At 40.0% G+C, this 72,089-nt stretch overlaps 2 protein-coding genes across 4 annotated transcripts in view; both read right to left on the bottom strand.

Moving 5' to 3' along the window:
* Positions 1-21,890: 21,890 nt before the first annotated feature.
* EFNB2 (ephrin B2) lies at positions 21,891-66,117 on the bottom strand. 2 transcript variants are annotated; one of them, XM_081045826.1, is made up of 5 exons: positions 64,606-66,117; positions 42,584-42,867; positions 26,305-26,397; positions 25,431-25,544; positions 21,891-23,958 (listed from the first exon to the last, which is right to left on the bottom strand). In XM_081045826.1, the coding sequence occupies exons 1-5, from the start codon at positions 64,725-64,727 to the stop codon at positions 23,570-23,572; spliced, it is 1,002 nt and encodes a 333-aa protein (XP_080901952.1). In that variant the 5' UTR covers positions 64,728-66,117; the 3' UTR covers positions 21,891-23,569. The 2 variants fall into 2 exon arrangements, with proteins under 2 accessions (XP_080901952.1, XP_080901953.1); XM_081045827.1 differs by lacking the exon at positions 26,305-26,397 and having other exon boundaries at positions 21,946-23,958; positions 64,606-65,373.
* A 5,734-nt stretch (positions 66,118-71,851) lies between these two features.
* The window catches only part of ARGLU1 (arginine and glutamate rich 1), a 21,621-nt gene continuing 21,383 nt past the window's right edge, over positions 71,852-72,089 (bottom strand). For both annotated transcript variants that reach the window (XR_013993264.1, XM_081047107.1), the window contains exon 4: positions 71,852-72,089. This exon is cut by the window's right edge and continues 592 nt beyond it. The gene's annotated coding sequence lies outside the window, so the exon portion shown is untranslated.

Below are 72,089 nucleotides of genomic sequence, written 5' to 3'. Positions count from 1 at the left end.
GAGTGTAGGAGTTCTCCAGGAGGGTCTGATGTACATTCAACAAATTCCAAGAGACTATGAGAAGATAATCATCCTTTTCCTCCCTCTGCTAAAGCGGACTGTGAAACGGCTTCCCATTGTACCTGAGTCACACTGGTGTCCACTGTCCCCACCCTGTGACGCTCTTATCCAGCATCACTGTGGTGGTTGCACAAGATGGGCCCAGTGGTGCTGTCAGCATGGAAAGTTCTGCTGTTTGTGCCCAGTGGCCAAACCAGCAGTGCAAAAGCTGAGTCTAACATGGTGCCTGGATGGTGGTGGGTGTGCTTAGGTGTTTTCTGAATTGAAGTGAGACCTTGTGTTCTTACCAGGCAACAGAGATTTTGGTGAAATTGGTCTTCTAATCCCTACATAGCTTTGATCTCAGTCCCTTGCCCAGGACTCTGATAGGAACATGTGAGGGCTAGACCAGGGGTTGATGGAGGGGGCAGGGTGTTACATTCTGAATCAGGCCTCCCCTCAGACCTTGGTACATGTCCTTGAATAAAACGGATGAGCCCCATCTCTCCCTGGTTTTCCAGTGATCTTACCCAGGAAACTCTTCAGCTCCTCACAGATGTAAACCTCAGACAGACCAATGCCCCCAGCCCTCCAGCACCTTAGATGGAAATGCATCTTGGGTGACAGAGTTCAGGTACAGGCCTAGGTCCCAAATCACAGGTGAGTTACAAAGCCCTATTCTGGAATTGAACCTCTAGCTGTCCTAAAGTTCAGCTAAACAAGAGACAGAGTTAGTTAAGCCTTTGTGGGAGGTATTCATAACGGCGATGGAACTTGCAGCTCTTCTAAACTCAAGGCTTGCCAATAGTCTTTTCATTGTCTTACTGTGCAAATAATAGATTATGTGGAAACAGTGTCAGTAGTAACTTGGTAAAGATTAATAAGACAAACCCCGTGGGAGCTGCTAATTTGCTCTTATGCATGGTAATTGCAAATTCTAATGGCTGCCCTAAAAATGGGAAGTGAAAGGAAGCAAAAGCTTTCATCCTCAGAATGGTTTTTAAAAATTTAAATAATCATTTAAAAACCTGTTTGTATCTTTACCCATTCACTAAATCTGGTGTGTGTAAGTAACTACAAAAACAGTAATAATAGCAATAAAAGCTAACCATCTTACTATAAACAGTATCGTTTTAAGCACTCTACTTTTATTAACCTATCTAACCATCACAGCTATGCCATGAGATTGGTACTGTCAGTTTTCCCATTTTACAGATAAGGAAACTGAGGCACAGACTCAGTTAGAAACCTGTATTCACGAGGAGGCAAGATTTTAAGAAGTAAAACCATGCAGGTATAAGAATATTTGTTAACTGCTTGAATGACCTTAACTTGATGCCCATATTACCTTGAATTCCTTTTGAGAATTATGAAACTCCTCTACCAGTGATTTTCAAAGTGTGGACTTTGACCCATAGGATGTTGGAAAAAGTTGTGAAATAAATATAATGAGTTGGATTGTTTCTTTAAAACAAAATGAAATAGAACAAAAGTATACAAAATATTAGGTTGGTGCAAAAGTAATTGCAGTTTATGCAATTTTTTTTTTAACCTTTAAACCACAATTACTGTTGCACCAATCTAACATCAGATTACAGCACACATGATAATGATAAATGTTTCATGAAACTTTGTTTCAGTTGTATATTGCATGTGTGCATGTGTGTTTGTGTGGTGAGTGTGTGTGTGTGTGTGTGTGTGTGTGTGTGTGCTAGGTGACTGTATAACATATAACTAACTGGAATACAGTCAAAAGAACTTCAGAAACAGTGTCTCCAGCCTGTGCTTGTACAGAGGCAGGACTGTGAAGGTTTGAGCTCATGCTGCCTGAAACGCCTTAACTAAACCTGCCTGAATATGCTTAGCTGGTGCCTTGTCATGAACCTGTTCTGAGCTAAGGTATCATGTCCCCTTGCCTTTGGAACACAATGACAGCTATCGGTCTGTTTCTTTCATGGTGAGAGCAAAAGTAGCATGTGATCTTCAGGGCACGAGTTAAGCACAGAACCCCATGAAATGAAGCTGCACACCACATGACGGGACAGCAAGGCTTCCGTGTCCTTCTCCCTCTGATCACCAGTCCTGAACAGACCTGCACAGGCATTCCGTCGAGGGTAATTTTCACTAACCTGGCAACTAGAGAGCCACTGTGTGGGAGCCTCTGTAAGAGTAATTTACTGGTGTTGTCCCAGGAGCAGCCACCCATGAAGGCCCTACCTCACCCTCCTTTGGGTTGCAATAAGGAACATTCTTGCCTACCTTCTCCGAGCTTTGCAAGCATCTTGGTGATTGGCTAGGCCGTCTCCATCCTGTAAACCTTGTGCAGAGTTGCAGATCACTGCATCTGTGTTGAAGTTGAGGGGATTTGCTTTCTGTATGTGCAGACATTTTGAAACAGAATTTGAAAAGAAGCATTTTAAAAAATAGTAATTACTTCAAATAAATACATAAAAAAGTAAGTAACTGACACGTAACAGGTTTTGAGAGATGATGCATTATAGAGAGCACAGATCCAAGCTAGGAAATGTAAAGAAATCCTGAAGAAGACAAACCTTCTGGCCTCTTAGGCCTTATTGTTTTAGCCTAATGTTGCAATCTGAACCCCATACTTTTTCGGGACTCAGAAGCTTCGCTGGCTTTGCTGGATCCAGCAGCCGCACAGTCCGTCCTTACCCTCCAACCCTTTGTGGGAATACCTTTGGGACTGTGTGTTTTTGTTACCTACTTATCACAAAATTTGCAAGTATGAATCATTGGCAGAAAATTTCCAAGGAAATTCCTGACTATTGTCAGTTTGGGAGATATGAAAAAGTTACACTCTTGGCCATGGCACCCCTTTCTGCTCACAGTCCTCTCTAAAAATATAAATGTTGCAACCCAGATAAAATTAAGGATAGGGCAAAAATTGTTTCCTTGCTAAGTCGCTTATGTCCTCAGACTCTCGATGTGTCCTCATTCTTGCCTTTGTGATAATAACTGCCTGCATTTAATTAGCTTACATGTTATTTATCATGCTCTTAGAATGTGCTGCACATTATGACAAATCTTTCATATTCATTGTCTCGCTTGATTCCTAGAACAGCTCATGAAGTAGGTACAACGACTATGCCCATTTTACGGTGAGAAAACTTTGGACTACAAAGCTTATGGGAGATGCCCAAGGTCACAAACAATGCAGCTGTTATCTGGAATGCAGGCCAAGATCTGCTGAATTCTAGGCCTCGGCGCCAAGTCCTGCGTCACTCTGTTTGGCTTCTCAGGTTCCAGGTTGGCACCCATCAATCCAGTACGAAAGGACCGCCTGCCGCTTTAACACTTTATTATCCACTGCCTCACGCATGTGGGCTTCTCCGTGGTTTTGTAGGACTACATAGCCAACATTTTAACCTGCCCAAATAACATAATCCTTCTATCCAGTGTTAAAGTATAATTTTCTAAAAATATGTAGAAGAGAATACAATCGTGGCTTTCATACTGATATGAAAATGAACACACATTCAAGATTTTACTGCACACATTAACGAGAGAACTGGTAAGATGTAACAACCAGTTGAAAAGAGAATACAAAGAATAGATACCGTTTTAGATCAGAATGATTAAAATGAACATGACGATGAAGGTAAAACCAGCTTCTTCCATAGTGGGAGAGGCTAGTCCATTGAACTCTTACCTCTACTGAATAGAATTTATCTCCATGTCCTTAGACAACATTGCTTTGCTACCAACTATCTACAACTTACAGAGTTATATACGAGTTCAAAGGCACAGAAAGGCATGAATCCGATAGCTTGGTGGAGAGCTCTGCTCCAGGGATCTGCAAATCCAGCCCACCACCTGTTCCTGTAAAATTTCATTGGAACACAGCCTCCCTATTTGTTTACATAGGGTCTACAGCTGCCTTCCCATAACAACAGAAGCATCAAGCAGTTACAATAGAGATCTTGTGGCCCGCAAAGCTTGAAATGTTTACTGTCTGGTCCCTCACAAAAAACATTTGCCAACTCCTGCTCTAGATAATGCCTAGTTTCCCACGGAAGCATCTTTTTGCCTCATACCAGGTAAAGCGCATGGCTTCCTATGTTATGGAAGGCAGGTGACAAGGAGTCTGCATTTCTTTCTGACCAATAATTAAGTGAGGGAGATAGTTGGTGCATTCATAGAGCTGATGTAATCAAGTACCCGAGTCTGAGTGGCTTAAACAATAACTACGTGTTTTCTCACAATTCTGAGAACAAGGTGTTGGCGTGATTGGTTCCTCCTGCAGCCTGTGAAGGAGAGTCTTTTCTAGGCCTCTCTTTTTGACTTGTAAAGATAGCTGTCTTCTCCCTGTGTCTCCACAACCTCTTCCCTTGGACTGTGTCCTAATTTCCCCCTTTTTATAAGGATACCAATTATATTGGATTTGGGCCCATCCTAATGGCCTCAGTTGAACTTGATTACTCTGTAAAGACCCTGTCTCCAAATATGGTCACACTCTGGGGAACTGCAGAATGAGACTTCAACATGAATTTGGGAGGGGACACAATTCAGCCCACAACATCAGGTTAGAGGGGAGTTTGTGTCCCCATGAGACATACTGTGAAGATGGTCAGATTCTCTACCCATCTGTGGAAACCACACTGCTGTGGCTGTGTCAGAGACAGAGCCACTGCCATCCTACTAATCCTGGAACTTGGTGGCTATGTGTGAACATCTCCACTCTTGTCCTTACCTGTGTTTAAAGAAGTTTTGCTGTCTGGCTGCAGTTGGCAAATGTGGAACACGGCCATAGGAGCAAGAAGCTTGCAGCAATATGTTTGATGTAAACCTTTATATTATTATAGCTACCATGTATTTTGGTTTATTATATAAAACAGGAAAAACATGACCTTAGTTTGGGGCTGAATCAGTAGCACCTTAATACAAAGAATATATTGGCATTGGCTTAAATCATAAAGGCAGAACAGTGAGGGGCCAAGATAGTTTGTTCTTTTCTTACTGTGGGAAAAAAATTGCTAATGGTTTTCGCCTTCATTTAGACACATCTAAGGATGCTCTGCATGTAATGTAATGTTGTTAAAAATATTAATGCTTTGCATGTCCATTAAAAGAGGTACAGCAACATGGGATTCCTTGTGGTCAAGAGTAAAATCCATCACAAAGCCAAGTCTCGAAATCAGCTATTTTGAAACACAGAAACTGTTCAAAGATCATTATTGAGTGCCTATTATCTTCTAGGCCCATTTACACAGGTCATTTCTACTAATCTGCACAACAGCTCTTCAAGGGGAGTGTTAATAGACCTCTTTTCATTGATGGGGAAACTGAGGTTCCGGGAGGTTAAGTAGTTTTCTCAAGAACTCATGGTGAATAGGGAGCAGGACGCCTACCGCCATCTGTCTCCAACAGATGTGCACTTTAAGGAAAACTGTGACTGCATTTTTGAAAGAGCCCCTCTATGTCCCAAACACTGCATAATTTGGACTAAACAGGAAAGCCACCACCTGCAGATTTTGCACAGTACAGAAAGTAGGGAAGATGTGGTGACGAGCAGCATTGCACTAAGTTGTGTACCATTGGATTTTGAACGCAGAGGGAGGTATCACTGGCTGGTCCAGCCTGCTCTTCCTTGCAATGCGATCTTTTTCTAATATGTTTTTATAACACTCTGTTTAAACCCCCTGCAGCTCAGATCCACAGAGTGCAAGCCCTATGAGCTATTTCCCTGCATGTGGAAATTGGCAAAAAGGAAGGGAAAGAGCCTAGAAGAAAATAAATGGATTCCATTTCCTCTCTTCTTGGTTATCACCATTAGCTATTGATTGTGTTTGCTGAAATAATTAAAAGCCTTGCCCAGTTTTTCAATGCCTGTAAGAAAAAATTGAGAGTGTTCATGGTCCTTACTATTCTAGGGAACTACAGCCAAAACCAATTCTACATCTGGACAGTGAAGGCATAGTTTGAATGTCACAGAGAAGCTTTCATTGGCAAAAAATATATATATTTCTATATTGACTTGCTATAAGATGACATTTTATTAGGAAAAGAAAGAAAAACGGACATTGTCTTCAGAAGGACCTCGTTAAATAAACCATGTGTTTCCTGAGCAAAGTGTTCTAACCTTTAGAAACTGTTCATCAGATTAGACAGTTGAAATTTGGGGGTGGAAGAGCTAAGATACTAAACAGGGAGACCCCAGTGGGTGTGCTGCATGCCAAAGCAAACTTTGCAGCATAGTGATGGGATAAACAGGGGAGGGGGCCAGCCAGGGGGAGTGCAAGCCCAGGAGGTCTTATGCAGGTGGCCCCATGACATGTAGCTTGGATGGCTAGGAGGAAGAATGAAGCAGAGGTGCATTAAATGCATTCAAAACCAACTTCACCATTTTTCTAAGGGCTGATCCTTTTGCCAGACTTTCTGTTTAAAGTCTCTGGTGTGTGAGATTAATCTCTATTTCTGAACCATCTGTTATATGTGCAGATAAGCAAGACCCAAATGGACATTTAGAGAGTAGGTGTCTGTCCATAAAGAGTGGCTTTTGAAGATTAGGACAGCTTTACCCAAGACAAAGTAGACAGTCACACATGTAGGTCAATCTGGGGAGATTGAGATCTAAGTCCTAGTCTAGCTTTAAGGAGTTCTAAATTATTGTCAAAAAAACCCAACCATATACATACATACATACATACATATATATATATATATATACACACACACACACCCCACACACACACACATATGTATTGCCTCATCCTTATTCCTCTTTATCATCTGATAGCTGCCATTATGCTAGAGAGTTTACATCTTTTAATTGAAAAGACTGAGCCTTGTTTAAAAAAGAAATGCCCCCATGAAAGAGAAAATGTCAAGCTGTTATCAGCCATCTATACATCAGCAATCTTCAATGCTGGATAAAAAAGGATCGGGGGACTCCAGTCCCTGTTGAATTTGAGCCTCTGGCTTCGGATACAGGAAGCTTGATTTTATTTTACTTTCTGTATTTTTTTTATTTTTGTTTTTAGTTTTATCGAGGTATAATTGACAAAAAGAATGTAACATATTTAAAGTGTACATCATGATGATTTGATATATGTATACATTATGAAAGCATTCTCCTTATTGAGTTAATTAATACATTTATCATTTCACATATTTGTCCTTTTTTTTTGGAAGAACTTTATGTTCTACTCTCTCAGCAAATTTCAGTTATACAATACAGTGTTATCCACTATAGTAACCATATAGTAACCATATAGTAACCATATAGTAACCATATAGTCTGGGGACATATAGTCCCCAGAACATACTCATCTTATACCTGAAAGTTTGTACCCTTTACCAGCCTCTTCCTATTTCTCCAACCCCACTTCCTGGCAACCACTTCTCTACTCTCTATTTCTATGAGGTTGACTTTTTTTTTTTTAAGATTCCACATGTAAGTGATACCATGCAGTATTTGTCTTTCTCTGTCTGGCAAGAAGCTCTGTTTTAAGATGGGACATCAAAATTTACAGAACTAGTTTAGTCAAGAGTCATACTTTTTAGAACAAGTCTTTATTTTCCTAATATTTCATTTTTCTTACTAAATAAAATTTATTTACCTAAATAGAATATGTTCCTCCTGAAAACCAAGATTAAAGTGCTGGGCTGTGATTGCTACTTTAAATACAGCTTTATCGTAGGTGCTTTCTATTTTTCCTTCAAGGCTTCCAGCACAATTTTAGGCAAATGAGGAGTCATGTGGGGAGACATTTAGTAAATATGAGGGAAACCAAATAAAGCCCAAGTCTCGAGATATTTATACAGAACTATTAACACATCCTCTTACTGCTTCCCAGTCCCCGTCCACATACATATAGTAAAATTTTAAAAAGAGAGATAGAAGTAACAAATACAAAATTTCATGATAGAATTGCGGCCTAAATCTCACTAGATGAAATTTCTATTAGATCCTGGATACTCACTATGGTTTGCATTTGCAAGATAACTAACTGTGATTAAGTGTCTTGCACATCTTCTCTACTAGAAAGAAAAATATTTCTCTCTGCATTATGATCTCAGGTCCACAGCTCAAGAGAACAGGTTCTGGACACACTAGCAGATACTGGGTCCTGTATTAGTACTAAATGCACTAATAAATTGATATGTACTTATGTATGTGACTTATTTCTGATTCCCAGAGTTGGCAGCAAAGTGATACCTGTCTTAACAACTACTACTTAAAGAGGTGGTACTTTAAATACAACACTCACGTAAAAAAGCTCTTGTTAGTATTAATCTTTTTCATCCTGTTTGCCTCTTATAGATTTAAAAACATATCACAGGAGTAAAAATGTAAACAAACTAAAAAAGGAAATAAATGGAGTGGAGCAAAAATTATATATTTAAACCAGAAAAAAAAAGGAAATTGCAATTGCAAAAGGAATTGTTTTTCTCATTTATTTTTCTGAAATTTCACTGTTAGTATATAAGAATGCAATGGATTTGTGTACATTAATTTTATATCCTGCGACTTTACTGTATTGTTTATTATTTCTAATAGGTTTTTTTTGGGGGGGTGGAGTCCTTTTTATATAAAGAATCACATCATCTACAAAAAGTGACAATTTAATGTCTTCATTCACAATCTAGATGTCTTTTATTTCTTCCTCTTGCCTGATTGCTCTGGCTAGGAATTCCAGTAATATGTTGTATAACAGTGGTACAAGGGGACATCCCTGTCTTGTTCCTGATTTTAGAAGAAAAGCTTCCAGTTTTTCATCATTAAGGATAACATTAGCTGAGGGTTTGGCATATATGGCCTTTATTATATTGAGGTACTTTCCCTCTGTACCCATTTTATTAAGCGTTTAATCATAAATGGATGTTGTATTTTGTCAAACGCTTTTGCTGCATCTATTAATACAATCATATGATTTGTATCCTTTATTTTGCTTATGCGGTGTATCATATTGATCAATTTGCATATGTTGGACCATCTTTATGTCCCTGGAATGAACCCCAGTTGATCGTGCCACATAAACTTTTTAACATATTTATTCAATTTGCTAATATTTTGTTTAGGATTTTTGTGTCTGTATTCATCAAAAATATTGGTCTGTAATTTTCTTTTTTTTGTGTTTTCTTTACCAGGTTTTGGTACCAGGGTAATGTTGACTCATAAAATGAGTTAGGAAGTATTACCTTTTCGTCAATTTTGTGGAAGAGTTTGAGGACAGGTATTAAATCATTTTTGAATAAAGCTAGGCTGCTATCTGTCACCATATGCCAAAATTAACTCAAAATGGGTCAAAGACCTGAAACAATAAATTGCATAGAAGAAAGTACAGTTACTAAACTTATGAACCTTAGGTTCAGAGAGGATTTTATAAATTTGACCTCAAAGGCAAGGGAAGTAAAAGCAAAATAAATAAATGAGAATATATCAAGCTAAAAAGCTTCCACACAGCAAAAGAAACCAACAACAAAACAGAAGCAACCAACCGAATGGGAGAAAATATTTGCAAACAATACCTCTGATAAGGTGATAATATCCAAAATATATAAAAACTCACACAACTCAACAACAACAACAAAAATCCAATTAAAAAATAGACAGAGGTCCTGAACACACACTTCTCCCAAGAAGACAGACAAATGGCCAACAGATATATGAAAACATGCTCAAATTCACTTGCTATTAGGGAAATGCAAATCAAAACCACAATGAGATATCACCTCACACCTTTTAGAATGACTATAATCAATAAGACAAGTAGTAACAAGTGTTGGAGAGGCTGTGGAGAAAACGGAACCCTCATTCACTGTTGGTAGGAAGGCAGACTGGTGCAGCCGTTATGGAAGGCAGTGTGGAGGTTCCTCAAAAAATTAAGAATATAATTACCATATGACCCAGCAATCCTTTTTCTGGGTATCTATCAAAAAAAATCTGAAAACATTTATCCATAAAGATATATATACCCCTATGTTCATTGCAGCATTATTCACAGTGGCCAAGACATGAAAACAACCAAAATGTCCTTCAAAAGATAATTGGGTAAAGACGATGTGGTATATATACACAATGGAATACTACACTGTCATAAGAAATGATGAAATATTTCCATTTGCAACAACATGGATATATCTTGAGATTATCATGCTAAGCGAAATAAGTCAAACAGAAAAAGTCAAGAACCATATGACCTCACTCATGTGGTATATAAAACTGAAAGCAACAAATGAACAAGACAAACAAACAACAAAACAAAAACTCATAGACACAGAGAACAGTTTAGTGGTTACCAGAGGGTAAGGGGGAGGGAGCTGGTAGAAGAAGGTAAAGGGGATCAAATATATTGTGATGGAAAGAGAACTGACACTGGATGGTGAACACACTCTACAAATATAGGTGATGTATTACAGAAACGTACACTTGAGGAGATCCAAGATGGTGAAGTAGATAAGTGCCATGCCTGCTTCCTTCCGTTAACACATTAAAGTGCAACTAAATTATAAAACAATCAACCTGGACAATCACCTAAAGTCTGGCTGAACTCAAGTTTTATTACTAAGGATATAAAGAAGCCACTGGTAGGAGGGGTGGAGATGCAAAATGGGCTGGTCCCAAATCTCCATGTAGCAGATGAAAATTGGGAGGGATATCTTGGCTGCAGAGGTTCCCCCCAGAGGAGCGAAGGACCCCAGCCCTATTCCAGGCTCCTCAGCCCAGAGCACTGGTAACTGGGAAGAGGAACTCCCACATCTAGCTGTGAAGAACAGTGGGGATTCCAACCATACAGGTGGGACAGAAGCCTGCGGGAAACCCAGAGGTCCTCTTAAAGCGCCCATGCACAGACTCACTTGCTCGCAGGCACTCACCTTGGGCTCCAGCAGAAGGAGAGTGACTCAGGAGACATCAGAAGCATACAGAGAGCAGACTGAGGTGGTGTGGCTTTGAGGCCAGGGCTGGAAGACAGTCCCACCTTCCCTGTGAGGGGTCCTTTTCCCAAGCAGCTGGCAGTCAGAGGCCATCTTTAATATGTTAAGCCCGCCCCCACAGGCCAAATCTGAATCTGGTTGGTCTGGTGAGCTCCCAGTCTCCACCCTGCTGATTCACTGGGGCTCCGCCCCACACGTCTCCCTGAACACCTAAGGCATTTTCTCCGAGGGCAGCCAGCTTGGCCTGCATTGCACTCTTTCTTGGAAAACTATCCGAGTCCATGAGCCCTAGGCAGGCAACAACTGGCCTCGGTGTGCTCTGAGACTTTTGCTGAGTATCTCCAGGCTCAGCACTGTCACCAAACCAGAGTCAACATTAACCTGGTGACCACAATGCTTTCCACAGTAGTGAGTCTCTGAGACCCTGCACCATCCAACTTGCATACCGCTCGAGGCTTTATCAGGGCCTGAAATTTAAGGGAGCCTGCAGATGGCAACAGGACTCAGTGTGTCCTGGCTTTTTGCAGAGCTCCCCCAGGTCTGGTACTGATGGCGAAATATCCTCAATTCACAGTGTGGACTCTTCCACATGACTCCAGGTTTAGCACAGGCAGCAAAAAACCCTGGATTGCTTTGTAGCTCCTACCAGATAGTCCCCAGCTGGTCACAGCAGTGGATGACCTGGGTTTAAGGTAGAAAAAAGAAAATATTAAAATTATGAATAATAAAATGGCAATAGCTACATGTCTATCAACAATTACTTTCAATGTAAATGGATTAAATGCTCCAATCAAAAGGCAAAAGAGGGGTGAATGGATAAGACAACAAAACCCTTACATATGCTGCCTATGAGAGAATCATGTCAGATTGAAAGATACATGCACAGATGGAAAATAAAGAGATGGAAAAGGTATTTCATGAAAATGGAAACAAACAAAATAAAGAAACAAACAAAAAACTGGAGTAGCCATACTTATACCAGACAAAATAGACTGAGACAAAATAGACTAAAACAAAGACTATAACAAGAGACAAAGAAGGACCCAGTAATTCCATTTCTGGGTATTTATCTGAAAAAACTGCTTTGAGTTTTAAAATGCTACTTTGCGGAGGGACGTGTGCATCCATATGTTCTTTGCAACATTGTTTACAATGGCCAAGATGTGGAGCCAGCCTGGGTGTCTGTGAATGGAATAATGGATGAAAATGAAGCGGTACATATACACAATGGAATGTTGCTTGGCCATGGAAGGGGATGGGTTCTTGCCATCTACAGTGGCATGGATGGACCAGGGGGGTAATGTGCTGAGTGGAGTATGTTAGACAGAGAAAGACAGGTGCAATGTGACAAATTGATTGTTACAAATTAGTTATGGGAATGTAGGGTATAACATAAGGAATATAGTCAATAATATTGTAATAACTAGGTATGGTGTCAGGTGGGTACTAGATTTGTTGAGGTGATAGATGGGAGGGATAGATAGATGGGGAGAAGGGTGAAAAGGTAAAGGGATTAAGATGTACAAATTCGTAGTTACAAAATAGTCCTGGGGATGTAAAGTACAGGGAATACAGGGAATATAGTCAATGCTATGGCAATAACTATGTATAGTGTCAAGTGGGTACTAGATTAGTCAGGGGGGGTCAGTTCTTAAATTATGTAAATGTCTAACCACTATGCTGTACCCCTGAAATTAACATAAAATAATATTGAATGTCAACTGTAATTGAAAAATTTGAAAGGGAGGGGGGAAGGTGAAGGGCAATAAGTGGTCCAAATTTCCAGGTATAAGACAAATATGTCATGGGGATGTAATGTACAGCATGAGGAATACAGTCGATAATATTGTGACCACGTGGAACAGTGTCAGATGGTTGCTGGACTTATCATGGTGATCACTTCTTTAGGTAAATAAATGTGGAACAGTGATGATGTACCCCTGAAACTTATTTAATATTGTGTGTTAGCTATATTTTTAACAAAAATCTTTTTAAAAAAAGAAATGTACACTTGGAACCTATATAATGTTACTAACCAATGTCACGCCAATACATTTAATAATTTCTTTTTTTAAAGAATGAAATTGGAAGGCAATCTGGCAGTATATACTGAAACATCAAATGTGCATTCCCTGTAGTATAGCAACCCACAACTAGGAATTTACCTTAAGGATATAGTTGGAAAAGTACCTCAAGATGTTAAACATGTATGAGTTAGGAGAGGCAGGTGTATGCTGTTGTAACCAACAATCCTCCAAATCTTGTGGCTTAACATGTACATTGGATTTCTCCTGGTAACACAGGTTGCTTAGCAGCAGGCTCTGCCATACGCAGTCACATGAGGACCCAGGCCGACGGAGCCTCCACCATCTTTGAGCTGCTCCCTCTGGCATTTGTGACATCCCGAGTCACAACAGCAGGGGAGGAAGGGAGCTTGGGGAGCCCGTACCTGCCTTTTATCCTTCATGCATCATTCCCATTCTGGCCCGCTGCCACCACTGAATTCCAAGTGAGGCTGGAAGAATTAGGGGAGTCCATAGATTATCCGAGGAGCCCCTCTGTCTCTGCCACTAACCATGAGATGCTGTGCTTAGGAGCTTAACAAACAAATTTTGCTGGTGGGTGATGATTTGAATAAACTCTGGTATATTATGTGGTTGTTTAAAAAACCAGATCTGAATGTACCAATGAGGAAAATTTTCAAGATGTATTATTTACCAAAAAAGGATGATGGCACAGAATAATGTATATAGGGTGATCCCTATTAGAGACCATTTGCTAACAAAACATATATGTATATATGCACGTCTATGCATACAATATTTTTCTGAACCAATAGATAAGATTCTGCGTATGATGATTATATCGAGGGATGGAGAAGGGGATGGGAAAGGAAACTTAGCATTCTTTTAGCAGTACAACTATAATACTATTTTTATCCAAAATTTTAAAAGATAAAAAGATACGTTGAACAGAATAGTTGATTATAGTATGAAATTCTCATTAATTTTCTCAAGATCGATCGATAATGGCATTATGGTTGTTTGAGGGGGATTCCTTCTTAGATGCTGAGATGTGGGAAGGAATTTTCATGATGTCTGCAACTACTTTCAAGTGTTTCAGCCAAAGGATGTGTGTGTGCACGTGTGTGTGTATACAAGCACAGAACATGCACATATGTGCAAAAACGTTAATTGTTGAATCTACATGGTAGATACTGTGTTTCCCCGAAAATAAGACCAAGCCGGACCATCAGCTCTAATGTGTCTTTTGGAGCAAAAATTAATATAAGACCTGATATGATATGATATGATGTGATATATGATATGATATTAATTAATTATATAAGACCCGGTCTTATATTAAAATAACTGGGTCTTATATTAATTTTTGCTCCAAAAGACGCATTAAAGCTGATGGTCCAGCTAGGTCTTATTTTCGGGGAAACATGGTATATGGGAGTGCATTGTTCTAGTCTTTCAACTTTTCTGTATATCTGAAAATTTTCAGTCAGAAGCTAAGGAATATAAAATGAAACAAAATGATACAAAGCATCCCATTTAAAAACAGAGAGCTTCATAAATCTCCCATCTTTCTACTTCAGGATTGATGCAGATAGAGTTCAGAGGTCGCCATATTAAAATGTCAGAAATAGACATTAAAATCTGAAATCCAGACACATCACAGAAAGCAGTGGCGATCCTAGTCTATAGAACAAGTTCTCTGAAAGGATTTCTGTTCAGGCCTATAAAAGGCTGGGGCAAACTTATTAAGAGTAACCAGACTCTTCAAACTGCTTAATCACTGTCGTAATCACGGTACCTGCTTGGCTGGGGATGCTGTTTAAAAAAATCTGTAGCCACATTTCAAACACTTTCCTGGAATCTGTTCTTCAAGTTAGCATAAATGAGACTCTTAAAATAAAATGCACAGAGGGATGAAAAGCCAGAGAGATGATTTGAATCCATTCTCTCGCACACCTGTAAGGTGGTAGTGACTCAAGAAGAAAGTGTATCTTCCCAGGTCATTCTTTAGGAGGTGAGGTATGCTGCCATTCCAGACGACACCTGCCTCTCCCTGTGTCTCTGACAATCAGTGCACAGTTCATGCGTCCTGCTCATTGTGTTATAAACTCTGATGTTTCCCACGTTCGGCAATTCTCTGCAGCCAAAACCCTGTCCCCGTAGTGTGTGGTGAGGCAGTCTGAGAAAAGGAACCATCAAGGTGTATTTTTCATTGTTTGACAAAGTAAACCATAGCTTCCTCTTTGGAAATGGTGAATGGTGCTTCTACCACGTCCAGGAGACATTTTTTATAAATCTGTATGTGACTGCTACATACAGTATGAACTTCTGACACTTGAGCTTCTGGAAAACAGTGCGCTCCAATCTTTTCCTGACACTCAGCCAACAGTATGGAGGAATAAATTCACGTAAGTTAAAAGTGAGATTAACACAGTCATTACTTTTATCTGAAATATTTAAGGGAGTTAGTAGGAGCCCCTTATCTTTTCTCTCTCTTTTTACAAGGAGGGAAGTTAAAAGGGAGAGACCTGGGTTTCTGCAGGAGGAGCCCTGCGTCTGGCCTGCTCGGCTGAAATGCTTATGCTGCCGTAACTTCTAGGTCACTCTGGCAAATATCCCAGATGCTCAATCATTTTTTTCCCTGCTGCTTTTGAGCTCAGTGCTAACTACCGTTAGCAGACATAAAGCTCTGCAATTCTTTCCTCAGAACTAGCTACAAGAAACTACCAATTATAGCCAAGAAACAGTCTTTCAAATACACACACACACATTGTAATGTGGGCTGGAAACCAACTGGAAACATTTTGATTTGCCCTTTAAGGCCAGAGGCAGGCACTTAAGGCAAACTCCTAGGATGTTTTGAAGAACAGTTATACTAAATTTAGCATCTAACCAGCCAGTTGGCATATGTGTAATGAAAAATTTAAAAGGAAAAAAATTCAACCCACAGTAACAGAGGATATAGGTGGATTAAAACAAGGCTGCTAACATACAAATAGATTTTAAAGAAAGATTCACCAGGAATAAAACAGAGTGGTTATAATCATTATTACTTCCTTTCATGCATGCATCTGAGATGCTGAATTGTTATTCATGAAAGTGTTTGAATTGTTGACTGGACTGTGAACTTCCCTAGGAAGAATTCTGTCTTCCATGTCATCTCCAATGTTTAGTATACTGCCTGACATATGTTAAGTACTAAATAGACACATGTTGGATAAGTGAACAAATTAGTGTGTGTGTGTTCACTGTACAGGAGCTTCTAGCCTTGTAGATAAGTGTGAGTCTGCTTGGGTGGGCTGTTGTTAGTGTCGTGGGCCAGTCTAATTGCAAGGCTCTAGTTGAGAATGGCTGAAGCCAGTGTTTCTGCCTCTGTATTTGCTCACTACTAAGTTCTAAGTGTTCACTGCTGGTAAGCTACTGCGATAACATTTTTGGATTGGTCGTGTTTTATGAACTACACTTCAGAACTCGATGTATGTAACCAAGTTAAACCTTAGGATGTCTCCATGAATGTACCACATAACCCACATGGAGCTAGCTGACCTAGGTGGAAAAGCAGCTATACCGTTTTCTTGGGGTCACAGAGGAGCCAGAATTTTAGACAGAGGTGTCCTGGTGTTGTGGTTTGTATGCTTTCTCTCAGTGTCAAATGATACTTATCCAAAGAATGGAAAGGAAACCAAACTACGCTAAATTACATATGTAAAACAAAGAAATTTGGAATTATGTTTATAGAAACCTCTCACATCTTTATCAGCATCTTGATTAATATGCAGATTATCCTGATGATAACGAACTAAGAAACCAAATACTTAAAGACTGAAATGAAAGATGTAGTCAGCCTCCAGCAGTTCCCGTAGCTTTCTTTCCCCCCTTTCTCCACATGAAGGATCTTAGAGCTAGATGTTAACGTCTATCAAGTTTTTGGTCTTTTAATGTTGTATTCATGAAGCCACAGTACAAAAATGATATTCCTGAAGAGGAATCTTGTAGTGTTTGACTTCAATTGATTTTAAGCAATTTTCTTTGATGACATTTATCTCCCCTACTGTTCTTGGACTTTTTAAGATAGTCACCATGGCTTTAAAAACAAAACACACACAGAAAAAACTCTAATCTCTTTATTAAGCATGAATGGCACTTAGGAAATAATAGCACTATTATCAACTAAAAGATGTTTTTTAGTTATACAGTTCTTTGCCACAGAACACAGAATCAGAAGTATAAATAATAAAGGAAGTATAAATAATGAGGGTGTGTTCCAGATACCAGAATGAAAAGAATGAACTACTAAGCAAATTAAAACTCAAGTCTACAAGGAAGGCAAAGTGTAGCTGAGCTAAGTTAGGAGAAGAGACCACTACCAACACCTAACATGCTTCCTAGCCCATGGTGGACCCTTATGAAATATTTAAATAGAAGCTGGAGGCCTGCTTGCAGTGAGCTGAATATGTTTTTAAGTAAAGAAGAAAGATCTACTTAACAATTATGCTAAAAGGCTGAAAACACAAGAGCACGGCTCATTGTTTAATCAGCATGCATAAATTGTTAGTCATTGGATGGTTTTGAGTTCAAAACTAGGAAGGGTATAGAAGCAACAGCAGAGCTCTGAGCTCCGAGCCCTGATGTGGGCTTGAGATGGAGGCAGTAGGTCAATGGTCAAGGGCAGTCGAAAGGAGGGTGTGGTGTTTAACTGAACCACTTCAGTGGTCTTCAGAGCTTTGCCTGGGTGATGACAGGATACATAGAAGCTTGCATCAAGATACTTTTGTACAGCTGAAAATGCTTTAAATCCCTTAAAAAGTTAAAAGCGACCTTCAATGTACCAGTCCCACCTTCTCTCACTTTATGGGTGAGACTGGTGAAGCACAAAATACGAAGGGATTTGCTGAAAGGCCGTGGAGCAATCAGTAGCAGAACTAGAGCTGGAAGCCAGGCCTCACCTTCGATTCATTCAACACATTTATCAGCTATCTGTGCTAGGCCATAAACTGTGTCGGCATTGTTAGTCCAGTTCCCTCATGCTGTGCACTTATAGAGAGATTTTCTTTTTTCTTAATGAGGGAGTTGGTTATATTTTAAAATATAATTAAGTTCACATAAAGAATTCTTTTTAGGAGATTCTATTTATCAATTGATCGCAGTATAAAAATCTTGAGATGAATGAATGTATCTTTAGCTTTTGGCATACAGTTTAATCACTAAAAATCAATTCAACTACCCGGCGTGCTATACTTTATTACAAATAAATACAGTATTTTAATACCCCTCCAATCGTTGATAAATGCCTCTGTACCTAAATGAGGGGGAGAACATACTCTGTCCCATTACAGCAGGGAACATTTGTTGTTAAGCATGTCTGCAATGTAAATATCACAAGCATAATCTCAAATGCACTGAAAACAAAACCAAAAGCCGCAGACCGTCCAGCTTAGTGTCCTTTGTGCGACAATAGCAATTCTGTGTCCTTCTGAGCCACCCGAAGACCTACCGGCTACCCAACCGAACAGGAATGGAATCATCCTTTCCAACATACATAAGGAAATTGAATTTTACTCCTCTGGGTTTTATTTTTTCCTTCTTTGCTGATTCTTCTCTGGGTTGGGTCCAGAGACTGACAGCAAGCTACACAGTCCAGTTGAGTGATAGTTTACTGACTTTTTTTTCTTATTTCCATCGCGAACCTTTATCACAGTGTTTAAATGGCAACTGTTTTACCAAAAAGGGAACTGACAATAGGGAGGGCTGTTCTGAAGTGTCACCCGCTGGCCAGACATCACTTTGTGATGCAGTGCAGTGATGTCGCCACACCTTTCAGGCAAAGCAAAGAGCATCTGGTCATATCTCTGTATGTGAGATTCCTTTTCGCCAGTTGGAAAGAACGGCTGCGCCTATTTTCCTGTTCGTTGTCTTTTCATTGAGTTTGGCTTACCTGATTTTGGAAAACATGGTTTCAAAAACAAAGTGGAAAAAAATGACACAGTGTATTTGATAACTGAAATAGTAATAGAGGCCACAAAGTAAAAGCTGAAAATGCAATACTTGGCAGTTGTTCTTTTCTTTTAGCCAGACTAATCACTAGTGATCTTGGTATACGGGGTAGACCATTCAGCTTAATGATGTGGCTATAAATTGTGTCACTAAACTTGGACTTGCAGTGGAAGAGCAGTTAGTTGGATGCAGTGAAATAAAAAGCTGGAGTAGAGGAAAGTACTATTCTAGCATCAACTAAAACTGTGGACTTCTGGGGGATTTTTTTTTTTTTTGAGAGCATTTATTTGACAAACTTTTCTTTGGTACAAATAGTGTGCTAAGCAAATGCAGCGGAGATCCCTGCTTCCAAAACCAGCCTTTTATGAGAATCTCCTGGGGAGCTTTATAAACGTATAAATTCTTCTTCCTAGAACTAAGATCTTGGGCAAGTCAGTCGGGTCCAGAAATCTTTCTGGATCGCTTCTTCACTTCAGGGGCCTTTCTTATCCTCCCTAAAATACCTCACTCCTTGTGGTGAGGATTAACCTGAGACAATGTAGATAGAGATCTGAGTACTTTCTAGTAACTAGTAGCTGCCTCTGCCATGACTACTTTGCTACCCTCCCATCCTGCAGGTAAGATCTTCCCTGAGGGAGGGAAGTCTTGTGACCTCAGTCTTAAGACCTCAAAGCCCACGAGAGCAAGGGAAATCACTCACAGCCCTCCAAGTGTCCAGTCACCTTTCCCAGGAAAGCCAGCATTGAGAGTGTGGTTAAATTCACGGCTGGCCTCTGGCTTGCCTCAATCCAGTATCACAAAACATGCTTTTATCAATGTTACATTTTCACAAAGAACATTTGACTTTTTCCTTCCTCTTGGGATTATTTCATGAAGAAAAATGAAGCTGTTGATAGCAAAACGCTTTGCTTGAATGTAAACTAGATAGATCTGGATCAAGTGTTGAGATAACAAAGGTGTGTTTCCATCCTTTTCCTCTCACAGCTCACTTTGCAGGTCACTATTCAGACCATGCAATCCTGGTGAAACCAGAGACATTTTCTGTTCAGGATGATTAGGACTTTCTAAAACTTGATGGTAAAGCATTCTTTGTGAAATGTGAGTTCAACAGTTTTATGAGGAAACCAATGGGATCACAATTCTTTGCAAGACTAGCACTCACGTTATGTACATGTTCTGATTTGGAAAATGGGCACAGAAATGCCCACGGGCAGAAGGCGGTGCATAACTGTAATGATAGAGAATTAGGGAAGGAGAAGGCAACTTAAAGTAACAAACAAAAAGAAAAGGAAAACAAAAAGAAAGAAGAAAGGGAAAATACTTTGAAGGCATTTTTTCCATAGGAAAAAAATATTTTATTTTTTTAAGAACAAATTCAGTTGGAAACAGACGTGGAATGTGACTTCACGGATTTCATTTTCTGGGGGATAACTGCAATGTGGAACTAAAGCAGATCGAAAACCTATGACAGGCTATGAAAATAAAACAAAGAAAGAAAAATATTTATAACTCAAGCATAATACTGTGTTACTTACAAACTGGACAACGAAATTTTAAATAAATATTCATGGTACATAATTACGGCACAAATATGCAGCAATTTGGCAACCTTTTATACCATTTTTTTCCTCATTACAGTGCAAAGGGGAATGACACTGCCGTTTAACAAGCTGTAGCTAAATACATTGCAAAATTCAGATTTTATACAAAACATCTTGCTTAGACTTTATAAAAAACCAACATTGCTCTATGTACACAATCTGGGTAAGAAAAGCCATTTCTGTCTTGTTTTCATGTGTATTTTTATTAAAAAGGTGAATAAGGCTACTGTAACACCCCAAATCCATATACAGTAAAATCTGAACCTATTTACAGCATCTTCACTTAAACATTATGGTGCAAATTCCAAAGTCAGGTGACTAGGGATGATAACACAAGCAAGGCATTTACAGTAACTTTCCAAAGCTGAACCAACTTCAAATAAAGGGACAGTTGGTAGATTGTCATATTCTGCACCAGACACAAAACAGACGCACAGAACACTTTTCGATTGGTTGCAGGTAACTCTTCATCAATTCATCTGATTTTTCACAGTTTAGCATATAACCAAAATGTAGCCAACCAATGATACACACATTTGATTTCATTAAAATCAGACTATTTCCCATTTTTCCCCTTCTCACCCCTCTCCCCCATCCTAAAGGTAATTTTTGATGGCTTACAAGAAAATCTTGTCTGAATGCACATAAAGGAGAAGGTTGGGGTGATGGAAAGAATTACATATGTACTGTGGCTGGTCACCATGGCAACCTTCCACAGAAATATGATATAGATATATATAATATATATTGTAGATATATATTATACATATATGTACACATGTATACCACACACCCACTCATACATACACACACGCACTTTGGACCAACATCATTTTCAGGTTCAGGAAATAGAGAAGAATAATTTCTGTTGCAACTCATTTTTGCAGGTATTCATTAGAGGTTCGAGAACCTTAAAATGCTGTTGCTACATTTTTTTCTCCCAATTCAGAAAGCAAAGTGTTACCATAGTAACAGGACTATGTTAAAGATGTCTATTTTGCATAGCACATAAAAAGTAGGTTTCCTGTTTACTCGTTTAGTTTCCCAAAAGGGAGGGGCTGGGGAGAGGGGAGGGAGGAGGGAGCTCAAGCCAAACTTTCAGCTGAAACCCCCTCCATGTGGCCCGGTGGATTCTAGCGAACACTTCAGCCGTAAGGCAAGGGAAAACACAACACAGAAAATAAATGCCGGAACATCTTGTCATTGTTAAATATATGATGCAGTAACATCGATTTCCTGGTATTTGGGGCTTGCATTTCCTAGTCTACAGTTACGTGAGATGCCTTCAGAGGACTTGGTTATTTTTGTATTTGCTCTCCTTATTGTTATTTTTGGAGTGACGTTGTTTTTCCCAGAAGTAGCTGTCCAATTTCTTTTTCTTTTTTTTTAAAGCACTGAGCGTTGGGACCACTTAATTGCCACAAATGAATTTCACATCTTCTGGTGTGTATTGTGTGCAATCTTAAAATATATATTAGTAAAAATCTTACACTTTATATCCCTTGTGTTCTATATACCTATTATAAATACGTCCTATCCTCCTCCTTCCCCCTCGACATCATAATTTATCTCCATTTTAAGGATGTAAGGGGTTTGCCATATGTGCTTCACCTTGACACGGAGCACCCGCGCACGCGCGGCGGCCTCGCTCAGTACCTACCCAGCGGCCCTTGGCCCGGACAGCACCACCATAAACCAAAGTGTCGTAAGGCTCGATTGGGGAGGAGGGCGGGAAAGGGGCATTGGGGGACAGGGGAATCTGACCTACCTTTTATATATGAGAATTCTTTAATAACATCAATGATGATGGAATTACAGCCTGTTTGACCTTTGGCTTTTAAACTTCTAGGTCAGATTTGGCTCTCTGCTATTCTCCTAAATGCTTTCCCTGTGTTTAATAAAATGTGATAAGTATAGCAGCTGAGTCTGCTTTAAACATCATCCAAAGCAGACCGACTTCCCTCCAGCTTGGGAGCTGTACATCTTATTGCCAGTACCACAACAGTCCTGCCACCAGCGGCCTGCTTTCTCCCTTCCCTCTCCAAGCCTGTTCCTTTACCAACAATGCCCCTTTGTTCCACCCAGCGAAGAGGGACTACGTTTTTTCCTGCACGTTGCTATTTAATAAGAGTGAATTCCTTCAAATGCACCCTGATCCACTGTGTGCTGTTGTGTCTCCTACTTGCCTCTTAAAATCTTAGCAAAACCGAAGCGCTGCGCCACCTCATCCGGTTCTCTTCGTCCCTTCCCGTCATTCTGTTTCAGAGGCAGCCGCATGGAACCACATTTGCAGACAGCCCTTTCCCCGGGCCCACCCGCTTCCGCCAACCCCTAGTCTTCCTCAGCTGACAGCCTAGCGTCTGGCTGGAAGGCTCCTTATTAGCAAACGTAATTTCTATAAATGTGTTACCCATTCAACTGTAGCTGTTGTTGCAAATGGATGGAGTAGGAGACCCCGAACATTAATGTTCCATTAGTGATGCAGAGTGTGGCGTGAGAGGAAATCTCATGTGAAGTACTGTAGAGCCCTGGATAACAGGAGGAGTGTGCAACAGTGAGGACTAAAAGTGAGCGCTCCTAACAGCCCCACTTAGCCAGAGGTCTGTGCGACAAGTCGAGGGGCACACACCCGAGACGGGGGCCGGCACCTGCCAGGAGGCTCCGGGCTCCCTGGCATCCAGCAGCCCCTCCGTCTGCCCCTGGCTGCGGTGTAGGCCTGCGTGGCTGCGGCACATGGCTTCGGGGATGAGAGGCGTGAGGCGAGCGCCGCAGCCCCCGCGGGCACCTTCTACACGAGTCTCCCAGCGGCCGGTGACTATCTGTGTTCACCTCGGCCGAAACGCTACAGACTAGTAAGCGGTCCAACTCCACAGGGCTCTTCCGAGAAGGAGTGTTCCCTCTCCCGCGCTGTGCTTCAGTCCACTCGAGACACGGGGGGTCATCAAACCCTCCGCGGGCTGGCGGCAGCGGGACAGTAAGTTTGCTCCGGGAAAGCGAAGGCACCGCCGAGTCTCAGACCTTGTAGTAAATGTTCGCCGGGCTCTGCGGAGGCATCTCCTGGACTATGTACACCGGGTGCCCATAGTCCCCGCTGACCTTCTCGTAGTGCGGGCAGAAGACACTGTCTGCAGTCCTCAGCGGGATGATAATGTCACTGGGCTCCGAGCCGTTGTTGTTGCCGCTGCGCTTAGGCGTGGCCAGCGTGCTAAGGGACAGTGTGGCCGTGTGCTGCGGCGAGTGCTTCCTGTGTCTCCTCCGGTACTTGAGCAAGAGCACCACCAGCGTGATGATGATGACGATGAAGATGATACATCCTGAAGCAATCCCTGCGAATAAGGCCACTTCGGAACCGAGGATATTGTTCCCAGAATGTCCGGCACTGTTGCCGTCTGTGCTGGAACCTGCACCGGTTGAGAAAGAACAGTTATCGCTGCCCTGAGTGCTGACGAGCTGCTTTTAGGGCCCTTCAAAATGTGAAAAATAAAGCAGGGCCCAAGATTTCACTGGCAGCTCGACTTTGACAAACCAATTACCTCATTTAATAGCTAAACGTTAAAGGCAGAAGCCAGCAATCGATATGAAAGGAGATGTGACTCTCGGTCGGATTTTCATGCTGCTCCCAAACCACATCGTTTCCTTTTCATATATCATCATCCATCAACCTCGTGGATGGGCTGTGACAGCCAGCCCTTGATCTTGCCTCACGTTTTAACCCATGGAATCCAGCCTGTGGCCACAGCAGAGAGAAGAAAAGGAGCTAGCCGATTCTCTAGGTCTCAATGTTTGCTGACATGTTGTACTGCTCTCCTGCTTTCCTCTGGAGCTGGTGGCTTCCTGGGAACCCAAACAGCCTGCCTTCTTAAGACAAGCCCTGCCTACTGGCAGAAAGGCACAAGTACGCCAAAGGAGTCGTGGGGCCTGGGGAAGTGTTCGACTTGTAACTCGTCTGTATTATTTGATTTACACTTAAAATGTATTTGGAAGGCAGTAGAAACTCTCATGCTGAACAGACTGCCAACCCAAATGTTAAGCACTAAAAAATTGCCTGGCATCATTATATTATCCATTTATCAGTTTGTCACAAGAATTTGACACGTCTTGTCATTGAAAGTTAGAAATAACAACTTCCCTCCTTGACGCTTGGAAAGAGAGAATCTTGCTACACATACTAACTTCACATGGCTACCAACCAGGCATACAGATCCCTAATACAAAACTGCTGACGTCTGCTCAACAACTACCATGGAAAAAATTCATTAGCATGGTAAGAAACATACAGCTATTTGTGCAAAGGCTGTTAAGAAAATGAAGTTAAATGACAGCCAATTTTATCTAATGTTCTCAACTTTTGCCAGCGATCTATTTAATATTTTCTCATACTGAAAATGTAAAAGAAAAAAACGATTTTTTGACAATAACCACCTGAAACACATGGCATTATGCAGTACTTTAAGATGCTACCATCTAAAATGTACAAGAGGATCAATCAGGCTCTTTGTGGATTAGATATAATTACATGAGGGCTTAGAACATTAATTACATATACATTAACATCGACTTGAAGCAAGTGTTGCAACCAGCACGATAAAGTGTCAGCCAATGAAACTAACTTTGGTCTGAGAGACTTGTGCTAATAATTGGCACTTACAACTGATGAATTCTACCCTTTTGAAGGTAGGACTTTTGTGGAAATGAATTATTTTGTTCTAACTGAGTAAATGATGACAGCTAACTGAGAGCAATGATTCCCGACTTCGGTAACTACAAGCTAATCTTACTGGTGTAGAAGTACTTCAACTCCGTTTTACCTCTTGAAATACGGAGCGTACACACAATGCACACAGACCTACACACACAGGTCATGCTGCTGTACCTGGATTTGGTTTGACAAAAGGACTTGTTGTTGAGCTTCTTCCATTTGTACCAGCTTCTAATTCTGGACGTCTTGTTGGATCATTATGCCTGGTTGACCCAGCAGAACTGGAATCTATATGAAAAACAAATGGTTACTTACAGCACAGACGTCTGATAAGATCTAGCTTTAGAAGCTGGCTATGTATCTTAAGAGGCATGAATAGCAATGAACATAAGATTCTTTATGCAAAGTACTACAAGGTACAAGAATATAATGTTCCTTTTGAAACAAAATGGTTATTCTAGTAATTCCAAAGGTTTAGATTGTGAGGCCATCTGTGGAAACTATAGGGATTCTTGCATTTGGCAGGCAGAGCATTGCAGATGACATTTCAATTTAATTGAGCAAGTTGATTGACTGCTATACCAATTTCTAATTAGAAGAATAATTCTTCCTGCACAATAGGTTATCTATAAGTGTAAAGGTTCAACAAACAAAAGTCTTCTGTAGTCAAGATGCAGAAATGGGCAAAATGGCAAAAATCTTAGTTGTCATTCTATTTTAATTTTGAACCAAAGAGGTGTTTTGCTTTTAAGAAGGAAAGAAAATATATATATATGTATATATACATATATATACATATATATATGCACATATATATATATACATATATGGCAATAGACATTCTACCTGACTGACATTAACTTCTATCTCCAATAAAAGAAGTTTGTTACATTGACTTGACGAAATCTCAGTGGCTCAAGGTGCAGAAAAAGGTTTGCTTTCAACACTAAACTGAATAGTGCCTGAAAGCGAGTGTTAGCAATACTGACACTAGCTGGGGGGTTCAACCAGATTACAGTGGCTTCATGAAGCAGCAGATGGTCTTTACCTTGTCCAACTTTCATGAGGATCTTCATGGCTCTTGTCTGGCACACCCCTCCCTCCTGGTTATCCAGGCCCTCCAAAGACCCATTTGATGTAGCTGATTAAAAATAAAATGGACAAAACAAAAAAATAAAGAAAAATCAGGAAATCAATAAGCCAACTTTACATGAACATGAAATGTCTGAAAACAATTTGAAAAATAAGAATTCACTCTTAGTCACGTTTTCTGAAAGTATGGAATGCTGAAAGTCAAAAAATAAAAAAAAATAAAGAAATAAAGAAAAATGGATACTGTCGACACTGCCGCATGTATGCTATCTGGTTCCAAATTTACTTAAGCACTTTCTCCTTTCTTCATAATCAACTAATTTAGTCTTACTATATAGATAAAAGGGACAGCGTCTTCCAAAAAGCTTACTATTTTGGGGTCAAACTGAAAAGAGCAAAATAGTTAATACAGTAATTTCAAAACGTGGTAATCATCACACAACACCTGCTTCCTCTACTACAGATTTCCTGCTTCAAGAACAATTAGCTTGATGCGCCCTGTTTGTCAAGCATCCAAGTTCTGTAAACACTAAAAGAGAGACTCCCACACCCCTTTTCTTCTTTTCCCAGCCTTACTCGAGCTTAAGAAGTATATTAGAATTTAGGTCTTCAAATTCTGAAGTTTGTTCCTCTCATTTTGTACTCAACCAGAAAGAAGGAGAGTGTTATTGCCACCAACCTCAATCTTAGTCAAACTCTTCAGCCAAACTCCCTGTTTTAGGACAACTCTGGATGGACAGAGGGAGACCCACACAACCCACTGCTCCATGAGGGCCCTGTGGCAAACTGGGATTAAGGTAGGGTTCTTTATGGTCAGCAGCTTCATTCCCTTTCCACTTCAGGAGGAACAGAAGGAGCAAGGACAGAACATTTGACCACTCTCTGTATTTTTTTTTTTAAACAGTCTATGCTCTACTCCACTTAAACACATTATTGTTCTGTCCTTTTAGGAGAGTTCTCTGAATTACTTTGTAACTAAGGCTGTAAAAAGATAGGTGGCCAGGTACTTTGCTGAGGAACAGGATTTAAATTACAGGTCAAGTTCCAGAAGAGAAAAGAAGGTGAAGAGTGCTAGACATTTTCATTCCTCCCAAGTTCAAGGGGCAAGGAACAGAAAGAAGTGTTTCATAATGCATTTCTGCAATGTAAATCATTCCCTACTTTCATTATCAGAGTCTTATCTACTAACATTATACTTTTAAAGGCAGTGAAAAAGGGACAGACTTTCTGGTAAAAATAAAACCGAAAGACATTCTTTCACCGGGCTGTTTGTTTTCCAATGATGGGTCAACAAACAAATTCTCAATGCATATATAGAAATATGCATGCCATGGATAATTACATGAGCTGGAAATAAGGCACTTATTTACTTGACTTTGTGTTCTTGAATTACTGACTTTTACTTTCACTGTTTTCCTTGAAAACAATGGCTGCCTCTTGTGTGTATAAATATCTCTTTGCTTATCTGCGTGTTTCCTTAAAGTTCACAGTCTCACAATCGTATTTCACTCTTCTGTTATTGCTGACACTGAACTTCTCCTGGGAAACTGGGTGAAAGTTGCCATAATAATTTGGCAGGGGTAGGAGGGTGTGGGGGAGGTGTATAAAGTAGACAGTATCCTCTTACAGATTGTTGAGAAAATGTTTGGCAGGTAAGTTAAATACTTAAAAACTAAAAAGTGTGAATCTAAAAAAAATCATCTTTTTTTCCCATTTTTACACCCTTCTCTTTCCCTTTTCCCTCTTCCAAATATGTGCCTAAATTTCAAAGTATCCTTTTCTCTTAAAGGCTTAGAACAGTGTGGATATTTATAAGCAGGCATGATTTCTGGACAATTATAAAGCAGCACTATAATCTGCACTTAATTATTTTGAGTTTGCTCATTTGATCTTTCTCAAAAATTAAAATGTGTTATCATACAGGAAAAACTAGAAAACTGATGTCTTTTTTGGTTGCTGGTTTCAAAGGTTCAGTTTACTTAATTCAAGTGAATTCTTAACATTTTCTAATTCATATACATAGAAATGCACCCACATGCAAAAGTGTACCAAACTCAAAGTTAAATGACTAACTTTTTCTTGCTAAAGGCTTAACACTAAGCTAACAAATAAGATAAAAATAAGATCTGAATGGTGGTACACAAACAAAAAAAATAGGGAAAAATATAGATTTATTTTAATCTTGATGGAAAAAGATCAAAGATTTAAGTCTGAAAGAAAAAAATAAAGGAGTAACAGAAAGAGTAAGACAAGGCAGGGTAGAGAAGAGTCACTGGCAAATATAATTAAAAATAGCACCTGCAGAGGGACTGACTACTTCTACTTTGTCAATTTGGAAGCACAAGAAATGCACATAAGTTGAGCGACTTTTTCTTTTGATTTCAATTTGTAGGTCAATGCTTGTTCTGAATACCAACACTTTTGTGCAGAATTCCCTTTGGTTTAACCAAAATGATGTCTGGATAACCCCCAAATGTGAGGAACTCTAAAAGTATTCCATTAAATTGCAATCTATAATTTAACATCTATAGACTATTATATGGTAGGAGAAAAATTGTGAGAATGACACTGCATTGCATCTTTAAGAACTGAAATTTTGTTTCTTCCTTGGGGAGACAAAAAGCCTTCAAACCCTGGTATTACATAGAGGGAAAACCATAGATGCCGCTTGTAGAGGTCTTAGACAGTAGACGCTGCCATTTGGGGCAGGGTCGGGGTGCCGGGGAGAGCAGGCCAAAGGACAGAACTCTGTGAGTGAGGACAGTTTCCCCGTACATTCCTGGACTCTGCTTCTTTTTTCCCTTTAAGTCAGCTTGGAAGTTGCAAAGGTTACTGGAAGATATTGAAAGATTCATTGCTGACGTTAAAACAGCTACCCAAATACTTGACTATTTAAAAAGGGGCATTTTATTTGTGACAACATGGATGGATCTTGAGATTACTGTGCTAAGCAAAATAAGTCAGACAGAAAAAGTCGAGAACCATGACTTCACTTATGTGACATATGAAACTGAAAGCAACAAGACAAACAAAAACTCATAGATACAGACAATAGTTTTGTGGTTACCAGAGGGTAAGGGGGTGGGAGTGGGAGGAGGGAAAGGGGGTCAAATATATGGTGATGGAAGGAAAACTACTCTGGATGGTGAACACACCATGCAGTATATAGATGATGTATTATGGAAATGTACACTTGAAACCTATACAATTTTACTAACCAATGTCACCCAAATAAATTTAATAAAAACTAAAAAAAAAAAAAAAAAAAAAAAGAGCGATTCACTTGTTTCTCATTTCAAATAAATAAATTAATTAAATTAAATAAAAACGGGCTACATTTTAAAATATCGTTAGATGTTCCACCACGAAAGATTTTTGCCCTAAGTTAGGAATGATATAAGTTGTCATGGAAAACCCTGTTTTAAGATATTACTACCAACTAAAACTTCAGAAGGTAAACTTTATAGCTAGCATAAAATGATTCGGAGTAACTTCAACTTATATTTGATCCCACAGTAAAAATTAACCTCTCTCTTCCCTACTTCCTCATTAGGGAGGGAAGGGCCTTTGGTTCTAATGCTAGAGGTCTCCCTGCCCCCACGTTGAGAAAAGGCAGTCAAAAGTGTTCTGTCCTGGCTGTGCCACTTTACTAGCAGAGAATTCTGAAATAAAGCCACAAGACTAGTATTCTGATTTCTGCTGCAATAGCCAGTCACCAAGGAGCTTTAAAAGGTTTAGTGGCTGACTTTGGGAAACAAGAAATTGCTAATGCTGGAGAATAAAATTTATTTCCATTTCAGGAGACAATTTTGAATTATTTTTATTGTTGATTGGAATGGATTGGGAATTTTTAACACAGAGAAAGAGGAAAAATAAATTGTTACCTCATTATACTTTGTTTTTCTTTGTATCTCTCTACCAGCATTATCTAATCCTGCCACAATAAGTATTACTAAATGGAAGACACTGCATTACATGATTCAGAAACAGAAAAAAATAACATTGCTATACCTAAGCTTTTAGTGACCAGACTTTTTTCCCCCTTGGCCCTGGGAAAAAATAAACTTTACAAAATTAAAAATTACAAGAGAAGTTTCTCCATCTAGTGAGAAAACAAGTTCAATAAAAAAATGCACAGGCGTTTTATAGCCTGCTTTGAAAAGCTTTTGCTTCAGGGAATCGAATTGCATGTAGTGAGTATACTGAAATCACTATATTGTTCCCGTAGGGCCTGATTTTCAGTGGGTGGAGATCATTGCTCAGCAAAAAAGTACCTTGAGTTCATAATGGCTAAAAAGTTCTCTTCACATCTGAAAACTACATAGCCATCACCTGTGGTTTCCCATTAGTCTAGTTTGTACACAAATTTGTCTGCAGTTCTTACTCACTGGGAATAGTGACACGCTGGTTATCTGAGTAGGAAAAGGAGAACCAGTGGTAAAGCAGACTAAAAGGGCAAGGATACTTCTGGGCTGTTTTTAAGACTGTGTCCAGGGAGAGGAAGTAACACTGCATTTTAACATGTCTTTATTTGATTGTTATTCTCTGCACCGCCGGAAGCTGAGCTGCTGCACTGGATTTTGGTGGGTTTTAGTCTATCATATCGGTAGCATATATTAATCAGATGGAGACTCCAACCCTGCATTGGGACTGAAATATGGGTTAGCGATGAGAGCAGCACACACACACAAAATCTACAGAATGAAATCTTCTTAGGTCATGATGGAAAGAATGAAACATCAACATACACTGATACTTTGGGGGTTATTTCAAAGTATTTTAAAATGTAGCTTATTGGGATGGGCTGGGATGTGGTGGGGGTTGATGGACACTCCAAAGCAAGTATTTTTATCAACTCCATCGAAGAAGTGCACCAAAAAGAGACAGATAATAAGTCTACAGGGTGAGGAAAACCTGAGTTCAGTTTTCTAGTAAGAATGACAATCTGGTCTTTATACAAAACTGCACATGACATACTTGGTCTTGATTATGAGACAAATAGCATTTTATGAAAATTCTCTATGAATAACATCCTCTGTGTATGATTCTTTTCCCTCATTATACCATATGCTGGCCCTGCTCATTGTGATTTCTTAGGCCAGCTCCCTGTACATCAGTCTCATTAAGCTCAATACAGTCTTCTGAAAAACCGGAAGCCTATTTACCTGGCAAACTTAGGAATTAAAAGAAGCAAAATCAAGTGAGAAATATGGAAGATAAAGCCGGGACATTAAAATTAGGCTACTGTTTTCTTCTATTAATGCTAAGAACTCTTTGAGTATTTAAAAAAAGAAAAAAAAATGGAATGAGATATGTAAGTTGAAAAACAAGGAGGCTGAAAAAAATATAATTACTTGATGTGAACATACAACCCAGGAAGCTAAGATCGATCTACTTATACTTAGCACCCTGACATCAGTTCAAACTCAAATGTGTGATGCAAATTCAAAATATGTACTACAGAAAAAGGAATCCAATTTCTAGAACTCAAGTTAATGTAATTTAATGCCTTGGGCATCATGGCTCTCCTTTAAAGATATCAACTTAAGAGAAAAATTCTAAACATGGAAATGATAATGTTCACTGAATGCCAAAAAATAAATGCCTTTTTCTAACTAATAAAAACTTCTCAAACAGAAACATCTGTATAACATGCCAAAAGAAAGGAGAATAATTCACTTCTAATTTCTTCCTTTTTATGTGTTTTTCTCTGTGGATTTACAGTGAAAGAAATGAGGAATATACCAATATACCATGACTTTCCAAGGGCCTTGTTATTTTTGCTTGGTGTAATAAAATAAAAAAAATCAAACAAAAAAAGTTCAGCATTATTTCAAATCACATGGCATTTCATCCCATAATATCTGATCTGAGAGTAAAAGTTTTACACATACTTCAATGGCCTCGTAGAAGAAAGAAAAACACAAAGGATGTTTTCAAAAAGAAATATATATCCACAAAAGCATTTTTTTTAAACCTTTCTACTTGATGAGATAGCTCTTAGTGGCATTCACAGTCAAAACACTGGAAAAGCTACTCATGAGGTGGGATGTGTTTGTTTCTTATCTAAGGAAACATCGCTCCAGTTTGATAGGAAGAATCATTTGAATTAAAACCACATCACCATGGTTGTGTTTTGAAATTTTAAAGCAGTACATCAGGCATTAAGAAGCAATAACTGGCTTAGCCCCAGTGACTTCTATACCCCACAATTAGTTTCTCCACTAGACAGAACAATTTGGAAAAGCGAATTTAAAAACAAAGTCACAGTTTAGACCTTCCTTCCTGCATTCTAGCATAAAATATGACTAAAGATACCAGGTATCAAATACAAATGGATGTTCTTGAATAAAACGGTGTAATTTTATTTCTTCAATTTCCAACGTTCATCATGAACAACGATAGGATGTTATATTGACAGCTCACCAAAAAAAGAGAAGTTTTAGAAAATGCAACAACCTTGAATCAGTTTAGTAAACTGTGCTTTTGTATTCCTTAAAAGATTTAATGACATACATGATTTTGCTACTTTACTTTTAGGAAAGACAAGAGGTAGGAGGATACTATGTAGAACTGAATCTTGAAGCTGCCAATATAACATATACTCATGTATTTTATAGCTCATATCTCATACATCATAGGAGACTTAGCCATTGAGGGAAGTCAACCTACTGAGAGAATAGTAACAATATCAAGTAATAAACACCACATCTAGAACGTAAGAAATTCTGTCGTAGCTTACTCATAAAATCTTTTAACCATTAAGAACTGTATACAAAGATCAAGTAAGTGACAATCACTGAACATGCCACGAGTCATAGTTATCTATGATAATATAGCCCTGAAAAGTCACTGATTACATATAACCGAAGTGAAAAAGATGGGAAGTAGTGAATGTGTGTGAGTGTGTGTGTGAGATATATGTGTGTGCACACCTATGTGACATATATCACTGAAAAAAGCACCCTCCAAGCTCAGCTCAGTGCCCTGACACTTTTCTGAGAAAGATCAAACAGTTCTGGCAATAAATTACCTGTCACTCTTTTTATTTTTATTTTTACTAGAGGCATGATTAAACACATGAGATTATTTATGAGTGGTTTACTTTATTTCCCCTCAAAATATTGCTTGAAATACTTTGCCTTGATTTTTAAATGAATTCTCTTGAAGAAACACATCTCCTGCTAAGTTTAAGATTTTATTGCTAAAAATTATGATGATTTATTTTATGCAGGTGGAATATCCCATTAGGTCAAAAAAAAAAATCAACATGAACCCATAAAAAAGCTTTTCATTTAATATGCTTTAAGGGAGTTTATCTTATTGTCATAGTGATTCAGACAAAATTAACATTGTAAGAATGTGACAATCAACAGTAAAAGAATAACTACCTTTATGCATGAGAGTCAACGCTAACATGGGCCAAAACTGACTGAAATAGGGGAACTGTGTTTCAAAAAGAGATGCCAGATGACCACTTCAATAAAATGACCACACTCATATTAAAAAAGAAAAATGATGTCAGAGTTCTAAAGATAGAACATAATTCTCTGTCTGTATTAGCTTAACGTTAAGTATTCAGATTTTTAAAAATGAGACTTCCCGGTCAACAGATATGATAAGATCTAATGAAAATATTCTGAAATATGAAGAAGCAAGTATTTGAGTGGCTTATTATTTCTAGCACACAATCCGTTGCCCACTCCTGCATTTTTAAGTCTTAGTCATTAAAATATCTTTGTGACGATATGGAAATGTCTAGATAGCAAAGGGTCAGAGTAGAAAGTTCATGGTGGGGGGGCACCCATCCATCCCACAAACCTCTTGCTCATTCTCCTGTCGCTAATCGCGTGCAATGATATAAATGACACAGTAATTGCGAGACAGCAGCGCTGAAGTGGAAAACGTCCACCTGAAGCAGAGCTCAGCTCTGGGTGGTAGGACTTCACCAATGGCTGAATTAATGTTTGCTGACAGTTTAGAATACAGCACTGACGATGAGAAAATGTGCCACTCTCGTGGCATAATAGTTTAGCTGGACATGCAGTTATTCGCTTTGACCATCTAGACACCAGTGGTAACCCCAAGAAAGGGCTCTGTGTGAATTTGCCCTACACATGAACCTTATTCCGTTCAGGGGACATGTTCTTTATCCTAAGAATCCAGAGCAATTTTCCACGTTTGCTTCAATAAAAGAATACCTTCATCTCCTGGCTTAATATCAGGAACAATGAAACTGGGTTATCTCACTAATGCAAAAAGCCATTTGTGATGCACATCTGTCTTTTAGCAACTTACAGCCAGGCTCCTCTGTGAAGTGATCAATTATCCCCCTGCTAGAGGTTTTGCCCATCCATCCATCCATCCATCCATCCATCCATCCATCCATCCATCCATCCAGCTACCCACCCACCCACCTAAACCACAGCCCTTATACTTGGCTAATGAAATTTTCAGTCTCTTAATCCCAGTATTTGTGTATTTGGGAGTTTGTTGTTGTTGTTGTTGTTTTTTCTAATTTAACTATTTAGCAACTTTCCATTGTGGATCTCCAAGTACTTGATAACATTTTTAAAAAACAAAATAACATAGTCTTATTGAGGAAATGGAACTGATTGGTAGTAGATCTAAAAAGAAAAAGAAAATTCAGAAGATCTGACAAATTGCTATTACAACCATCTTTTCCGAATGGCCCTTGTTCCTTTCCACCTGCTCTGTAGGATTTTCTTCAGTCAACTTGGGGGCACAGGATTGAAGTGAGTTATTACTGAAGTTGGTTACACAATGTGGGACAGGGCACCAGACCCAACATGTTTGATACAAGCATGGGCTTCCTTAGGTATCAGTATCCCACGAGCTTCTCCTCTGCTGCTATGGGTGTGTTACTGTATGCCCATATACTCTCTTCAGTGTAGCTCTGTGTCGGATGTGATACATGTGGATACTAACTTTCCTCTCACTGTGTATGCACTTATATGCTTGGTGACCAGGAGGCACTGTCATCAACTAGTGACTGGTGCAATGGTCTGATAGCCCGGGGGAGTTTTAACCTCGATATTTCATGGCTGTGAGAACTGTACTGAACAACTCACACTTCCTAAGTTTCAGTTTTCTCACAGTGATAAAAATTTCTCTATCACCTGTGTTTCAAATCTCCAAAGTGACACAAGGAGGTGAGGCCACACTTCCCCAAGTGATCAAACACCCACCCTAAGATTTCTGAACAACAGAAATAAACGTGTGACTCTTAAGAGCTATATAAATAAGGGTTTTTTTTCCCCTCAAAGTAATCTTTTGTGTCTGTCTATGCCTCTTGGTTATTTCTTAAAGTGCTTTATTTTGCTTTAAATTTTCATCTTCGAGATGAATATTTAAAGGCTATTAAGAAACTTGTTCTCTCTCATGCTTGTAGTAGGTCTCCAGTATTCAATTATTTAAGTCTGTACGTGAACTTTTAAAAAGTTATAAATAGAGGTGCTAGAGATATTAAGATGTATTTTATGAAATAGTAAAGGCAGTTTTGTTCTGAGCAATCCCTGAATAATTCCGTTTTTTCCTTAAGTAATCTTCATTTCTGATCTGCTCTTGCTTTGCTCTTATTTTACATATGAAGTTTTAGTCTCTCCCATCTCTTTAAGAATCAGATTCATCTCATTCTTTGTCGGTTATTTTGCGAATTGGGAACAGTGTTCACAGGACTCTGTCTAACTCTAAATGACATAAGCTGTCACTATTGCCAGGTAACGCCATGGCATGTGAACTGAGTCTCACTCTACAGTAGCCTTCTCCTCCTAAACCTAAGTAAAGTCTGGGAAAAATATCCCAGTGGCCACGACTCCATCAGATCCAGGAGCCAGAAGTTTCTCAGCACAACCTCCAGTTAAGCAGAAGCCAAGACTTTATTCCTTAAGTGCAAAGAGTTTAAGCTTTATTCACATTAAATTCAACAAGGAGTCTTACTGATACACTCCAGGAGAGCCTTCAGTAGAGTCAGAAAAGGATTTCACATTATGTTAAATAATAGAAATGACGCTTCTAATTATCAGACTAATGAAATGATGTACTTTCCCAGTTAGTCTCGGTGACAAGGCAACTCTGAAACATTTCTTTTCTTCTAGAAGAATATTTCTACTACATCCGGATGCTGCTGAAATTATCAATAAAAACACAGCATTTCTTTTCTATAATAGGGAACTGAGAAAAAGCCCCAGCAAAGTTAGTTAAAAGGCAAACAGAGAAAATGATTATGCATTTGGAAGACGCCTCCCGCTGCTGTCTCTTTTGGGTCTTACCGAGGATCTGCTAACAAGCTTGGGCAATTCCACCAACAAAAAGCTACTTAAATGCATGTTTCTTGGTAAGGGAAGTCCAAGGACAAAAGACCTTTTATTAACACTCCAGGAAGAAAAAGAGGGAAGATCTTATAATTAAGTTACACAGCATTACTGAAACTTGTAAACTCTTGAGTTTCATTTTATGGATGGTTTTCAAATAAATGATACTTTCTGAGCCCATCTTCCCTGCCCCCAGCTTGCAGGAAAGCACAGGTTGCCTTCAATCTTCAGTCTCACACATCCTCCCCCACTACAAAAAGCTCCTCAGTTGTACTCATTTGGTGCCAACCATGGAAGTAAGCACTTTATGTGTATTACCCCATCTCAATGCATACTACCTCGAGAAGGCAGGTACCGTCATCATCCCAGTTTACAGATGAAAAGATTGAGACAAAGACTGGTTAAGTAACTTGTTGAAAGGGCATTTGAGAACCCAGGTCTGTCCACCTCCAGACTAGCAACTACTACGGAAATTTGTAGCTCTAAGTGGTGTGTGTGTGTGTGTGTGTGTATATCCCCCAAACAGCAAGCTTCTGATGAATATTCTATTACAAAGATGACAGTTGTAGGTTAAAAATAAAAATGTATTTACATGCTTGAATTCAGCAATTATATGCAAGGTATCAAACACAAATATTCACCCCAAAGTCAGAAGACATAAGTGACAGGCTGATGTAGCCACAGCACTACACTGGATGAAAATGTAGCTTTTGTTACATTTATCACGTAAATAATTAATCAACTAACGCATATAATCATTTTGCAGAGGCCACACATTCTTCTTTATTCTCAAAGACGTCTACTTCAAAAGTACATTTGAAAGCTCCCATAACTATTTTGCTAGAGAAAAAGATTACAGTACATTCAATATATTTTAGTGCCACTTGCCATACCTACTCCCCAGATATAAGTAAATCAAAAACAGGAAAGAAAAAAGGAAAACAAATATACAGTCACACTCAACAAAAATACAGAAATGGAATCTGTTCTTCTGTTTTGATTCTTTAAAAACAGTGTTTCATTATAATTGTGTGCAAGTGCTTTAATTTATTTTGCAATTTTGCTCAGCAGTGGAATTTATGCCTGAAAAATAGCAAAGCTGACTGTGGAACCTTCCAATTTTATACGCTCTGATTGAAAAAAAAAAAATGCTTTGGAGAATTAAACCAATGAAGGGCCTAAGGAATGGTAACTCATTCAGTGGTATCTCTAGGAAGAGTGTCCCGAGGCATGGTAAGGGAGGGGATGTCTTTTGGAAGCATGGCTGTGAACATGGCAGCATGTACATTATAAAGCAATTTTTAATCAAACAATCATTAGAAGTGCTGACTTTTAGACTATTTTCCACAAATCCACGTCTGGCTGCAGATTTGAAGTAAAATAACATAAAAGCCACACAAAGCGAAATCAGGAGGTGCTCTGAGCATGCGGCATTCTTTGTCTAGCAATTCTCCACGGCCACTGTTCACTTCAAAAGTATGAACACAATGGCATTCATTTTCACCCATCTCTGACTCACATAATTTTGGTAGTGTGATGAAAACCTCTTTGTAGGTGTTTTGTAAGACTTTATGCTAAGGTTGGTTAATCAACCTGCAGAACCTTTATAAGAGTGGATGTTGTAAAGAGCCAACACACCACAATTACTCACTCATTCAACTCTATCACCTCTAAAAAGAAATTGTAAACCAAGCCCAGAAAGTGTCTACAAGAAAATTTTATGACACAAATATGGATGATGGCTGAGACACAGTTTAGAATGCCTTCCTAATATTAACTGAAGTGTTTACTAAGACAGAACTTCCCTTGACAAGGGGCAACTACAAAACAGATACTGTTTCCCCAAAAATAAGACCTAGCCAGACAATCAGCTCAATGTGTCTTTTGGAGCAAATATTAATATAAGACCGGTATTATATTATATTATATTATATTACATTACATTACATTACATTACATTATATATTATATTATATTATATTATATTATATTATATTAAATACCCAGACTTATATTACAGTAAAATAAGACCGGGTCTTATAGTAAAATAAGACCTTACATTAATAAGGTCCTACATTAATTTTTTTCTCCAAAAGACGCATTAGAGCTGATTGTCTGGCTAGGTCTTATTTTCGGGGAAATAGGGTAGTTATTTCATAAACTCTTTTTAAACTTTAAAGATATAATAACAATAGCTCTACTTATGTGAAATGCTTACTATGATTTTAAAGTAATTAAGATTCTAAATGTAATAAAAAACGGGGTTTTTTCAGACCAAATGATTGTAACATTCCCACCTTTGGATCATTTAAGATTAGGACATTTTATTGTGCAAATTAGGCCCAAGGCTAATCATTGAAAAAAGGTCACTTGAAAAAGTCAATTCTAAACATTGAGAAAACCCATAGACATCATTTTGCCACATGTCAAAGCAAATAACCATCTATGAGAATTAATGAGGATACATTGCATTTTATCATGTCATTTCCTAAGGAAATTCAGTGGCTACTCATTAGGTTTAAAAACATACTTCCAATTAAAAATTAATATTTACTTCTAAAACAGAAATGTATGATGTCTCTATTTTAAATCTGGTACCACTACAAATCAAATTAAATGTCTTTAAAGAATTTACAACAGATCCTGTCCATTTCCATTGCAGAGGAGCCACACTAACAAGAGAGCCTGTATCAGACGTGTACATCCAAATATAAAACAGCTGGAAACCAGAGATTTCCATTGTTAGCCAGAACAACACTCACAAAAGCAGTTTCTAAAGAAGAAATTAAAATTTGAGGAGATAAAGTGACTTCCCTGCTAAGCTCAGGCCGCAGGACTCCAAGCCCCATCTCTTGGCCCCGTGCTGCTGGAATCAGCTCATCTAGGAAATTACCCAGCACCTGTCAGTCCGTTGGCAATTTGAACTCTTCCCTTCTGGGGTTAATGAAACACTACTCCAAAGTATCTTGTCTCTTTTTTCTCCCCATGAAAAGAAACCAGCACACAATAATGATGAGTTTCATACTAGTACTCTCAGTTATGAAGGTGTTTACTAAGTAGACAGTAAGATTTGAAATTAGGCATATGTAATATCCATTTTAGCAACTGAAAAATACCAGTATTGTTAACTGCCTCAGAGTGAATGGATGATTTGAAGTGTTAAAAATATACTTCTAAATTTGAGTACTTTTCATCATGCTACCTATATAGTACTATTTTAAGTAGAATGTAACTGTGCATGTGTGTGCGTGTGTGTGTGTGTGTGTGTGAGAGAGAGAGAGAGAGAGAGAGAGAGAGAGAGAGAGAGAGAGAGAGAAAGAGAGAGAAAGAGAGAGAGAGAGAGAGAGAGAGAGAGAGAGAGAGAGAGAACTTGTTTGTTTGATGTGGAAAGTAGTCACTTTAAAATCTCTTGTTTTGGTGCCTTGGGATTCCTAAAGAAGCAAAGAAAGTCAACATTAAGTTTTTAAACTATTTTAAGATTCATCCTTCTCATTATTCATTTCCTTTTCAGGGTAAGCTGTGTATCAATGAGCTTTGTTGTAAAGTGAGTGAGAAATTGGCTTCTGCATTTTCCCAAGTATCTGAAATGTCTTCCTATGTCTGTTGTCTGTGATGTGGCGGAAGTCTTTCAACTTTGGAGAGTCTGCTTGGACTTCCCGGCACACTTCTGAACTCTGGGCCCTTTACCTAGCCCTGTGACAATCACCCAACCAACAGCATTTAAATAGCCTCTCATTTTGTTCAACCGTGAAACCCTCAACTCTATTTTTTAAAAAAATTCTTTTAACCCAGGCTACCACATATTTTTGCACGGTAAACCATAACTCTAAGGAGAGCTCTGGAGGCCAGTGCAGCCCAGCTACCTGCTAATGGACCTAATAATGAGTTTTTAGAAAAAGACAAATAAGAATGTCATTATTGTGTAGATTAATATTACAATTACAAATTAAGTTGTGCTTCTAAATACAAACCTGTCATGTATTGATAACAAATCATTTATTATTAAATGCTCACTACATTAAACAGAAAGATGTTGCTAAACAATGTGTTTATTTGCATTCCCTGCTTATTTCTTCAGACTGAAGGTTAAACCCATGTTTGCTGAAATTCCACTGGTACTTAGTAGGAACTTTGAATTGATAAAGCCATTTTTAAGAAGTCACAAACTAAAGTTAAAGGACAGAATCTGGGTCTGTTGGCTGATCTGCATGGAACAGCCAATCAGGGGAGTCAGGCTGCACCCCCAGTTCTAGTGACAGACATTTAACACTGTAGAAACACATGATACTCTAGGGCATCCCCTCGTCAGGTAACCCCCACGTTCTTTCTTTCTCCCACCCTATCCCAGGGCATTAACCTCTTAATGAATTCATCTGAAGTCATTTTCAGTTCTCTATAAGTGGTATGCTAAATATTAGCGCCCTTGGTAAACATTCTTACTTTAAAAGTCTTTAAAAAAAAACACCACAAAAAAAGTGCTAAGCTTCCTAAAGCTTAAGGTTTCCATTTATTTTACCTAATAACTATTTTATATTTTCCAAGATTTCTCTATTACTCTGTACACTTTGCCACTCCATCTGCTTTTTCACCCCTCAGAATACTTTTATTTTCCTTTTATAATTATTCCTTAAATATATAATTTACCACTTTACCTTTTTCTTTGTTACTTATTCTTTCTAAGCCACTCTCAGTGTATCAAATTGACTTATAAAAAAGTTTTCAATCTCTGTGGCATTTCAGGTTTGCAGCAAAAGACAATAAGATAATAAGACGGCTATGACCACCTTGGTTTTAATTACTGATGTAGTAAAAAAATAGCATGTTATGGAGCACTAAATCAGTATTCAGTGAATTATCGATTCTGTGCTCTAAAGAACAGCAAGTAAATTGAGAAGGCCTGAGTTTCAATCTGGTCCCCAAGAGAAGGGAGGGCTCAGCCAACAGACAGCAGCTCGGCATTCCCTAACAAACTGAAGTCTACAGTAACAGAGGAGTGGTGGAGACTTCAACCCAGCAATGAGCAACATTTTAAACTAAAGAAATAAAGAAAAAACATTTGATTCCTTGAGTGATGTGAACAACGGTCTCAGCCACCCAGACTGCACGGTGACCAAACCCTGCACTGGAAGGACCCTGGCTCTGTGCTGGCATGTGATTTGCACTTAGTAGGCATGTGCTCCGGGGGGTGCGTCATCTGACTTTACAGCCTCATGAGTGAACACCACCAGGTCAGATGTGACTCAAAGGATATATAGTATCTGTTCCTGAAATAGTGTATCAAATCATTATATAGATTGTTTTAAAAGTTAAACAATCAATTAACTGAGCAAACACAAATTTTGTCTTATTCTTCTAAATCTGGTTTTGATGTGCTCCTGTATCATTGTGGTTTGCCTGCAACCCCCGTCCTTCGAGCCTAGGAGCTCATTTCACTGATGCCTTCATGAGGAAAGGATACCATTGTACCATCCCGTTACTGTTGTATCCCTAGTACTTCGGCAGTTTCTGGCAGAGTAAACACTAAATGAATAGATGGATGAATAGATGGATGAATGGATGCAGAGAAAAGTCATAGCACAAGATTTACCCATCAAAATCTCACCAACGGTCCTTAAATTTTTTTTTTTTGTCAGTAAAGATGCTGAGTAAATCCACACATATCCATTTATTTCAATACTATAAAAATTCTAGGAGGGTTTTTCTCTTTAGACATTTATATGTAATGAGTACTATTATAAGGGTCCCACATTCAATTAAGGTTTCTTAAAAAAAAAAAAAAGAAAACTTTTCAGCAAAGATTCTCAAATATTTGCCACAATAACGTTAAGGAAGGAAAAATTGATACAAACCTATGTAGCTTATCCTACTTTGTATACAACAAATGTATAGAATTATACTTACATATAATGTAATAATCTTTGTTCTTCTGAAATTCCAACCCCCAGAGGTTTGGGCTGAATTCTTGAAACTTGATAGTGAATTTTACATCTTGATCTGGTCTGGCACAGTTGAGGAGAGGGGTATTTTCTTTCTTAATAGTGCATCTGTCTGCTTGCTCTTTATCAACCATATAAACTTTATAATATTCATACTGGCCAACAGTTTTAGAGTCCACTTTGGGGCAAATAATATCCAGTTTGTCTCCTATCTGTGGGTATAGTACCAGTCCTTGTCCAGGTAGAAATCTAAAAGCATAAAAAAAAAAATCACAAAACAATGAGTTGATAAATATTAACAGTATGAATAATAATCACAATACATCATTTTCAATGATTCCAAAGTACAATTTCATATATCCACACTTCTATTTACTAAATCCGCCCTAGTTCAGATCAGCATGGGACGGATGTATTCACGCATTAAGCTTTGAAGAAAAGAGCCACTCTCCTTACTCTCCGCAACAGGATCAGTCAACCTGCTGACATTTCTTTACCACCCCCTCACTTGTAATATTTCAGTACTCCTTTGTGTAACTTTACAATAACTTTTCCTCCGTGGTGAGTCAGACCTCCCCACCTGTTTGTTATTTTTTAACCATTGGCAGCCTTTGTTGTTGGGCATGCCACAGAAAGATGGCATCAAGGCCAGGGAACAGTGGGTGCACTAATACTTTGTTGTCCTGGTAGTTTCCATTGGCTGTTGATGTTAATTAACAGACAAGTTTCATCAAGAATGTTTCAAATTACTTATCATAATTAGTCAGTCACTGATCAAACAATGGGTTTTTTATTACACTGAACAAAAGAAATGTCTTACAAACCCATAAAAGATAACTAGAAATAATTAGTTGTAGTATTGATTCAGCTGCAGGATGCAGAGTCCCTGACTTGCAAGGACAGCAACTACTGTCCTTGCTCCACAAACCTTACCCCCTCCCTTGAGATGTATTTGCTCCAATTAATTCTTAGAAGCAAAGCTTTAGAACTAAGACTACTGATACAATATCCCCTTAATGCTTACAGCTAAAAGCTCCCGCCCCCCTTTCCTCCTTCTTACTAGCCACGCTGCTGAAAGACCTTTCTTAATGGGGGAGTTTCTCTGAGAAACTGAAACAAGAGCTTCCTAATGAACATCCTTCTACAAGTGCTAACACTAACAACACACTTAGAAATCCCAGCTCGTTCTTCCGAAAGCAGCCAAGCTTGCAGGCTCATTAAAATATTAAAGCCAGAGAACAAAGCATCAAGTCTGAATCCTTCCAATCCAACCCTTTATTTAACCAGGGAAGCCCACCAGCCATGACGATTAATGGGTCATAATTCACTGAGAGAAAGCCAGAGTAATGGGACACCCCAATTTCAAATCCATTCTGAGGAACCAGGTGATGACTTGATGCTAATGAATGGTATTAATTCCCTGAAAAGTGCATGAGACTGGTTATGAAGCATCACAGAACATAGCAAATTTCATTATAAATTTTTATTAAAAAAACAATACTCTTTATGGCAGAAAAAGTGCATGTTGCTGACAGTGGTTTACCATCCTCCTTGAGAATATGTTATTGTACAATCCCAAAGAGAGAGGTCCCCCCACTCCTTTTTTTTATTGAGTTTCTTTAGCAAGGACATATGACAATTATTCATTCAAAAAAAGAGGAAGGAAGAAGAGAAGGAAAAGAACCACCTGACAAAGTCTTTCTCAAAATGAGTATTTTTTAAATAACAAAGACAAATGTCATACAAATATGTGTGCACCCTTGAGGAATTCTCTAGAATTTTTGACAAATGAGTATCACCACTTAGTAAGAGCCTCTCTCTGACCTTCTTGGCCATTTCTGCTGTTTTCTGAGGGGGCACTTGGAAAATTCAACAGCAGGGTATGAGAGGACTCCCTAGGTCTTCCCTCCGGCTCCTGAGTGCAGTCTTTCCAGGTAGTTCTATCTTCCTTGTGGAGCAAACAGGGCTGTGGGGGAGGGCCTGAAGGACTCAACCCCCACGTGCGTGGATGAAGCCTCATCCGCGCCTTGACCCCTGTCCCCCAACAGTGATTCTGATGTGTCCCTGTGGTTAAGGAGCAGGGGCAGGATGCCTGGCAGTCAGTACCAATGAAATACAGTGAGCATTAATTACATCACTCACCTTCCTGACACATCCTTTTTCTCATGCTTTATTCCTTAACCTTCTTGGGAAATCTTTACTGCATCCAACAACCAGAGGCCAGTTCCTGCCTGTGGTTCCCACACTCCTCCAAACATTTGCGATCCTAAATCTGCTCCTTTCGTAACTGGCACAGAGGATCTTCACACGTTAGCTGTTGTTAGAAGTGTTCCTAAATCACAACCCAGCTCTGCAGCCCGGACGCCTGTACCTGCCTCCTCTCAAAGCTTTGATGTTCACACCCATCACCTTTTACCACAAATGTCCCAAGGGCTTGTCCAGGTTTCAGAGATCAGAATCCTTAGCGGACAGATGGACCCGTTTTCTTGTCTATCCAGTCACTTTTTTTAAGAACACGCATCGGGTCTCTGACCCCTCCCCAAGCTGTCTATCGTCTCTGCATATCTTAGAACTCTGCCACTTCACACCCTATGTCTAAAGTTTGGCTCATGAAGCTCTTTCTTGATTCAAAATGCTTCCCAGATCCGGTTTCCTTCATGAAATATATATTTTTCCTGCTTAAGCAAAGACTCGGCAGAGATTTCCTCCCCACCCATGTAAGTAAGTCCTCATGACGCACTCTTCATTCACCAACTGTGAGTTATAGCTTTTGCTGGTGTGACGAAATGAGGTCAAGAACATATGACACATGGACTGATGTGGCTACAAGGATCTCCATGTTTTAGACCATATTTTCAGAAGGCTCAAATCCCATCAAAAGTGGTAAGGGTCAGCGATTGGAGAGCAATGTACGGGGAGGGGTACCCCAGGGATGGCTTATCAAAATGGAAGGGAAAGGGAGGAATCTCAAATTTCCATAAGCGTATTTGATATGCTCATGAAAAGTAAATCCCACTAAAACCCATCATTCCTAATGCTTGAAAAGAGTCGGTTGACTTTTCAGAATATGTTATGGCAAAAACTAAGGCAAGGATTTGACCCTTTTCCCTGAAAAGGTAATTGTTTCAAGAGTCCCTTAGAAAATGATTCCTTCTTTATTTAAATCCATACAAAAAGACCCAGTGAGTGTTTTAGAGGTTCACTTTTGAAGCACATATAGACGTATGTACATAAACCAGTCAGCAGACCAGTGACTTCAATTGATGAGATCATGGCTTCTCAGCAGACAAGGTGTGCTGTTGAGCTTTGAGCCTCAATCACAGATTTCTTGCCTCTGTTACCACTGTGTGCAGTTGAGCCCCAGAAGCCTCTTTGCCTCCCAGGAACACTCACAGTTTCTAAGGCAACATGGGAGCAAACAAGAGTAATGTGAGTACAACAACTAAAGCAACATATTATGTGCCAGATTCTGAGTGACAAAAAAGTAAAAGATACCGATCCTTGCAAATTTACTATCTAGCTCCCTGAGGGCAGGGAGACGCCATGTGCGGCTGATTCCATACTGTATGCCCAAGGGCTGACACACGGTAGGTCCTCAATAAATAATGTATTAAATGAAAAAAAAACATGAAAGAACAAATGGAAGCCAAGATATACACAAATAAATGTAAGTCCCATTAAGTGCCCCCAAGTATTTGCAGAGTACAGGCATGGAAAGCATTCTGCAGCTAGGACCACGTAGAGTTGGGACAGGGCTGAGCTAAGAGCAGAGCTGGGATTCCCAGCAGACACCCCAGGCACAGCAGTGTTTCTGGAGAACAAGGAGCAGTGCAGTGGAGTTTCAGGCCTGTTCTCTCTGGAAAGCTTTATGAGTATCGGCAGTCTTCTCCAGTCCCTTCCTATTAAAAATGTAAGGCAATTAACCACCTCCAGAACCACTAATAACAAAAACACTGCTGCTTTTGAGCACTTTTTTTGCTAAGCACTGATCAAAGCACCTCACATCACATTATCTTCATTTAACCATTGCACATGTACATAACACGCAAAACAGACGAAGGCACACCTGTGCCAAACATGAGTCTTTCTCTGCACACTTTTCAGTTCTCACTGCATTACATTAAAGCATAAATCTGGTTTGTGAAATGAATTTTTTTTCTAAATCGAGCTTTTCATAGATAAGCCATAAATTGAAGGAAAATCAAGAGAGTCAATATACACAGGCTTGAGAGCATCACAGTGTAGCAGCTTCATGCCAAGCACCTTAGTTGTGCCCAAAAGATCAAGCTGCTTCTGAGGTAATCACCTGAGACCACAGCTCCCAGGGGTGGACATCTGGTACCCCTACCTTTCCACAGGAGGCCAAGAACTAAAAGGAGAACCACAGGCCAAGAACCAAAATAAACTGACTACACGAGCTGTGTTTTCAATGTAATATTACAGATGGACTCCAGACATTTTATGAGAATTGCAGAATATAAGTGAAAAGAAAATTTCTTTTCTTAATAATACCATTTTCGAATGGAAACCAATGTGTGCCATATATTAAAATCAAGTTAGTAACCATAGAGTTCTATTTTTGAAGCTAGGTCATTTACATTTGGATTTTGATACCTCAAGATTACTTAGATTTAATATGTTCAGACTACACAGCATATCAAGGCCTCGAATATTTCTGCAATATTCAATAATACCCTTATGCTATATTGACCTAGGAAGGGTAAAGAAAGAAGACGAAGAGGAGGAAGAGAAAGAGAAAGAGGAAGAAGAAGAAGAACTATGGTAGTGACAACTGGCTAATTTTAAATTACTAAACTGGCTATCCACAGTGGATGTCAAACACAGATTTCCTTTCGTATGATGAGATAATGTTCGTCTTGTAACCCAAAGGAGCACAGAGGGAGAGCCCCACAGATGTAACTCCTACCACACAGACGAGGGTGTTTTTTTATTAAAGCACATCCCAAACAAAAAGAGGTTAGAGATGTCATTTAATAAAGTCTGCTGGTTTTTAATACAAAACGAAAAACAAAGAAGACTTACAGTGCTTCATGTCCTAGATAGGAGAGAGAACACTGCCAGACCAGTGTCCTCTCTGAGCCAGGCTACACAAGGTCAGAGAAGTCACCTTGCTGCCTTCCGGGGAAGGGGAAGCGGAATTCCCCCTCCCATCAGAACCTGGGGCTCAGGACTGCTTCCTGGACATTGGGGGCTTCTTGCTTCTTAGTCGAGGGCCTTCTTGTGTTACTAGAGTGGAGCATGCTGACCAGAAACAGGCAAATCCTATGGTTTTTCCCAATGAATCATTCCCAAGCATGACAACAGACATGGTGATTTTGAATCAAATATAGAGACAGTATAATGTGGAAGAAAATGGAAACCATAAGTAAGGTTCCAAGGTTAACCTGCCTGAAATGATTCGATATCAGATATATTTTTATCTTCTGATTATCTATTGAACTTAATCCAAGTTTTTAAAGGTTACTCTGCAAACTAGTACTTCCATATGGAATACTTTGAATCAATCTAATAACCTAAATTAGACATTAATATCTAATAATCTAAACTGGATCTCTAATAATCTAAATTAGATATTTCAAGTTCATATTCGTCATTGCAGAAACTTTATAATACAGCATTATATTTTTTAATGTTTTAACCCACACTAGGAACCAACGTTTGTTTAAAATAATAGCACAAAGCATTTAAAGCATAAACCAGCCACTTAAGAGTTCTGTGGTCATAACACACAACGTTCTTTGATAGAACAGAACGTCACACATTGTGATCTCAAGTCTGCATTTTTCTATTGACCAATAAGTACTGCATTAGCAGGTCTCATGGGGTAAACCACTGACTTCTGAACCTACCACGATGGAACAAGAGGACCCATCGGAAGCTTAAGGATAGCTGTGTAGTGCAACTATAATTGCACTCCCCAACCCCACTCCCCATGGGTGCGCCAGGTTCCCTGCTTCTCTTTTCTTCCCTACCCACTCCTGCATTTGTACCTGACCATGACACATGCACCACAGGACAGACATCCAATGACTTCTTTCATTTTTCTTTACGGTTGCCCAAAATATGTAGGTTATCTTAGAAGAACAGCCAAATTGCTGAATGGCCTCTTGATGCTGATATAGTCTGTGAAAATATACGTGAAATATGAAAGACCTGGCTCTTCTGAGGAAAGCAATGCACGGAAGTAAATGACTGAAGAATACGCCAAACTATCACATAAACAAGGGTAAATAAATATGTTGCGACCGAATGCAAAACTATCAAGCTGACACAGAATAAAAGGGATCAGAATAAAAAGATGTACACAAGAATGACCGGTTTCTGTGTCCAAACAAATTACTTGGTCAGGCAAAGCCCCTCCAGTCTTCTATCTCTAGAGCAAATTATCAAGTAAAATCAGATTCATAAGTAAATGGGTATTACTTTTCTCATGGAGAATTGCTTTTATTTTTCCTTTCATTCCAAAATCAGATCATTAGAGTACATAATTATTATATGTAAATAGCTAATTTCAGTTGAGAATATATGTTATTCTGCTTATTTTGCTGATGACACAGAAAACATGCACAGATGATCAAACAAAAGGCCTTTACCTGAGACTGCTTTGGGCTACTGGATGGTGGGCTTAAGGTGATTTTTAGCTTCTGAGTTTTTCAGAATTTTCTGCAATAAACACTAAATGCTTTTGGGATCAGATTGGAACATTATTTTTATACAGTTTCAAAGAACAAACTACTCGTATCATATTCTTGAGCATTCTTTTATAACTCTGGTTTTAACAATAAGCACTCAAAATATTTAAAGCTGGTAGACTTTTTAACGTTTTGATGCAATTTCTTCAAAAGCAACTAACTAAAGTTATTGTAGTCGGAACTGTGGTCTATTTAACAAATCAATCATTGAGTCCACCCAAGCTGTAGTAACAACTGGTATGCAATGCACATCGAATTCACTCAAACACATGAAAAATATGGGCTAAAGACAGTTAAGCATAATCACTGAACCGCACAAATCTGGGAGCTGGCTCACATTTCAGGGGTTCTGAGCCCCAGCTTTAGGACTAAGTTTACCTTAGCAGTTGACACACCAAACATCATACCATAGAATTGGTTTACTCACAAGCCAATATTCTTTATCAAGTACACTCTGAGTTTGCCACATTTTAGAAAACAGGCACATTTCCCATAAAATGCTTTAATTTTTAATTTTAATTAAATGTCGAAGTCTGTGGGGTAGAAGAGCAGTCCGTTTATAAATGGTGGTAGTCTGAAATTCTGAATGAGGAAAAACACTCTGCTGTTTTGCTGGAACTGGCTGGTCTTTCCAGTTACCTCCTGACAAAAGATGCACATTGCTCTGGATAAGCCCAAACCCTTGACCCGTAACGTCGCCATGCACTTGGTCCTTCCACATCTATCTGGAGCAAGAATGGCATTAACAGAGAAGCCCAAGATTCCTTTCAGAAATGCTCTGTGCACTTGGGAATATAAATACTCTGGAAGAATGACAAATTCATGAGTGTGTGAATTTGATGACACATTGCACACACAGGCAGGATATTCAGTCTTGCATTACTTTCATTTAATGCTACATTGCTGCGACAGCTTAATAAGACATTTTCTAAATGCCCCCAAACAGAAGAGTTTGTTATAAAGTGAATAAATAAAAGCAGGGTCCAAAAAAGACTTCGGCGAAATCGGCCTTAAGAAATACTTGGGGGAAAAAATTGCCTTTTTTGTGGATAGCACTTTACTGCCCCCTTTTGCACTTTCACATCAGAACAAGTTTCTGCACAAACTTATTCTGAAACCAGAAGAGAAAATGGGGTACAGCTATAGGGTGTCAAGTTTATACAGAATTAGGTTACCAAATACCACTGCTTGGAGTAACAAGTAATTACCTTAAAGCTTCAAGTGAGTGCTCCACTATCTTCTCAGTGGCTTTACACCTCCAAGAAATAAGGCAGTAATTGGAGGTTTTAATTGACATTTTCTGCTTTAATTCGAATGTGTATGTGTGCTGGAACAATTGCCTGTTTTCACAGGTGCCCTTTCTTTCACACTTTTCTAAAACCAATATCATCTGCAACATGAACCTGATTTTTTCAAGGAAAAGAAAAGGGGCATAAAAGCAGGTTACAGAATTTGGGACCATTAAAGTGTTATAAATCCGAGGACTAAAAGGAGGGGGTGTGCATTTCAAACTTCACACCAATGACAAGAAAAATCTTTTCAAGAAAGGGAAAGATGAGAAGGACAGAAATTCAAACGCACTGTGAGCCTATAGGTAGGTGCACAAACCAGTTTAACAACTCTTCAAGGCGAGGTGCGACAGACAGCATTTGTGCCTCTTCATCTATGCATACATTTGAAAAAAGTAGTAAACTAGTCTAAAGGAAAGTTTTGTTGATAAAATTCTAAACTGCAATGACAGAGCTAGAGGGACTCATGCTTGGCCCAGTGACCTTAACTTGCATGTGACAGTCTGTGTGTGCTGATGTGTATACTTTCATTTAAACTTAATCCATTTCCCTCTGTCACTCTACAATTACCACAAGTCAAAATAATATTAAATTTCACAGCCTACAATGCTGCACAATTGAATGAAAACCGACTCCTTTTGATGTTAATCTTGTTTTTTTCATTTGTGATATACCGTGTTTCCCCGAAAATAAGCCCTAGCAGGACAACCAGCTCTAATGTATCCTTTGGAGCAAAAATTAATGTAAGACCCAGTCTTATATTGTTATATTATATAAGACCGGGTCTTAGAATAAAATAAGACCGAGTCTTATACTATGTTATATTATATAAGACCCGGTCTTATAGTAAATAAGTAAATAAGACCGGGTCTTATACTAATTTTTGCTCCGAAAGACACATTAGAGCTGATTGTCCGGCTAGATCTTATTTTCGGGGATACATGGCAATGCTCAAAACACATTTAAAAACTTTATTTTTAAATGCTCAAAGGTACTATTCTCACAGTTTAATTTTTCTTTCAGGAAAATAACACATGTAATTCTTTAATTTTTATCCACACCATGATTGCCACTGTAATAAAAACCCTATAGCAAGCTGAAGTTGCAAGGTTATCTTCATGCATAAGTCAGATTTTAAGTGTGTGATGCACAGATATCATTGTTTTCTTTTCACAGACTAGCTGATCTGAACACTCCCTCCCTGAAAACTTTCTGCAAAAAAAGAAGTCATGCCATGCATTTTGTAGTTAGGTAAAGCAAACTTGGGGGGCGTGAACAGTAAGACTAGAATGCTGCGATGCACAGTGGGAAAGTGAACAAGGGGGTGAACCACCAAGGACGACCTTTGTCATGCTGGCCTGACCATGCTGGCTCCATTATCGAAACAAGTATTTCACAACCGTCAGAGGCAAGAGACAGTGCAAGCTTCTTTCCCAACTATAATTTGTTTGCACCTGTACAGTCTTGTTTCAAACCATGCTTTTAGCAAGAGTCTATAAAGGAAGGTGGAACTCTTGTTATTTATAGGTGAGGCACCAGGAAGAAAAATGGCTTTCACATAGAAAAAAATTTAAAGGGCATTTCCAGCTGGTTCTCTGTTGTTTTAGATATAAGTGTGGAGATCTATTTGATCATCTACCTGAGTGGGAAAATCACAGCGATGAAAGGCACACGTAATTCATACAGGGAATGGCTTGGTATTTCAACAAGTCAACGAAATGGAATTAAGATTTAGTGAGTAGCAGTATCACAACCTAGAGTTTGGGTGTATCTTCTCTATCAACCCCTCCCATCCCTTTCATTCCCATCACTTTTTTTTTTTTAATTTCAAAGAACTTTACCTACTTAGAAAAACAATTCACCCATGTTTTATGGGTGAATGAAACTTTAGTGGGGCAAACAGCCCTGAAAGAAAGGGTGTGCACACCAAGAGGGCCCAAGCTTGCTCCTCAAGCTGAAGCGTGACTCTCGGACCGAGCCTGTGGCATTTGCCCCTGGAACACAGCTTCCCTCCACCTAGCGCCTTGCACAGAATGGCTGGTCAATAGGTGTCCGTGTAAACAAAGAATGCATATTTTAATAAGCAAGATTTAAGAAAAGATAAAATGATTTTAGTTCTCTCTTGATGTAAGAGGTGATTCTTCTTGCCAGCCAAGCATAACAAGTGGAGCAACACAATTTATAAGGCTGTGGGTAATCACTTTACAACCACCTAAATGGCTGCCTCCTGGACACTTCCTCCTTCCTGGACTCCAGAGCAGGGTCAGGTATAGGTCTGTGGTGGGTGTATGACGGGAGACATTATCCTGCACCTTCCATAGCTTGGTGACAGCCCGGAGAGTACAGAGAAAAGAGAAGGAAGAGAAATAAGCAGGCTACACAACAGCCAGGTCTGCACTGATAATGCGTAAAAGGAATAAAATCGTATTGTGTTACTGACCTCGATTCAGATTACCCCAAAACTGTGTATCCTATAAAAATGTGAATGGCATGCCATTGTAACTGTGTAGACAATATATTTATTTCCTGCTCAGTCACTACAAGCAGCCTGGAATTACCTTGACCCACAAAAACAAAAACCCACCAAAAGTTAAATATTCTAAGTTATTCCAACAGGCTGCTAACTGAACAAAAGTGAAGGAAAACTGGACAAAGCAGGAGATAAGAGGATGCCCTGGGGCCCTCTAACAGGAATAAAGATGTGGTTGTTTGAGACCTCCAGCCAGCTGCTTGGTCTCCAGGTAGAAGCAGATGATCGGCCCCAGGGAAACGCCATGGGAGAGGCTCACTCTGGAGTCAAGAGAACCCCAGGCCCACCAATACTTGCCGCCCGGCTTCCTGAAACAAACTGCGCCAAACTTGCAGAACATCAAAAGCCAGATGGGCTATACTGAATGAATCCACAGGCAAGGAGCCAGAATCCCAGTTTGCTGTAGAAATAGGCCTGGACTTGATTTGAGTCTTCTCAGCTCTGACAAGCTGGAAGCTGGCACAGATCCCAAAATCCAAAATAAAATGGCATTTAATTGTGACTAGACTCTAAAAAAGATGTCATACTATCTCCTTAGCTTGACACATGTTCAGCATCTAACCAAAGGCAACTCTCCTCAAAAATCTGACTTTTTCACCCAGCAACGAAACGATCAAATATTTAAATTTTGAAAAGGGAAATATTAATAAATAGTACTCATTATATGCCTTAATAGTATATACTTTCATAACTGTCTAGTCTCCACTGCGTAGAACCTTGTTATAAGGAAAGATTCAATGGATCCATTTAGAATCGCATGGCCCTCAGATGAACGACTATAAATCAAGATGCACAAGGGAAGAATTATATCCAAAACTTGCTTTTTATCTACCTTGTATATACTGCTTTGAGCAAACACATGTTTAATTTAGTACATAATTTTTAATTATTCCATGCAACAGCATAAGAAAGAGAGGCAGAGAATTAGGAGGGATCCTGGAACCAGAGAGATCAGGTTCAAATACCGACTGTACCACCACTTATAGCTGTAGGACTTTGGGCAAGATCCTTAATCAATCTGTGCCTTAGTTTTCCCATTGGCGTCATGGGGCATCATAAAAGTTACCACCCTCAGATGGTTACTAAGAAGGTTGACTGAGTCAGTATTTGTCAAGCAGTTAGAATAGCATCTGGCACATGGTAAGTGCTATATGCAACTGTTGTTAAATAAAACATACCATGTCCCCCAGGTAAGTAGGTTTCTAAATAAGAAGTATCATGTAATATTAATGCAAAAAAAAAAGCTACATTGCCCATCCCTACAGGTTACATTCATGTATTCATTCAATACCCCAATCTCTTACTGTACCTGTAACAGAATGTACAAAACGGTGCTGCCCAGGCGTCGGCGTAGGGAGCGGCAAAGAGAGTATCTAATTTGGTAGTAGAAGGGAAATTAAAAAGGTGCTTCACATAGAAAAAAAGGTTTAAAGAATGGATAGAAGTCTGGCAGCTAAACAAGCTACAACATAACATTAGAGACTTTGAAAGGTGAAAGCACCATGTTATAATCTTCGTTAACATTTTATTTTTATTTATTTTGCTTCTGTACGTGGAAGGCAAATTGAACTGGAGCCAGGCACACAGTAGCTATTCACTTCATTTTAAATAACAATAGCCGACATTTATTGGTTCATTGTGCCAAGCACAGAGCTAAAGCTCTTTAAATCCTGACCACAAGTTTATTACTGCTTTATTCAGCACTATTAGATCACTGTCCCCATTTTACAGACAGAACAACTAAGAGACATAGAAAACACTGCTCCCAAAATTACACAGCTAAAAAGTAACTAAACTGGGATTAGGCTCATACAACCAGATTCCAAAGCATATACTCACAACTGAACTAAAACAGTGTTTGTCTGGCTGCCTTTGCTAAATCTAATTGCCTGACCTTTCCATTAACAACGCCAGCCTTTTGAAAAGCAGTGCTGCTAATTCTCATATCAATAAGGTAGCTGAAATCACTGAGTTAGCTATCCCACAGGGTCAATGTGTTTCATTTGTGGGATCTGTCTTTGAGCTCTGCTCAGATGAAATAATTGCAGATGCTTCCAGATACACACTTGAGAGACACACAGTGTCCTTAGCTGAAATGTTATTACTTTGACTTGCTTACTGTGTTCTTTATTTCAGAGATCTATCGTGACTTTGCTTAGAGATGCCTGTTGTCTCTTTAGACTCAGCTTCCCCTCACCTGGGCTGCTTTTCTGGACATCCCTCCAGAATGAATGCCATTCCCTTCCTCCGTGTTCCCACTGCACACAGCTCTCACGCACCACAGCATGAAATGCATTTGCTGCCACCAGGCTTCCCTCTACTGCCCTGAGGATTTAAATCTTTAGAGGGCAGAGCTTGTTCTTTGTATTCTCAGAGCCTAGTAACAACAGACCTCACAGTTCATAAATGCTTGTGGAATAAATCAATGAATTATCCACCATCGATGGTCTAGATGTTCCCTTATGGCCTCCAAAAAGGCAAGAACGGAGGCTACAGATCTGTGAGGCAAGGACCATACATTTCTTAAATATCCCTCTTTAAGAGGATGATGACTTAATGTGGAATTGTTTTCCAAAAAAGTTGACCTAGGGCAACAATTCTCAAGGTGTGGTCTCAAACCAGGCACCAGCCAACTGATCGTCAACTGAGAGCTCCTGAGAAATGGAAACGTCAAGTCAAGTCCCACCCCGACCTCAGGACCCGGAGCCCTGGGGGCTGGCCCAGCAATCCTGTTTTAACAAACGTGTCAGGTGATTCGGATGTGCTGACATTCTCGAGCCGCTGGTCTAAAGGTAGATGTCCAGTAGCAGGTTTGTTAACGCACCGTGGGCAGCCACAGATACACATCTGGCTTGTGCCTGTTCCCTCCACTTATACTTACTGCATGTCATTGTGAGCTAATAACTGATAAAAAGAAACAATTTGCGTCCCTGCCTTTTAGGGATAGAAAAAGTGGCAAAGGGGATTTAGACTTGCATATGAATCATGGCAGCGCAGTGTATAATGATCTTCCTATGGTGTAGGAACTTAACTAAAGTGCTGTAGGCTTGCAGAGAAAACATTTAAGAAATTGTGTTTGATCTACTCCGTCATAAAGAGAGGGCACTCATCTAGGAGAAACTGTGAACTTTATGAGACAGTCCATTATAATAAAGATCCATTTTCCCATACACAAAGGGGGATTTGGGGGTTAAGAGAGCTTTTTATCCTAAATGTACCCCAAATATAGTTCTGGTAGTTAGGTGAAAACTGACATTTTTAAATTTCTTCTGCAGGTAGACACATTCTGAGCTGGCCTTGAACAAACGTAATTGTCCTGGCCCCAATTGCTCATTAGGCAGTTCTGATTCAGGGCAAATGTTTCGGGTCACAGCTTAACTGTTGAAAAGAGCAAGGACCCAGATTCAGAAGCATTTCATCAGGTGGTGGAACCACGCTGGGCCTCAAGTTCCTAGGCTGGAACAGGAGGCTGAGGAGATGCTGGAAGCGGGGCATTTCAGACACTCTGGCTCTGCAGGTCAGACATTCTGACTTGCGCAGAGGTTAGGTATCCTGCAGGTCGTGTGGACTGGGGAGTAACAGTAGGCTGGGCAGACAGTAGGGAGTTACAACCCCCTCCCCCAAACACACACCCCTACCAAGAAAGCCTAAGCCTTAGGACTGTCTTAATCATGCGTTTTCCTCCAACACAAACACACTGACACACTGGTTTCAAAATGTGCGTAGCACTCATAATTATTCTAGGGTGATACAGGAGTAATCCGCACATGAGAAGCAGAGTAATGCCTCGGGGGAAATAGGGACTTAACTACCAAGTATTGGACGAATGATACAAGGACTGGAGGCAAAATAGGATGCAACCGAACTTGAATCGAGAAAATGAACTGGCGTGTTTAATAGTTTTATGTAGAAAACATGAAGAATCTATAGCACTTGTGCCGTTTTCAAAGCAAGGCCGAGCACCGGTGTTCCATTCGCAGTGTTCTGAATGTCTGCCCACCACTGGGTATAGTTAGAACGTTTGCCTATCCATGCTTTGGACAAAGGAAATAGCAAGCTATTAATACTTCACTACTGCCAATTTTCCTTCATATGTTGTTTAGAGAGTTACTAAGAGCAGAAACAACTTGTTTTTCTTTAATGGAGCAATCTCCTACTATGTTTTTTACTTGAAATCAGCAAGTACATACTCACCTGTCACAAAATGTTGTGGACTAGAATTAAATGTCTGAATTTATACAGGAAAAGGAAAATAAAGACCCACTGCTGATTTTCTGCAGAAGCAACAGAAACAGGGTGTTTACCTGGCATTCAGCGTGCACAGAAAACATTTCATAATTGATCACCTATTCTTTTTACTGGTTCACCGGATCCAACCATCCTTACCTCTAACACTTCTGAAATATGTTCACACAGGTAGAACGTAGAGCTAATCATTGGATGATGGTTAGTAAACAACTGACAGGGCTTTCCTGCATCATTTCTTTAATCACTTTAACCCCGTTCTGAATAGAAAGCTGGAGGCCAGGGCAATTCAGCAGCTTCTTTTGTCATTTGTCTGCCATAAATATGCACTAGTCTACATTTGAAAAGCTGAAGGAGGCCGCAAGCTTGCTGGACATTTATCATGCTCTGTTCCCTGTTAACAAGCAAATACTTTAGCTGAATGGGCCATTAGCAATCATTGTCAAATGCAGAATGCAAGGTGCTTGGATGTGACCAGCTTGTAAATTATGGGGTGTCCCTTCTCTTTGATAAATCTAGAGAAGTGTAATGGATCTTTTGATATAGATTACTAAATTAAGTTAGAAAAGAAGATAAAGCAGCAGGCAGTGGGTATGGAAAGTCTATGTGCAATAATTTAATAAATGTTTTTCATCTATGGAAGCCACATAATAATGTCCAGAAAAACAGGCAACAAATTAAAGAAATCTACTGCCCAAAACAGATGTTCAAGTCAGCTGTCTTGAGAATTAGGAATAAAGTCAATGAAATGGGTCTGAAATAGAATATTTAGGATTAATGAAGATCTTCAGACACTCATAGAATGTTAGTCTAGATAGGCCTCATGTTGCAGTTAGTAAGAAAACAGGACCGAATGCCCTTGAGCCAGCCACTCCATCACGGAAGATACTTGGGGTGTTTGTAGCTTTCAGCGTTGTCAATGTCTTAAGGGTGCAGGTTCTCCTAAAGAAACGCCGAAACTTTTCTTAAACAAAAAATAAAGCAAATATTTCCTTTCTGGCTTGACCCAATGGTGGATGTCACTCTGCATGTAATCCAATCATGGCTTCAATGGCTTATTTTGTTTAATGACTAAAATGGAAAGTATAGAAGGCAAAAACAAAAGTACAGCTTATTTACAAGGTTGTTCAGTACAGGAGGCAATAAGATTCAACAGCATGACGATTTTATTGTGGTTTTTAACTTTAAAGCTAGGCAGTACTTTTATAATCCTTTCATTTACATGAAAGGTGCCTATCGCGTTCAACTCAAAGGCTAAGACTCACGTTTATGAGTAAAATATTATCTAGATAGAGCCCATTGGTTTGGGCATATTGTATTACTACTGATTAGAATGAAAACTATATTCCCCCTTTTATTTATTTTATTACATATTTTTTTCCAGGGTAGGAATGACAAAAGTGAGAAAAGCTATCTGGATGAGCGAAAGGGACAATACATGTTTACCATTTCTTCTCCTACTCTGTGTGAGATGGCTCGGGGTCTGAAAGATGGCTGAAATCAAAAGGCCTCTGTTTTCTTTTCAGATAACTCCAGCCCTACCTATTCCCTCTGGTCTCTGTTCCTTCCCAGCATGTCCCTGCCTGAAGCCCAAATAGATTAAGGCAGGGACCGCCAAGTGCAGTTAATCCTACAGAATGGCTGCCGCGGTTAGGCCAGGAGTTAAAAAGGAAAATCTTGCAGGCCTTAACAACTGCAGTGATCTGAAGTTTTAATCAGGCCCAATCTCAATCTCTAAAAAAGGCAGTCAATGAAATCTACCTTTGCCGTATTATCCGCCACCAATGAGCAAGAACTGAGCAGCTTTTCTTTCCTGCTTCAACCATCCGAGGCCACAAGTAGGGCTTTCATACTTTCTAATCCGAGTTTCTAAATCTGTGTGGCTCTCACATAATAGCCAACAGCCTGGAGCAAGGGCCTCCGTTTCTACACCCTTTTCAGAGACGTGTCATTTCCAACATCAAGCTAATCTATATGTTGCCATGGCTTCACCCTTTATCTGCCTTTACATCTTATGAACTGCATGGATTTACCACATTATTTTTATCTGAAAGACAGAAAATGGTGGTTTTATTGCCATACAATCAGATTACTGCTGCTAGTTTCTCTATGCCTTTTTACCATACTTCAATCAAAAGGGATCAGTTTCTTTATACTCTGCCCTTGATTTACATTACATCTGTAAAGACCTAGTCTGGGTTGTAATCCCCTTATTAACTATGACCAGGGTTGATTTGCCTAAAAATAAAAGCAAATTGTGTCAGACCCTTTCACTTTGTTTTTGATTCGGAACTACAAAATGGATTACTAAAGAAATCTTCAGAGTTCACACGGCTAGTATAGTGCTGAATTTAAAATGAGAATTAAACAAGTTAAACAGGGGAGCCATGTCAACGGTTTACATTTTCCATCATGGGAGAAGGGCTGAATTGCTTATGTCTTTGTATTCTTTGGCTTTAGAGAGACAATGAAGCCACAGGAGTTTTTCCAAGCTGTTCGGAACACTGTCCCATTTGCCATCGTTCCTTCTTTGCTTTTCTTATATTCCTCTCCCAGCCCTATTCTAATTCCTCCCCTAAAAAAGGTGGTGGTGCGGGTGGGGTGAGGTGGGGGGGGGAGCTCTTCCTTGAAAGAGCTAATTCCTAAGTAGAAGTTTATAGTTCTACGGGTTCTGCATATTTTAATCAAAATATTTTAAACAGTTGAACACTCCTATTTAAGGCTCTACTCCTCTACACAAAGAGTGAGCTCATAAGCAAATCTATGTAGATGTATGACAAGTGACCTGAAAAACAGGCTTTTTATGTCAGCAGCAAATGAAGGCAGAGATTAGGCAGCCAGGAGTACCATTTTAATCATTATTTTTCTTAGAAGAGTGCTTCTTTTTAATTTGCAATGGAAGAGTTTAAGAATAAAGTTTTCATAAAACGTTAAAGAAATATCTTTCTTTAAAAATATTTCTTTCCTGATGAGGGTCTACAGTCTGTATTTCCTTTCCCCTGCCACTCCCATTCCTATGACGCGTCAGTACAATCATGCTGGGATCTCAAAACGTTTCCTATTAGGAGAATGCATCGGGAAACATCGCTCTAAGGTAGATGTCATACCCAACCTCCTGGGAGCTACCTGAAGCATTTCAGTGGAGGGCAAGGTAGCAAGGATTTAGTTGCTCCAATTGCACTGTCAGCCTGAAGGTAATGATCATGCTGACAATCCATCAACCGAAGGATTTATCTCAGCAAATTTACAGATAAGAGATTTTATGATAATTAATCAAAATATACTCATTATTCTTCAGCTGACTCCATATGGAGACACCATTCTAATCTGTAGGTGTTTTTTTTTTTTTTTAATCTGATCTGAAGATGACAGCTAATTCACCTGTCCTCATACTTTAGCCTAGGAGTCAGAAACATTTAGGAATGCTAAAGTCATTTGCATTTTTCGCATTGGTTGGACAAGTGTCAACAGCTACGCTTTGTGAAAGATTTAGAACCAAGTGCTTAACAAATCATCTTAACCTCCAGCTCCCATTTCTGAGGCTTGAAGCTGTAATTGCTGAGGTTAAAAAGTGCAGTCCCTTGACACACGATTCCCAAATAAATTCTCTTCTCGTCTGAAAGAAGGCTGTTGTGAGATACTGCTTTAGCTCGTCTTTGTGCTCTCTCTGGCTCAGTTGTCCTGTGGAACAACGAAAGTCCATTACCTACAGTTTATCATCCTGACAAAATGTGAGGAATGTGGATGTGAAAGCACTAACAATTCCACCCCTGGTGCTTTGTGCTTTTTCTCTCTCTATATTAAAACCGACAAGATTAACCCAAACGCAAACTGTGGAGCACAGTTCAAGGGGCTATTCAATCAGTGGTGAATGTGCATTTGTTTACCTACAAAAATAAGAATTTCAGACACAATGGAAGGCAGGCAGGCTTATATATGGTATTGAATGGACTGTTTAAACAGCACTATCCATTGTACTTTATTTTATCAATCTCTGACAGGTCCGTATTTATTCAGAGTCTAACTGTGCTGAAGCCCATGTGTTACAGGTTATCTGGATATTATCCAGCCATTCTTTTGTATCAAGCCAATCAATATCAGGAATTCAGGATTATGTAGGGAAAAAATGACATAGGAAAAGCAAAATGCTTTGTTAACTAACTAGTATGTGGTGCTTAGGGAATGGCACCTCTAGACATAAGAAATTAATGCTTGACTGAAATATTCAACAAAGTCTGTTTAATTCATTCTAGAATACCATACCAATACAAACTCGCTCACTCTAAAGTGAAATCCATATTTTAAAAAGAAACAACTATTTTATTTTGGCTAAAACATCAAATCATGCTTGGAAAAACTTGTTCTAGTGAAATGTTAATTAGATATGAAAGCCAGACTTTGCTATTCTCTAGAGGTTAAAAAAAAAAAAAAATTGCTTAAACAACCTAAATGGCTACAATTGACCCAAATCTACCAGAGCCTACCGATGCATTGTGAATAAGATAACAGGGCTAATGTTTTAGTACACAGAACTTCTTTCAATTACTGCATAAACCTCAAGGACGGGAGCAGCAGACAGTGTGATTAAAGTAGTTAGGGAGAAGTGAATTTACAAAGGATTTTCTAGACCCTGTATCCAAACAGCTGCTGCATGCTCCCTATGTCGACCACCTGCTAAAAAAGCTGACCCCCGAATGAAACAAATCTAATTACTGATGGTTGCTTCATTACAAATGAATTGTTCCCCAGTTCATATGAACCGATGAGAAACTTCAATGCATTTGATTGCCTTCCTGCCATATCACATTGACTGACAAACTTTTCCCTGGAAATAAATATCCAACTTCCCCAAATAAAGCGACCCTTTGGCACGAGGGGTTTTTATTCACTCCTTGGGGAAGAAATCTTTCTGATCACAAGCTACCATTCAGCTACATACTTTGTTAAGTAGACATTTTCCAGGAACAAATATCCAGTCCTCCAGGCAAGTCATTATCATGAGAACTATTAAAGAGATTCTACTCTTGAGAACGGAAGGCATCCTGCCAGCAGCAACATCAGCAGTACAGGAGGCAGGTTTCTTCAAAAAGCAGGCCTCCAGCAGGTCTCTAAATCTGTGGCCACAGCTCAGAAAAACAGACTAACCCTAATCATCAGGACCGTGAGTAAATATCTGTCACCCCCGTCCCCCACCCACCACCACACAAACACATTAGGAATAGAAGATATTAATATCTAAACCTTAGATTGAAAGAATAATTGCTCTACCTTTTTTTCCAAGTAGGTATTTCTAGTGCTCCTCGGATACACACAAACTAGTGGTTAATAATGCAGATACATATACAGAGCTGAACGCTGGAGGGGTTAATGGGGGTTTCTTTAAACTAGATTTAAATATAAATATTAAATACTGAAGGGGGGAAAAAATCAGCCTCCAAAGACAGTCCGTCAGTGAAAGTGCAACGTGGAACCGAGCAGGCAGCCTAGGGGAAGCAGTGAGCGCCAGCGCCGCGAGCATTGCGCATGGAAGAGTGACCTCTGTAGGCACAACGAGAGCACTGGCCTCATCCCGGCTCCCCCAGCCCCGGCTCCCCGCCCCCCTCGCCCGGACACCCGCGGCTGCGAGCAGGTCCGAACCCGGCGCTTTCTGGCACCACCTGGCGCCTCACGATTCCGTATCGGTGTAAAGCTGTCACTGCCACTACTTTCTCGGCAAATACAGTATCGTTACATTAAGGGAGAAAGAAAACAAAGATGTCCGTACAAGATCAGACTACATGGAAGGAGGCTGCAGTAAGTAACTTTCAAATGTGAGCTGTGTTGGGAAGTGCCATCTAGTAGCACCGCGCCTGAATTTGTTTGATCCGATTTACAGCTATCACGTTTCTTGCCATGTACTAGGGCATTCTTGGTCAGCGTGGCGGTGAATCCGAAGCTGACCACTGTAAACCGAGTGGGTATAATTCTTTAATTAAGAGGTGATTTCTAAATCAATCCCTCATCTCTTTACTCCTAAATCCATGGCCAACTTGCTCAACATCCATCAGGCCATTGATTTTGTTTCTGATCTCAACGCTTACTCCAGGAATCAGCCAATGTGTCTCCATACTTTGCCCAAGTTTCCCAAGGCTAAAATTCCAGGATTCTGTGAAATATTTTTGGCCGCGATTCAAAATTCATCCCGAAAATGAGGTAATATGCAACACTGAGTGCACAGACGACTAATTACGACTTATTTGGGGATGGATCGCCTTTTCTAAATTCTAAACGTCCCCTGGTAGCTCACACTGGAAGTTAATCTCCAGACGGCCTGGCTTTCTCCCGGCTGCACTATTTGATACGTAAAAGCACACGGGATCTAAGGATCCCATGCCTGCCCAGGCTTCCCAGGCGCGGAGGTTTCAGCAGTGTCGCCTGGGCAGGCCTTAAGCTTTGGCAGAAACCATCCTTAGAACCCAGTCAGCTATCGGGACCGCACAGAGTTCGGGGGCCCGGGTTTAGAACCCAGCGAGAGGCGGACGTGCAGGATTTCTCCCGGAGAATCCTAAGAAAGAGCCCGTGTCCCCGATGGGCGGCAGAAGGCTCGTCCCCGGAGTTCTCCGGCTGGGCCGGCGAGCTCCCCGCGCACCCCCGGGCAGGCGGCGCGCGGCTAAGGCGCGCGGGCTCCGGGCGCCACGGGCGGCCCAGGGACCGCAGGCTCCTTCTCCGGGGTGCGCCCGGGGGTACGACCGGACCGGCGGGGGTACTGCCCGGGGCCCGCCGCCCCGCCCGTCCACCGGGCTCCGACCGCGCTCCGGGGCTCCTCCGCGCGCAGCGTCCCCGCCTCTCTCCGCAGCCCGCCAGCCCCCGCGCGTCGGCCAGCCCTGTCTGTGGCCGTCTTCTGTCCTCGAAAAGTGAGGGTCAGGTATCGCCATCCGACACCTTTGCGGATGTGGCACCAGAGCCGCCAGAGGCCGTTTTAGCGCCGGGGAGCTCCTGGGGGGAGGAGGGGAGGGGGCTCCTCAGTGCTGGAGCGCCGGCCGGGAAGCCGGGCGAGGAGACTCCCCCAACTGAAATGCGGCGGGGACGGCGGACGGGCGACTGCGGGGGAGGACAGGAGGACCGAGGTCCAGAAGCAGGCTGGGGCTCCGCGGTCCGACCCTTCCTCCCGCAGGGACCGGGAGGCGCGGCAGAGCCCGGGGAGGCGACGGGGATCGCGGGTGCCACTTACTTGGAGTTCGAGGAATTCCAATAGATGGGCTCTAAAACTATCGATCTGGACATCGCAGTTCTGCATAAAACCATCAAAACTCCCCAGCAGTACTTCCACACGGAGTCCCTTCTCGCAGCCATGGCCACGCCACTCCCAGCTCCGCGCACTCCGGGCGACGGAGGGACCCGGTGCGGACCGGTTGCCAGAATCCTCTGGGCAGAAAAGGGGGAGACCGCAGGCAACTCTGGGGCGCGTCGATCAGCTCCAGCGGTCGCCGAGGCCGGGGGCGCTGCCCTCGGGGCCCTCAGGGCGAGAGGCGGGAGCGCACACGCGGGGCGCGGCGGCGCGGCGGGCTCGGGGCTCCGGGGCGCCGCGCCGGACCCAGTTCGAACCGCCGGCTCCCGTGCGGCTCCAGGATGCCGGGCTCGGGGCGGCAAGGAGGGCGCGCAGCTGAGACACAAAGGCGGAGAAACGACTAGGCGCGGGCGGCAGGCGCTGAGTTCCGAGCGGGGCCACCTCACACTATAGATCCAGGGGGGCGGGCAGCGGCCCGAGCGCACGAGTGCCGCGTCGGCGCGGTTCCATGTCCCGGAGGGCTGAGCGGCGAAGGGTGTCTCTAGGCGCGCGGGAGCCTCCTCAGTCCTGGAGGTTCCTCGCCTGCGGAGCAGGCAGGAGGGGCTAGGTCTCAGCCGCGGGCGCCGGACGCGCGCGAGCCTTTGTGTGTGGGGAGGGCGCCCGGACCCGCTCTGCGCGCGACTCCTCGATCCGGCCGGCGCCGCTGCCCCTGCCGAGGAGAGTCAGCGCGACCAGCGCGCTGTCAGAGCACTATAAACGCGGGGCCCCGCCCCACACATCCCAGCCCATTGGTCCGCCGCGAAGCAGCCTCGCACTGGTTGGACATCCCGCCCATCTGTCATCCGCCCCCGTCCGGCATTGGGCGCGGCGAGGCGGTGCTTCGGCTGACAGGTGAGCCCCGCCCCCGGCTCCTGGCGGCGGCGCGAGCCGACGTAGGGGAAGTCTGCGAAGGAAAGGGGCCTGCAAGAGAGCCTTGCAGCACCCGAGCGGCGGGTTGGGGACGCTGATAGGGACGACCGAGTGGGGAGCAGGGACAGCACGGTGCCAGCTGTTGCCGCGCTTAGCACGCGACTTCACACCCGGCAAGTGTCCTAACTTCAACAGAGGGACGATGTCAAGGGCGAAAGTTTCCCTGTGGAGTCCAAGGCAGTGCGTTTCTCCGTGGGTCTTCCTTCTTTAAATGAAGTATCCCCTCTTCATGGTTTGGCTCACACCCCGCACGCGCATCCCTTTGCTGCCCCCACCAAGCCTCTCGGTGATGTTTCAGATCTGATTTCGGTACCAAACGTCAGCAGGGACGCGACCTCAGTCAACAGGACCGAGAGATGCAGGACGACTCCCGGTACGAGGCGCCGGCGGGGCAGACGACGTTGGGGCGCGGACGTCCCGGCCTCGCATCCTCTGCGTCTCGCTTCCCACGAAGGCAGCACCTCTCTTCGCAAATGTCGCCGGCACAGCGGCGCGTGCCACGGGACCTTCTCCTTAGCCTCCAGACACACGCCTTCCGAAGATGACCAGGAATTTAGGGGTGACGGTAAGAAACAGCGCCCAAATGGAGAGGTGGCAGGAATCCTTCTCTTGAGGTCTCGGTAAAGTGCCTGCCCAAAGAACGATTTGGACACGCGCCACCATGCCCACGCCTTCCATGGACCCACAGCGCCCACTAGCGGCCAGCGTGATTTTTCTGCGTGCAAGAGCACAATGGTCTCCCACCCAGAACCAGTAACCCACGAATCTAATCGCGCCAAGTCCAAAGGAAAATCTTAAATGATCAAGAGAACATGGCAGAAATAAGTCACAGTATAAACGCATAATTCATTTTTTTTTGGAAAAAAAGGCATACCGTATACCCACATGCTTAAAAAAACAAGCCAAAAAACCCTGTCCACGCCAGCATTCAATGTTTTAAACGAAGCGGGCAGTATTCCTACAATTTTTTCTTTAGCCAAATTATACACTAAGCTAAATTTGAGAGAGAATATGTCAAAAACATCGTTTAAATACTAGTTTTCCTTTCACTCTTTAACAACTTGAAGATTTTATGGTGCATTAAGTACTCGTTTTTTGAAACATTAAGCATAAATTTAATACATTTCTACTGAGTGTGTTAAAAATTTGTAAACACTAGTTTAAGATCGATAACATTATTTAAGGTACGCGAGGTGGCGAATACATTTGTATTATTCCAAGCTGATCTTGAACAGAGAAAACAACTTTATATTCCGCAATTGCTAGTTTTAAATAAGCCTCCAATTTTACGAAATAATTTTTTTAGAAAGACAGACAGTAAACCGATTCGAAGTCTTACGCAGATTCCCAGGACTAAAAAAACAAAAAGGGGCAGGCAGTATTATTCGTAATTTCACAAGGGTCAAAAAGGAGACCATTTTAATAAGCTTAAAACATTTCAGGAATTCATTTGAAATTTAAAGCTAACTTAAAGATCTTTTAAAAGAACTGAGTATCTCAGTACCATATTTCAGATTTAGCAAACTTATATTGTGAAACTTAAGTTGTGACCTCTTAGCTCCTACATCCTCTTCAAGTAAACCAGAGGAAATAAAGGAAATTTGCATTATCTGAAAACAATCCTGGCTTCCATTTTTAGTAAGATATTCTTACATCCACAGCATTTTACCTTGGGAAAAAAGTAAACGTACGTGTAAAAATTGCCATCAGTTTTTAAACAGCATGTGTTTGACCAAAAAGTAAAATCCTACACAATACATTCCTATTGTATAATTTTACTGTGACTATCGTTCAACTTACTTTCAGTAAACATGGACTAATTAGCTATAAAAACTATGTGAAAAGCATCCACAGTAGCAACTTCAAGATGCGAACAGTCCACTGCTATTTAGAGTAATTTCAGTAATTAAAAGCATCTCAAGCTACTTTTATCTATTATTGTAAATGTATCGTGCAGGGCAAAAAAGTAAGTCCTATCGTCATGTACAAGACAATTGAAATTTTTAAGCATGCTAAACCAAAAAGAATCAGTCACCTTAGTTTAATACCCCTTTGTATTTGGACTTCATTTTATAATTAAATTGTTAGAGACGTTTTTTAAAAATCTGTAATTTTACCAGCACATAATTTAACCCCACAACAAAAAACAAGATTTTCAGTAGAGGAAGTTACTTCAAACTGTTTCTAAAGAGGTTTCTAGAAGTCCAATTAATAATTTTGGAACTTCAGAGACAATTATAAAAAAATGACATACATTTACATATCAAAAGTCAAATGAGGTGGCAAATGTTTAATTCGTTTTAAAAAACAAGAGGGCAAATCAATTTTGTCCAAGTAAATGCACCTGTTTCTGCCCCTTTGAATTCCCATGTGTTGATCTTTAGATCTTATGGTTGTTTCTTACATATTCCTTATACATTGATATATCAATTCTAGTAAGTAGTTCAAAAGACATCTTTAACATAAGCCTCTACTAAAACTGTGTTTCCTGGCATTGCATGCAGTTTATTTCATACAAGTCACTGAAGGTTTTAGAACTCTTCTGCAAATGACACTTTGCTCCATTTACTGGGGAAAGACCTTTTGAAACAAGCATTAAAACCCTTAGATCAACTTTGTCATACACTCCTGCCCCATCTATCAGCTTCTAAAATTCAGACTACACTTTGAGGCATCCTAAATCTAAGGTATTTAGATTTAGATAATTACATTGGGCTGTTGATCAAAAGAAAAAAATTCTCTTTGGGAAGTTTTGTGACAACTCACACCTTATAGACCACACATTCCTTAAGGAACCAAAATACCATTATTTTCCACTACAGTAGTCATTTGAATCTCTAGCTCATAATCTATCATTACTTTTATAACATTATTAATGAAAAGCAGCACATGTGGAAAAAATAGTTATGGCTTCAACTAGCTTGGGCACCTGGCATGAAACATCATTTCCTTATTTGCAAACAGATTTAGAGGACCAGTCAAGCCCCAGTCATCATTCCCAATTGGATTAGGTAGTTTGGAGATAAAGCAGATAATAGCTACTAGCTGTGCAGTTTTGATTTTATCACTCAACTGTAATTAACTTCTATAAACAGTATTCCTACTTTATGGACTTACACAGACATACTGTGTAAGTTAAAATCTGCTCTAAACACTAAGGGATATTACGAACTAGTCATAAGGAGATAGATCTCTTATAATGGATCCATAAAGCACTTTTTGCTCCCTCTTGCACCCACTTTACAATGAGATTCAACAGCACTCAGAACCAACTCCAATTATATAGTCCTTATGTTGCCATTTATGTAATCCAGTGAAAGCCTGGAAATCTTAGGAAACAATCATTATCCAAATGTATACAAAGTACAAACCCATTATATTCTAACCCTAATAGAGCCAGGTTTAGTCATCCACAGTGTACCAATCTTAGAATATATACTGACTCTATTAAACACATACACCTTTGCCTGATACTGAAACTGCTGGGTCACTGAAGATTTTGCTTTTTAACTTACTAGCTTCAGGCATAGAAAGACTAAAGAAATACGCAGAAAAAAGACAACTGTTCCAGAATTCTCTGATCAACCACTGGAGCCCCAGGAAAAGAACAATTTTCTTCTCAAAGTATTTCCAATGAAGTTCAATCATTCTCGATTGCTTGCTTGCCCTCTGACACACACAATCTTAATTCATACTGGGTCTTCTGTGTCCCCTTCCATTGTTTCCTAACTGAAAATCAGTTACTTTACTAACTACAGATACATACTATGTAATCAGGCAATGTGATCTGAAAATCAAGGACAATCTGCTACAAAATGTAAAGTGCAGAATAACAGTAAATGCAAATCTTCTAGATTGCACCACTAGCAACTCCCTGATTATGGACTAAATGTTTAAAAAAACAAAAACATGAGTAAACAAAAAACATTACAATTAACAAAGGTAATGGTGAAGGAATCAAGACCACCATTAAGTGGCAATTCAACAAATGAAAACACAGGGCCTAACTGCTTAGGCTTTCAAGACCCATTTTAGATTTCTACATTGAGGCCCTATTGTTTTATCTTCAGTGATCATTTTAGGTCCTTGGACTAAATACCACTCTGGTATTCGAGTGTTCATAAGACTCCTGGAGGGAGTGGCAAGTCTCAAAAATTAAGATATCCTGTCTTCAGAATTTCTCATGGCCAGGAATACAAAACAGGATTGTTCTGGGTGTAAAGGAGCAGAGAATCGAGACAAGTGAAAACAGAAGCTCTACTTAATAGTAACAGCTTTGGAGAAATTTTAGTTTAGTGACAAATGGAAGATCCTTAATATAAAATGATGCATTAGAAATGACAGAGTGCAATTAGCCAGGATTTTATGCTTATTTTACTCCATAAAATTAAAAAGTACAAAACCACTGTAAATTCTTAAGGTACTTATGACCATACAAAAAAGCTCTGTACATATACTAGCACAACTAAATAACTCAGTATTTAACTGAGGATAGAAAGAGCTTAATTTGCTATATCTTAAGGGAAACTGGAGCAGTAAATCTTTAAATACAAACCCCTTCCCCTCTTTGTAACCATTAAAGAGTCCTCACACCAAGCTAATTTAAAGTTTTAGTTTATACAACTGATTTAATTCTGCAAACTCCACAATATAAATGGCAGTAACTACATATTTTAAATACTGTAATAAAAATAAACCGTCATTAGTTAATTCTATAATGCATTAAAGAAATAATCTAAAAAAAAACAAATTGTAAATAAAGGCATATTTAATAAATTAGGAAACATCTGAACTAGTAGTAGACTGGGAGAGAATTTGAACTTTTATAATATGTACACAAAGGCAGTGAAACAAATGAAGAAAACAAATTATTAAACATTGTTGCAGCACATAAAAGATTGGGTGTATTTTATTAACAATTACATCCTTTTTCCTGCAGCCTGGCACAGGAACAATTTCAATATCTGATGTGAGTCTCCAACAGCAAGCAGATACTGCAATATGTCACTAAGCAACTTACTATGATTTCACACCATATGTGGCAGTAAGAAATTAAAAAAAGGCACGCATAAGCTGATTTCAAATATTTTAAATCCAGGCTACTCTCTTAGATACAATGTTTAGAACAGTTGTATAGCAAAACAATTTTAAATAAACATTTTCCAAAACTTAAATACACAACTTAGGAACAATGGATCTGTACCAAAAAAGTTACATTAAAAAAAGTGTAAGAATCACGAAATTAGAACTAACCTATACTTAAGAGGTTAAAAAATGATTTGTAACTAACCTATATTATGTAGGTAAAGTTGAGTGTTTTAGAGTAATAAGTATGTTTACTAAGTCAGTTCTCACTACAATTCATGCCTATTTAAAATTCTATCTTTAAAGATACGTAAACTGATTTTATTGTTCCTTACCACAATTAGACTCATTGAAGAGCTCAAACTAAAGCAATAGCATTTTTCTTAGCATGCACACACAAAATAATCTATCATTTAGTCATCTCATTATGTTTTCACTTTTAAAGACTGATCAAACTGTCTCAAAAATATTGGAGAACATTTCCTCTACTTTGATGACACATTTATGCAACTCAGGTAGCATTTTTATATCAATATCCTTTCCTTGAATGTTTTAATACCAGATTTAAAAGAAACGTATGTAAAGATAAATGAGGCAGATTCAAGTGTGTTAAGTCATCCATATCACATGCAAAAACAAAAACTTGTAAGAAGTTTAAATGTGTTTGCCCCCAAAATAAACGTGCAAGTACCCTACACTGAAGATGATTTATTTGACTACCTTAGCCTTTTGTGAAAATACAAAGCTAAATTCTTTCTGATGGCCCACGTTGAAAATAATCTAGGATTCTATAAATTTTTAAAAGCATTTTTCTATAGTCTTTAAGTATAATTTGTGGTGATAATACTTACATCCTAAAACAGAGGCACAGGATTGAGAATTTAAATCTTTTTCTGGGTGATTAGTTTTTCTTAAAGATAATACTGATGTCATAATTGCTGTATCAGCATATTTGTAAAAATAGCCACTAAATACTAATTCACAGGTATATTTAATGCACATATAAATCCTACGTTAAATGTATAAATGAGAGGAAATATAGCATAGTTCTAGGATTTCTAAATTGCTGACCATCAAAAAGTAAACCACCCTCTTTAAGACTTAACAGAACTTTAAAAAAAATTGCTTCAACATATGAATTTAAGACTTTACTTTATTCAGCAAAATCATTTATTTACACAATGGGGAATGCTGGTTTGATTTTTGTCAATGAAATAAAAACAAACTGAACAAAGACAATACTGAACTGTATGTATGTTTTGTATTAGAGCTGGCCAACTGTTTCCTTACCTGTATCAGGAACACCAAGAGCAACAGTATCATGAGGACACTGGCTTAACAATACACCACATAGGTCCAGCAACACCCTGGGA

The sequence above is a fragment of the Rhinolophus hipposideros genome (assembly GCF_964194185.1).
Source record: "Rhinolophus hipposideros genome assembly, chromosome: 4".
Lineage (NCBI taxonomy): Eukaryota > Metazoa > Chordata > Mammalia > Chiroptera > Rhinolophidae > Rhinolophus > Rhinolophus hipposideros.
Note: the sequence above shows the minus strand (reverse complement) of the source record. Positions and strands in the feature narration are given on the sequence as shown.

What these genes read in the sequence shown, in the direction of transcription:
- EFNB2 (XM_081045826.1), bottom strand. Translation starts at nt 64,727, where the DNA reads ATGGCTGCGAGAAGGGACTCCGTGTGGAAGTACTGCTGGGGAGTTTTG. An exon ending in TGGAATTCCTCGAACTCCAA is followed by an intron (nt 42,868 to 64,605) that starts GTAAGTGGCACC and finishes TTATGCTTTTAG; the next exon opens with ATTTCTACCTGGACAAGGAC. An exon ending in CCTCATGAAAGTTGGACAAG is followed by an intron (nt 25,545 to 26,304) that starts GTAAAGACCATC and finishes TTTTTCATATAG; the next exon opens with ATTCCAGTTCTGCTGGGTCA.